The 70,268-nt window shown below is 48.5% G+C and overlaps 1 protein-coding gene across 1 annotated transcript; it reads right to left on the reverse strand.

Moving 5' to 3' along the window:
- Positions 1 to 31,436: 31,436 nt before the first annotated feature.
- On the reverse strand, positions 31,437 to 60,711 carry LOC142476111 (uncharacterized). The gene is made up of 3 exons (XM_075581644.1): positions 60,463 to 60,711; positions 52,346 to 52,423; positions 31,437 to 33,369 (listed from the first exon to the last, which is right to left on the reverse strand). Exon 3 carries the CDS (start codon positions 32,978 to 32,980, stop codon positions 31,841 to 31,843), a length of 1,140 nt encoding a protein of 379 aa, XP_075437759.1. The 5' UTR covers positions 32,981 to 33,369; positions 52,346 to 52,423; positions 60,463 to 60,711; the 3' UTR covers positions 31,437 to 31,840.
- Between the last annotated feature and the right edge of the window lie 9,557 nt (positions 60,712 to 70,268).

A 70,268-nucleotide genomic window follows, 5' to 3' on the forward strand; every position in this document is an offset into this window, starting at 1 on the left:
GAAAATTGTACCTTCTCTATTATAAAGAGGAAATAGCATACACGTGTACTTTCAAGATTAAATAGGTAACATAAGATTTGTGACTTATTTATACAACTCATGAGTAATTAACCACGTTGGGCACCATAATCTGGGCTCGCTGCCAACCTTCTTCTCCCAAGTAATGCCTCGTGGTAAATTATATCCTGCCCTAAGCAGAGAACACAAACCACGATGTCGTACTTGTAGATTCTCGGCCACACTCTCGGATGAGGGTATTGTGAGATTATTATAAAGAAAGGTCACTCAGAGCTTGTATAAGATAAGGTTTGTTGTTTATTGTATCACAACAAAGAAATAACCAGTAATATCACAACAAGCTAACTTATAAGCTTAACAGTAAGTTAACAATCCATTTCTAACTTATGCAGAGATTATTCAGCTAACATGCTTGTCATACTCACAAAACCCAAAGATATTATGATAGGTCAGCCAGTCTCAGCTAAGTCTCATCTGTGTGGTTTCCCACCTCGGTTCTAATCAATATGGAGTCACGCAAACTTATATATAGCATCTTATTGTTTGCTGCGTACGTGATATGATACCATACTATGGTGGTCACTGACGTATGATGTTTACCAGAATTTACAGTTTAATGATTTGTTTCAGCATTTACCGTTTGACCACGGCCTGTTTACGTGAGTTAGTTCCTCTTTTATGTGTATGTACCTATGTCCCAATATCCTGTTCCTTTCTCAGCAAAACAACCTATTATTTCTAAGACAAAAAAGCTAGGATTTTAACAATATGCTATAAGCTGTACTAGGCCTTATAATGATACTATATATGTACCTGTGACCTGTATTAATTATGCGTTATATGCCATAAGATACCTGTAATCCATAACACTGCCCACCTACCGGGGCTAAGACCTGGGAGCCTCCCCTGGTAACAAAAGAGTTCGGGACCAGGAGAGCTAGGGGAAGGAGGTGCGTGCAGGGTTCAGTGACCCACTGCATTATGCCAGAGAACCCCCTAGGCCCCAGATAGGTCCGGACATCCCCCTGCTTGTGGCGCATATGGACCCGGCCCTAGGTTAGGGACTTGTCACCTTAGCGCCAAGGAAAGCAAGGGTCACAGCGGACGCTGCGTTTCCGAGACAGAGACTACTTTCCGTGTGGGATAGCCTCGGGCAGACCCCAGTGAAGGAACAGTGGATCAGACGGGTACACAGCGACAGACCCTTTTTGAAGTAGCTGGCGGTCCTCGTGAAAGGGGCAGCAGTGTATCAGACGGAATCACCGAGCGACCGATCCTTTGCGAAGCCATTGCTGATCCGAGCGCTGGAGCGCTCGGCAGGTACTTTACATCCACACGTGCACCAACGGGCCCTTAGCTTAATAGTGACTGCGCAGTCACCCATTGCCTCTCTCTGCAAGAGTGCGGGACATTGGGTGGGGATCCTATGGACACGGGGTGGGCTCACCTGGTGTTAGGGAAGCGTCCTGCGTGACGCCGTAGTCATTGTCACCTCTAGAGAGGGACACCCATTATTATTATGTTGACATTGCATGTTTGCTATGTACGTTAGTAAAGGTATTGGTTATTATACATACAGTGTATGTGATTATTGTATTGGTCCTGCGAGGAACCACTCCCCCTCTGGTGGGAGCCATCGCAGGTGGAGGCGCTGCACCGAGTACGTGGTTACTCATAGTATCATATAATTGCCCCAGGTTCCCCGTGGCGGAAGCTCAGTCCTCCTGTGAGCCAAGCAGGTAAAGCACCACACCTGGTAACACTGTATGTTCTCCGCACCCACACTATATCTGCGATTGGGTGGGGTGGAATACGCGTTACATGTATATTGACTAAAACAGCAGGAAACTGACAATACAAAAAGTATCTTAGCATATATCCTGAGCAGGGAGAAAGGAAATGTATTTTGGCAGAAGCTGAATACATTAGAAATTATATCTCAGCAAAAGGCTGACTACAGAATCTTAACTGGTTATGAACAGACAAAATGGATGGCTTAACACAAGTGCAGATTCTGGCCTGACCTACTGGTCCTAACAGGTAATAAAAATAATATTCATATTTTATACTTATCTGCATTCTTTCAATGGTTTAAAAAAAGAAGTGCCCATTTTTAAAGTATAGAGTCAGGCACTTGCTCACAAAATTAAATAGCAATTTGTACATTGAACTGGGAGAATGATGCTAAAATGATGGATAAGTATTAATAAAATATATATAAATTTAAAAAAATATATATATATATATATATATCTTAATATATAAAATCGAAAGGTTGGTGCTTTCTGTGGTGAATCTGATTGGTCCTCAGCCTCTGGCCAATCAGATTGGTGGGTCTGACGTCACCCAACTGCCACTATCTTCCCCCTCGGCCACACACACACACACACACACACACACACACACACACACACACACACACACACACACACACACACACACACACACACACACACACACACACACACACACACACACAAACACACACCTCTCTTTCTCCCTCCCCGGCGCTCATCTCTCTCTCCCTCCCTGTGGTGAATCTGATTGGTCCTCAGCCTCTGGCCAATCAGATTGGTGGGTCTGACGTCACCCAACTGCCACTCTCTTCCCCCTCGGCCACACACACACACACACACACACACACACACACACACACACACACACACACACACACACACACACACACACACACACACACACACACACACACACACACACACACACACACACACACACTCACACAAACACACACCTCTCTCTCTCCCTCCCATGCGCTCATCTCTCTCTCCCTCCCCGGCGCTCTTCTCTCTCCCTCCCTGGCGCTCATCTCTCTCTCCCTCCCCGGCGCTCATCTCTCTCTCCCTCCCCGGCGCTCATCTCTCCCTCCCCGGCGCTCATCTCTCTCTCCCTCCCCGGCGCTCATCTCTCTCCCTCCCCGGCGCTCATCTCTCTCTCCCTCCCCGGCGCTCATCTCTCTCTCCCTCCCCGGTGCTCATCGGTCCCTCCCGGCGCTCATCTCTCTCTCCCTCCCTCCCGGCGCTCATCTCTCCCTCCCGGCGCTCCACTCACCTCCCTCCCGGCGCTCATCTCTCTCTCCCTCCCCGGCGCTCATCTCTCTCTCCCTCCCCGGCGCTCATCTCTCTCTCCCTCCCTCCCGGCGCTCATCTCTCCCTCCCGGCGCTCCACTCACCTCCCTCCCGGCGCTCCACTCACCTCCCTCCCTCCCGGCACTCCACTCACCTCCCTCCCAGCGCTCCACTCACCTCCCTCCCTCCCGGCGCTCCACTTACCTCCCTCCCGGCGCTCCACTCACCTCCCTCCCAGCGCTCCTCTCACTTCCCTCACCGGCGCACCACACACCTCTCTCTCTCCCTCCCATGCGCTCATCTCTCTCTCCCTCCCCGGCGCTCCACTCACCTCCCTCCCTCCCGGCACTCCACTCACCTCCCTCCCGGCGCTCCACTCACCTCCCTCCCTCCCGGCGCTCCACTTACCTCCCTCCCGGCGCTCCACTCACCTCCCTCCCAGCGCTCCTCTCACTTCCCTCACCGGCGCACCACTCACCTCCCTCCCTGGCGGGGGAACAGGCAGTGACCAGACAGACTGCAGCTGCCTCGCGGCGCCTAAGATGGCGGCGCCCGGAAGGACTCCCTTCCTCCCTCGCGGCGCCGAGTGAGAAGATGGCGGCTGCCGGAAGTAGAGGTAGGTGTCGCATGTGTGCCGCTCTCCTACTCTCCCTCACCTCCCAGAGCACGCTCTCTACGGCTCAACATCCCCGAGGAGCAGGAGGAGGGCGGCAGGGAGTTAATACCTCCTTTGTGCCACCGGGAATCGGCGGAGGCCACGAGGGGGCAGACAACCAGTGGCAGCCCGAGGAGCATGCCGTGCTGCCAGGTGAGGAAATGCAGGGGGAGGAATCCATGCCTTTGACGCCCCCCCCTGCCTTTGACGCCCCCCCTGCCTTTGATGCCCCCCCCTGCCTTTGACACCCCCCTGCCTTTGATGCCCCCCCTGCCTTTGACGCCCCCCCCTGCCTTTGACGCCACCCCCCCTGCCTTTGACGCCACCCCCCTGCCTTTGGCACCACCCCCCCTGCCTTTGACACCACCCCCTTTCTTTGACGCCACCCCCCCTGCCTTTCACGCCCCCCCCTCCCTGCCTCCGGGCAACGCCGGGTATATCAGCTAGTATATATATATAAATGATACGCATGTTAATAAAAATACATAGACTAGATAGGCTCCATTCATCAAATTCACAAAACAATATGTCTATGAATGCCAAAAAATGTAATTACATAGATAATGATTAAAAATTGTGGAAATATAAAAATATATAAAATAATATATATATAAAAAATAAACTTTTTTTGGAAGGTGTCCATTGAGAGAATGTAGTCATAATCGTATTAAAAATTTGTGCCGCAAGTGAAAATTATCCTAGTCCACAGGTGGAGACATGTGCCTTTTGTATCTCAAGTCAGAAAAACCCCTAGTTCAATATCAATATTCAGACCTGTAGCATTAATGTTTTTAACTTGTGGATCCAATACGTTTCCTTTTGTGTTAATTGGATGTCTCTGTTGCCTCCTCTCCAATGTTTAGCCACCTGTTCTATGCCTTGATATTTCAGGCCCGTAGGGTTCCCTTGATGATGTGAGTTAAAATGCCTTGGAACGCTGTGCGTAAGGATTTTTCTTGTTATATTATTTACATGTTCTAAAATCCAAACATGCAGGTGTCATGTAGTTTTAGGCACGTAATAGCAGCAGAGCATACGGTTACACAGGTACACGGTACGCCTCCTCCTCCTCTCCCGCCAGATTGCTCTCCGCAGGATGGTCTGAAGGGTATAATTCTCCCTGCCTCCACCCGCAACCAAGGGCGCCACGGGTGGGGCTAGCTCTTCCCTCAACCCCTAAGCAACGGATGTATCTAGGGTGCATGAGGGTCGATTACATGGATGTGAGTGGTGGTGCATACCTGTGAGGAACAGGAGGGCCTGAGCTTCCCGCGACGTTATGGGGGAGACAGGACCCGGATTCTGAGGTATTGGCCTCCATGGTGTCTTAGTGGTGCAGCGCCTCCATCTCCTATAATTCCCAGGGATGTGGGAAGAGACCCTTATAGAAGAACTCCCTTGGTCCCGGGGTGAATACTCCAGAATCACACGGCACAGTAGATGAAAGTAACAGAGTCTTTATTGTACTCTCTTTAGCAGGCACGTAATAGCAGCAGAGCATACGGTTACACAGGTACACGGTACGCCTCCTCCTCCTCTCCCGCCAGATTGCTCTCCGCAGGATGGTCTGAAGGGTATAATTCTCCCTGCCTCCACCCGCAACCAAGGGCGCCATGGGTGGGGCTAGCTCTTCCCTCAACCCTTAAGCAGGGTGAGAGGCATCGGTCCACCTACGGATCACTAGGCCCTACTCCGCAGGAACCTAGCTACACTCTCTCTCTATTTGTCTGACGGTCCCGCCAGACACTCCAACACTCACAGCCTCCAGAGCAAAACTCGCTACTCCTTCCTCTACTCAGGGTTCGCCTGAACTAGACTCTAAACTAGACTGACCTCCTGACAGGCAGGAACAGCCCCTAAGTTTGGTCAGCCCCGCCCCTCATGACATCAATAAGACCTCCCCTCTGCACAGGCCGGCAGCAGAGACAGGCTTGTATTAATCAAGCAGGCAGGGCTTTGCAAGAGGGAAAACCCATGATTACTACTGGGGCCTGTCTTTAACAGGACTTATCACAGTAGTAGGAAGATTTAGTAGCCCAGGCAGTTTACAGGGGGCTACTGTCACGATAGCTTATGACAGGCTGTAATTTACACCAAAACTATATATAAATATATATATATACCTGGGTTTGAACTGGGACGAGACTTAGATATGATAAAATATAATTTATTCCTTGATAAAGGTGAATACAACAGATTATACAATAACAGCAAAATATAGACACTTACTTAAAGATTAGGACAGAAGGCCATCAGGATTACAGACTGGGCCACATCTCCCATATTTCAGTTGACATCACAGCAAAACAGGCAGGTCATACAGCAATACCTGCATCATTCCAAGACCTTGCATAAAAGACACAGGCCTGATGACATGCAGACAATGAATAACAATGAAGAACATTGGTAAAAGGGTGGCTCTGACTTATATATCATTTTAACCCTTGTATCCCCGCTATGGTGCCGTGCCATCTAGTAAAAGTCCCTTTGAAGCTTTTGAAGCTCGGTTTGGACTTCCAGGGTCCAGTGTGAAAAGTTACACTTACTCTGGTTAATTCCTTTTGGTCAGTTGGGCCAAGCATAAGCAATTAGCAACTTAGCCTTTGATGACCAGGCTTGTAAATTCTAGCCTTTCCTGCTCATCACAACAGGGGTTCCTCAGAACTCAACCAAAATTTCATATTTACTGCAAATCATTGCCTAACTTCCGTTCCGTAATACATACAAGCAGATGAGACACATTAATACATTCCGTCACACCTGACGCTCGCAGAGAGACCAAACATTACAGTGTAATATGAAAATTAATAGAGATATTAATATCTGGCATTTAGCAGCAGTTACATATACAGTGTTTAGATTCAAAAAGATATGCTAAATCCCACGAATACAAATATGTAGCTCTTAGCAGGTTCAGCCAAGGACATCTCATAGTATTCTTATATTTAATAAGGTTACTCATTTTGATTTCCTGCTAAGTGTGAATAACAAACACTTCCATTCCTTGTGCCTGCTTCCCGCATAAACAACTAGGTAATTACTCTCTTGATCACTATGTATCACACCTAGCCCAGACCTCCCTTTGATATGCACTTCCAGAGAGGAAGCTGGCATAGGCAAGTGAATAGACTCAGATGAGTCAAACCATTTGGTTCTGGGCATATTAAAAACTGCAATAAGTCACTTTATCAAAAATATATGTCCCTCTTATGACAAAGTTATATTTTTAATATGTGGGTACTTGGGGGGTTCCCCTAAGGCTGCACCCCAAAGCTCAGGGTGCTGGCTTACTCCGTTCCCAAATTACCAGTTTTCAGGTAACTGTTTATTCAGCACTGCATATACGATTAACCCCTTAAGTCCCAGTGGGTGGGTTATGCAGACACTGATCCCGCAACAATACATTTACACAGGGGAATAAGCATTTTCATGTTATAACAAGGGTTAAATCACATTTTTGGGCCTCAGCCCAGTTAACCCCTTGTCTCCCTGGCGAGGTTAGAGGGGGCCAATTGGGGGGGTAACCCCGTTAATCCCGAGCCAAACCCTCACTATCGTCACAGCTACATTCTCCCTATTGTGGAATCCAATGGTTCCCACTTGGACCTAGCTTTGGCAGTACCATCCTGCAGTGAACGACCTGGGGAACAAACACAGGTTATACACATCTTAATCAAAACATTTATGAGGTAGTATTCGTCACACAACTGAATCCAGTTACTCCTAAGATGGAGAACCTAATAATAATGCTTAGGGTCCGGCTTCCTTATCTTTCTGCCATTGTGATCAGTGACTGTTACAGCAAACGACTGAACTGACCCATGTTCTGGTCGATAACTCACACCATGCATGTAGATACATCTCCCTATGCTCCATATGCGCACTAGCTCGCTAATCTTGTCTTCATTGTGATAACCGGCCTTACCGAACTTGGTCCGTAAGTACTCTTGGACTGCTTCCCTATGCCAATTGTCCCAGTTCTCTTCAATCTCTCTCATGATAGGCTCAGGCACATAAGGGTACTCATAACCGTGTGACTGTCTGTATCTAGCCACTATGGCTCTGTCCGCCCTACTCAACTTAGTAAGCTTTCTGTGACTCACCCTGCTAGGCAGCACCCAAAAAACAGGCTCTTCCGGAGCTACTTCATCGTACAAAATACTAGGGCCTCGGGGTACAATAAGCTTCTGCTCTATTTCCCTGTACCTATGGTCTAACTCATCCTCTACCTCTTGTTGGGTGAAAGAACCAGCCGCCCACCAATGATCAACAACATTATTCTTTATGAGCAGGAACCGTGTACGGTCCATCCCCTCGTGGTAACCGGTGAATAGGGGTGCCCACCACTTGTCACGGTGCTCGTACTCTGTGGAAGGACTTGTGTGTTCTACCTCTGACTCTATCTGAGACGTTGCACCAGATGTACCCGCATCAGTAGACCGCGAGCAATCTCTCCTCCCCTTAGCATTTATGTACACCGTCGGATTCATTTTATGCACCACTGGTCTGGAAGGCCCAGCCTCTGCTGGAGTATGTGAGCCGCGGGCTCTCACTCTAGCTGCAGGACAAAATGGCACAGGGTTAGGCACAGGTATTACACTCGAATACGGTATCTCCCCATCAGATCCCTCATCACTTAGTTCCCAATCCCACAAGCTCTTAGAGTATGTGGCGAATTTACACAACTTATCCCTGGTAGGTCCCGGTGGCACCACTCGTGACGGGTCAGGGGCAGTGGCCGGGGCAGTGGAGCTAGGGGCTGGGGTTGGGGCAACGTTCAGATCAGTGTCCAGCAAACGGGCAATCCCGCGACCAAGGGACGCTCTCTTTGATTCGTTTTCCACCATGCTCCTCGCTTCTCGCGATGGACCGCGGCTCCGTAGGTTAGCCAGGTCAATGGCCGCATCGATACTCCGTGATGAAAACAGCATTCTCGGCTTTCTCTTTCCGGTGGAACCGGAAACGACGTCATCAGGTGTGCCCGCAGAGTCGCCATCCGCTCCGTGGTCACGCACCAGAAGTGCGTCGAGGCCCGGCATGGGCGTTGGCGGAGCATCCGGTACACGGTCGAACAAGTAGGCCTCAAGCCTCTCCTTCTCGTCCTCCGTGGTTACGGTCTCTGTCACGGGAGACGCGCTTAATAACACATTTATATTTCGTGGGTCCTGATTGAGCAGAACAGGTTGAGCAAAATAAACTGAGATTTATTCCCTTGATAGGCAAACACACGACAACTGCAGAATAAACTTAATAATTACACTCACGGGTTGAGAAACAGAGGATAATGTCCAGAAAGGTGCCAAAAAAAAACAGAAGATTGTTCTTTAAAATGTAGTCCATTTGCAAATTGCCAAATAAATAGCCCCAGTCCAATCCTTCTGTGAATGGGCAAAGTCTTTTCTGGTTCTCTGGGATTTGCTGGAATCCCCAGGGCTAACGAAATCCTGAAGCAGGGCAAGTTTCCGTGTTGCGATGTTTTTAACCCCTTGCGTTCTGGAATCGTAGCCGCTGTACTTAGGTCTTATCTGCTTGAAGAAATCAGGTAACAGCAACAGCAATAACACAGGAATCACACAGAAATGAGGGGTACAGGCCTTTTTAAGGACAAGGGCCTGTGAAGGGATACATTAGCCTCATCCCATTGGCAAGGAATTATCTTCCTCCTATCAGAACCTGCCAGGTCACATGGGCAAGTCCTACAGCCAGCTCAGGTATCTCTGAGCATGCTCAGTAAGCAGCTTGGTAGCACTGCTAAGTAAAAAGGGGCCACTCATTTCTGGGGACGCAATGTCTGGAGTTTGGGTCCCGAGGTGTGAAATATCCAGGAGGAGTAACAGGATCTGCTACTCAGAAACATCCTGATTAAGTGACACTTTACGAATCTGGGATCTTTCATCCCAACAGGGGGCTCCTGTATGCATAACATTTGGTCCTTACTGCCTTACAGAGGCAGGCAGACAAAAAAATAGCATCCTGCCGGTACATTTTAAAACAGCAACAGAAAGGCACTTCACTGCAGGTAGAGATTAGCCTGCAAAATGGGGACAGCCATGCATATAGAATTAACCCCTTCATGCCCAACACGAAATAGGGGTAACCAGCTGAGCCCACTGCCTTTATTAATGCGCTGATTACCCCCATTTTCGCCACATCTCCCCCACTCAAAGCCCAAGGTTTGCCCTGGCCACCTCCTCTGGTGGTTGGGCTGACCTGAGGGTTTTTGAAGTCATTAGGTCTTGGGGATTGTCCTGCCGGGAGAGGCCATCAGCGTTCCCATGCTCACTGCCTTTCTTGTGCTGAATGGTGGTCACATTCTTGCAAGGCCAGGCTCCAGCGCAAGAGCTTGGCATTCTCTCCCGACACCCTCTGCAACCAACTTAGGGGGTTATGGTCAGTGATAACAGTGAAGTGTCTGCCATACAGAGAGGGCTGTAGCTTCTTTCGCGCCCATACTATGGCCAGACACTCCTTCTCAATAGTGGCATAGGCCACTTCTCTGGGCAGCCGCTTGCGGCCCAGAAACATAATTGGAGGTTCCCTGACCTCCTCCTTCACCTGGCTGAGCACAGCACCAATGCCAACGTCTGAGGCATCAGTCTGCTCCAGCAACTTGTTGGAATAATCTGGAGCGGCAAGGATGGGTGCAGTCTTCAAAGCCTAAAATGCTTTTTCCCAGGCTGGAGACCAGACTACCAGCACAGACAGTCGCTTCTGGGTCAAGTCAGTCAGGGGTGTTACAATGGCACTATACTGGGGAACAAACTTTCTGTAGTAGCCTGCGGTGCCTAGAAACGCCATGACCTGCTTCTTGGTTTTGGGAGTGGGCCACTGCACTACTGCCTCTACCTTAGCTGGTTCTGGCTTGAGGTGCCCTCCACCCACCCTATGCCCTAGGTATAAGACTTCAGCCATCCCTACTAAGCACTTGGTGGGTTTTAAGGTGAGACCTGCCTCCCTAATCCTGGCTAGCACCGCAGCTACATGAAGTACGTGTGATTCCCAGGAGTTACTGAACACAGCAATATCATCCAGATAAGCCCTTGCAAACCCTTGCATGCCCTCTAGCAAACGATTGACCAGGCGTTGGAAGGTAGCCGGTGCATTCTTCATCCCAAATGGCATCACTAAGAACTCATAGAGGCCACTTGGGGTGATGAAAGCCGACTTCTCCCTAGCCTCCTGGGTCAAAAGGATCAGCCAGTACCCTTTACGGAGATCCCTGGTGGTCAGATACCTTGCCCCCGCGAGTTCATCCAGCAACTCATCCATGCGGGACATGGGGTAGGCATCTGAAACCGTCCCTGCATTGAGCTGCCGGTAGTCCACATAGAACCAGGTGGTCCCATCCTTCTTAGGCACTAGGACTACCGGACAAGCCCAAGGGCTCTGGGATGGTACAATTACCCCTAGGGCCAGCATCTCCTCCATCTCCCTCTCTATACTGCCCTTCACCTCTGCTGACACTCTATAAGCGTGCTTATGCAGAGGTCTCAGATCCCCTGTAAGCACTGGGTGCTCAGTGATGTGTGTCCTCCCTGGCTTGTCCGTGAACAGAGCCCTATACTGCTCTAGCATAGCCCTGGCATCTGCCCTCTGCCTGACACTCAGCTGAGACCCTATCTCAACCTGCTCTACGGTACCCTCCTGCCTAGCCTCCCCTAGGAGATCTGGCAGAGCTATGTCCTCCTTGAGCATATGGATGTGATAGACTTTGGTCCTCCCTGTCTCCCTAACCCTGGCTAGCACTGCTGCTACCTGTCCTGGAGACAAACCACAGATCTGCCTGAAGCCAACTATCCTCTCCCTGTATGTCCCCACATACCTCTGCACTCTCTCTGGTGACCTCCTGACCAGGCGGTGGGAGGTAGCCAGAGCATTCCTCATCCTGAATGGCACCCTGAAAAACTCACAGAGGCCATTCTGAAGGCTGAAAACTGACTCCCCCTTTGCCTTCCTCTCTACACTGTCTGCCACCTCTGCTGATACTCCATAGGTATTCTTATGCAGAGGATGCAGATCACCTGGGAGCACAGGCTGATCTGTACTATGTGCCCTGCCCAGCTTGTCTGAGAACAGGACCCTAGGCTGCTCTACCCTAGCCCCGGCTTCTGCCCCTGCCTGCCTACCTCCCAGGGCCCCTAGCTCAACTAGGACCCCCCTAGGAAACCCTATCCTACCTAAGAGGCCTGGCACTGCCTGAGCTACTTCCTGAAACATGTTCCCCATTCCTGGTAACAGGTTCAGGAGCATCTGCACATAATCACCCGCTTTACCCTCTGGCTGGCAGGCGTCCCAGGGGTGGCCAAAGTCTGCCACTGCCCCTGCGGCCTCCGGCCAGAAGTAAGGCTGCAACAGCTGGGTTCTCATGTGAGTGACCCCCTGATGCCCCACTAGTGAACTGGGGAAGGCTACCTGCAACACTTGCTGCCTACCCTCCCTAAGTCCCACTAACCGTCTTCTACCTGTCCAGCCCCTGGCTAACCCGGTAGAACCTGGCTCCCTACCCGAGAGCCCGCGGTGCCACAGCCCGTGGTCTGACCCCCCGCTTTCCCAGGACTCGGACGCCCGCAGTCCCATACCTTCTAAGCTGGGGTCAGCTTTCACCGCATCCCTATCTGCTGTCCCTAATTCTAACCACCCACCCTTAGTCTCTAAGTCAGGGGTAACAGGGACAGGTAAAGGGAACAGTAAGTCAGTCACTGGTCGCAACTCAGTAGTCTGGCTTACCTGTCTGGTCTCCGCAGAGGCCACTGGAACCGTTGGTCCCAAATGCAGGGGGACAGAGGTTGATTCTGCTGTGACTCCTGAGGACAGGCTCTTAGGAATCGCCGCAACATCAGGCAATTCCGCAGCAACCACACAGATCACAGGCTCCAGGTTATTGCTAAGGCGCACCTCAGCAGTTTCCCTGGACAAAACCCCCACCTCCCTCATGCCATGATTGGCACCCCCATCCAAAATGATCTGGGCACCCTGTAAGGACCGCAGCCCTCCATCAGGCATGGTTCTTTGCATCCCGGTGCCCGGGAGCAAATCTTCTGGCTGCACCAGAATAACAGCAGCACCCAAATCTGGCAAGCTCCCTGCTTGCCAGTCACCAAAGGTAACCCTCCGTGGGTGCCTGCTCAGGACATCAGCAGGCTGCATCTCGACTGATGCACTTGGACATCCTCTGCTCACTGCTGCTGGCTCCAAGGTGACAAAAGCAGCATCTGCCTGGGACATCCCTCTTGGTTGTGGCTCCATGGCTGTGCTCTGTTCCTCTGTGTGGGCCAGCCCAAGCTGGGTTACTGGCCCTGCAGCTTGTGAACGTTGCCCCTGATGGGGTCCCCCAGACCGCTTACGGTCCGGGCAATGTGGCCTGATGTGGCCCACCTTGTGGCAATGATAGCACCGTCTCTCAAGCTTGGACTCCCCAGTATAGGACGTGTCGCGGCCCACTGTATGTTTGGGAGTCCGCTGAGGTGCAGACTGGTCCCCCCTAGCCGGAATGGCTGCCTCTCTGGGGACTGCTGCGTTGCTCACCAAGGCTCTACTGGTTACATCTTCATTTGCTGGCTCTGCTGCTTCCACAGCAGTTACTCTGGGTACGTCCTGTTCCCCGCTGACAAGGTGGGAGTGAGGGGGCCTTCCAAGCGCTGTCGACAGGAGCTCGAGTCGCTGTTCATAGCTAAGCCCTTCTCCCCAGGCAGAGAGGAGTGCAATGAGTCTAGAGGTAGCAAGTCCGGCCGCCGCAGCGACTGATCCATCTGCACCCCCTGGCACCACGCCACTCTCTTCCAAGCGGTCACTGACATCCTGCACTCCGGGCTGAGTACTGTCTGCTGGCGGGGCCATCCTGTCCTCATATTCTTCTAAATCCTCCTCCAGCTGACTCTTGGAACGACCGTCTGTCGTGAACCCGTACCCCACACATCTCTCCACTATCTGCGCCCGGTTCCAGGTACAAAACCTTCCTGAGCGTGGACTCATGGTGCCACTGGGGTATAGGTCCAGAGACCAGTGAATTATCTCGTGCTTCTTTGGAAGTGTGTGTAAGTTGCCACTTGTCTGAGGAGCTTGCAATCTACAAGGTCCTCACTATATTACAGAACACTGCAATATAGGCTCAATCAGTATCTCACCAGCTGCCACCAGTTTTAAACGCTTGTCACGGGAGACGCGCTTAATAACACATTTATATTTCGTGGGTCCTGATTGAGCAGAACAGGTTGAGCAAAATAAACTGAGATTTATTCCCTTGATAGGCAAACACACGACAACTGCAGAATAAACTTAATAATTACACTCACGGGTAGAGAAACAGAGGATAATGTCCAGAAAGGTGCCAAAAAAAACCAGAAGATTGTTCTTTAAAATGTAGTCCATTTGCAAATTGCCAAATAAATAGCCCCAGTCCAATCCTTCTGTGAATGGGCAAAGTCTTTTCTGGTTCTCTGGGATTTGCTGGAATCCCCAGGGCTAACGAAATCCTGAAGCAGGGCAAGTTTCCGTGTTGCGATGTTTTTAACCCCTTGCGTTCTGGAATCGTAGCCGCTGTACTTAGGTCTTATCCGCTTGAAGAAATCAGGTAACAGCAACAGCAATAACACAGGAATCACACAGGAATGAGGGGTACAGGCCTTTTTAAGGACAAGGGCCTGTGAAGGGATACATTAGCCTCATCCCATTGGCAAGGAATTATCTTCCTCCTATCAGAACCTGCCTGGTCACATGGGCAAGTCCTACAGCCAGCTCAGGTATCTCTGAGCATGCTCAGTAAGCAGCTTGGTAGCACTGCTAAGTAAAAAGGGGCCACTCATTTCTGGGGACGCAATGTCTGGAGTTTGGGTCCCGAGGTGTGAAATATCCAGGAGGAGTAACAGGATCTGCTACTCAGAAACATCCTGATTAAGTGACACTTTACGAATCTGGGATCTTTCATCCCAACAGGGGACTCCTGTATGCATAACATTTGATCCTTACTGCCTTACAAAGGCAGGCAGACAAAAAAATAGCATCCTGCCGGTACATTTTAAAACAGCAACAGAAAGGCACTTCACTGCAGGTAGAGATTAGCCTGCAAAATGGGGACAGCCATGCATATAGAATTAACCCCTTCATCCCCAACGCGAAATAGGGGTAACCAGCTGAGCCCACTGCCTTTATTAATGCGCTGATTACCCCCATTTTCGCCACAGTCTCCTCCTGGCAGGAATAAGGGAGTGGTGGAGTCTCCTTACCGCTCCGCTGGCTTTTGATGAGATCGGGCTCCTCGAGGGTCTTATCGATCGCCTTCTCCTCTGCACTGGGAGTCACCACGGTCGTGGGACTACTCCGAGCCTTTGGCCGCACCAGCGCTCGCTATCGGACGGGGTCCGCGCTCGGCTGATCCTCTTTGATGCCGCTTGGGTGGTTCGCCGGTAGGCGCATCGCCACCGATGGTACACCAACATCCTCTTCTGACGAAATTATGATTGGCTCTTCCGCTCGGGAGTCACCGGAATCTTCTGCGATACAACCAGTGGGTACAGGCACAAAGCTGGCGTTCTCCGGTACCTCCACTGCGGTCTCGCTCTTCTCCTTGGCCGGTTCTTTCGGCTCGACAGCCGGTTGGGCCTGGGTTCTTCCCGCCCGCTTGTAACGGGAACCAGAGCCATTCTCTCGCTGCCCCCCGCCACCTCCGTTATCGTTCCCGGAGAGACACCCCGAGCGATCTCGGTCATCGACTCCGGCTCCGTAGGCCAGAAGTAGTACGTACCACACAAGGAGCATCGTGCCTTGATGCTGGGTACCTCGCCGGGTACACCGCAGTTGGCGCACAGGCACCGCAGGTACTCTTGACCCTCGATCTGGATCACCAGCAGGCCACCTGGTACTTGGACTACATTAGTGTTCATTTCTGACATGGTACTTGCCGGATTGGAACAGTTCAATTGCTCAGCTCCGCTCTCTTTGACTGTCAGCAAGAAATGAAGCTCCTCGCTCTCACTTCCGGTCCCTCCCTTAGCTGGGGCGGACTCTCCTGATTGGCTCCCCTTGGGCCTCCTCCCTCTGGTGGAATCCAGAGGCGGGGCTTTCCCTCCTCCAAAGTGACGTGGCCTGGCTTGCTGACCAGTCACAGCACAGGTGGGTGGACTCTCGGCTTTCGCGCCGCTCCTCTCCTTCTACAAGGAATCTGGGTTTGGCGCCAGTTCCTTGCACATTTCCTGCCACAACCTCCTCACAGTCTTTTTGCAATTCTCACGTGCTTGCTCCAGACTTGGCGGGAACCGCCATTTTAGCTCGCCTCTCCTGCTCCGCGGAGCACATGTAGGGATGGCCGCCATCTCCTTCCAAATGTGCCTGTCCCCTACTCTCCATGTCTAACGGGTATCTCGTACCTAGACCATGCCTTCCTCCCAACTGGGAAATCTGCATTTTCTGTTGCCCACTAAAATGAGGTGGCTTCTACCCCAGGCTTAGCGGAACTCCTCTCCTCCCATGCACTGTACTCTCGATGTCTACGTGCAAGTGCTCTGTGGTGCGTCTGGGTGTGGGTGGTAGCTAGGTACCGGCAACTCCATCGGTACGGGCGTCTCCTGCTGTTGGCCACTCATAACGCGGGCCCTGGGCCATGGTACCCGGATTGATTACTGCTATGACCCCCCCAGTTGCCTCACGCTATCTGCCTCAAGGGACATGGGCTGCAATAGCTACCCACCCCTAACGACACCTCCTAAGGGCGCCCAGGGCGTATTGTGCGGGAGTCTCCGCTCCCCTGACTACCCCCGGTTTGCGCAATTGCGCCCTTCCATCTCCAGCACTCGCACGGCATGTGCATCTTACTCTGCCCGTTTCGCTTTGCTATAAGCCGGTCCTGTCCTGACACATATCTCAGCAGCGCCTCCAAATGTAACCCCTTCCCCCCCCCCCTAGACTCAACGGATGTATCTAGGGTGCGTGAGGGTCGATTACATGGATGTGAGTGGTGGTGCATACCTGTGAGGAACAGGAGGGCCTGACCTTCCCGCGATGTTATGGGGGAGACAGGACCCGGGGTGAATACTCCAGAATCACACGGCACAGTAGATGAAAGTAACAGAGTCTTTATTGTACTCTCTTTAGCAGGCACGTAATAGCAGCAAAACAAGGGGATGTGAAGGAAAGGTGAAGGGGTGAGGTGGGGAAGTGGATTGGGCGCTCCCTGGTGAACCAATATTGTTGTTGGGAATACAACTAATAACACACAATATAACACCAATAGTGAAATAGTGAAAAAATAAATGTGTGTAAAAGCAGCTCAACTTCCTCTGATGGGACAGTTCCAGGTCCCAGAAGGGTAGATTGTTTCTTGGAGATGAGGAGGAGCGCAGGTAGGTGTAGCAAAATATGCAAAAAAGAATAACAAATATATAGTGCAGATGGTAAACACTGTTTAAGTAGATGTAATCTATAGAATAGAACTCACATAGATCGCAGAAAATATCACGTGTCAGAGATCCTTCTCTCTCTGACTGGAGCCCTTTAAATGGTAGCAGGGAAATCCCTCAAGGCACGGATATGTATGGATAAGAAGAAAAGCCACAATAGTGCATACTATTCCAATAATGTATTAAGCATACAAATAACACGAGTATATCACACTCACATTCGCCATGTATAAATCGGGTGGGGGAGAGAACCGCAGCTCGTTGTATAATGGTGTAGGTGTAGGCAGCTTCACAGCATTCAGGATTCTCTTCCGTGTGTGTCACGGCCGTCGCGTCACTTCCGCTATCGCGTCACGGCTGAGGGCGGAAGTTCCCAATGGAAGAGATCTAAGACCGAGTTCTGCCAGTCCTTCAGAGCTTGTTCTCTCTCTTCAAACTCTACGCGTTTCGCCAGATGCTTCGTCAGGAGTTTTAATGAGATAGGGGATGTCTCTAGGGTATTTATAGGGCCATCAATTACAAAAATCACATTTTTAACCCCCTCAGCGCTCACACATAGCGCGAGGTGCAAAAACCCAGTGCTATATACAGACAGACATATACAAAACATTCAACTTTATTACACATAATTGTTTAGTTAAAATTGGTACATATCTATAATATAATGTAATACAATATTGCCTCAGCATATAAATAAATAATTAATTAGAAGGAGAGGAAGTTGTGGGCTGGAGGAAGAGAGGAGATAAAAGATGTTAATTGCTAGTAAAATACAGGATCATGGTTAGCTAAAAAATTAGAATAGATAACGATATTATAATTTGATGGTATAAGAACCAACATAAGAAATTACAGTACAATAAAAAGCAGATGTATAATATAAAATTAAAAAGCAAAAAAAGTATACAATATTAAGATAAAAAAGCACCAATATCAATATCTATATTAAGTCCTAGGGGGGCGAGTGTTTGCATTTTGTGAATCCAATAGGTCTCTCTTTTGGCTAAACTATTTATTCTATTGCCCCCCCTCCAATGTCTGGCTACCTGTTCTATAGCCATATACCTTAATGATTTAGGATCTGAATTATGAAAATGTAAAAAATGCTTCGATAAATTGTGTGTTAAAAGCCCCTTTTTTATATTTCGGATATGTTCTAAAATTCTAATGTTCAATGGTCTAGAGGTGCGTCCTATGTACTGCAATCCACACGAGCATTGTAATAGATAAATAATAAAATCTGATTTGCAATTAATAAAATGTTCTATCTTAAAAGTCTCGCCTGTTGTTTTGCTTTTAAAATTCAGTTTTTCAGTCATTTTATATTTACAAGCAGTACATGAGTAGCACCCATAGAACCCTACAGGTTTTTCCAGCCATGTAGTGGGTTTATCTTTGGGACTAACCTTAAATGTCGTTGGTGCCAGTTTACTTTTAAGATTAGGTGCTTTTTTAAATAAAACATTAGGGGTGTCAGGGATGTGATCTTTTAAAATGGGGTCGTTCTTTAGGATATGCCAATGTTTACATATAACATTTCTAATTTCATTGGCATCTTTATTATACGGAGTAAGAAACGACATATTGAATTTAGTATTATTATTTGAATTTTTATTTTTATTTTTATTTACCAATAGATCTTTTCTCGGAACAGAATGTGTTTTTTCAATGGCTCTTTGAAGTGTGTTTTCATTATAGTTTCTATCTTTAAATCTATTAATTAAAATTTCAGACTGTTCTTGGAACATTGTGTCGTCGCTACAATTACGTTTTATCCTTCTTAGTTGTCCATAGGGGATATTTTTTATCCACTGAGGATGGTGGCAGCTCTCTTGTAGTATAAAATTATTGCTGTCCACTTTTTTAAAAAAGGTTTTTGTTTTTAAAACCATATCCTCAATAAAAATAACTAAATCTAAAAATTCAATTTCATGCCTACTCCATTTATGAGTAAATTTTATGTTACGATTATTATCCTCCAAGGCATTTAAAAATTGTGTTAGTTGTTCTTCATTCCCCTTCCAAATAAACAGCACATCATCGATGAATCTATGCCATGAGACAAGATTTGCACCCAGTCCATGGGGGGGTTCTATGAACTCCTCCTCCCAAATCCCCATGAAGATGTTTGCATAACTGGGTGCAAATCTCGTCCCCATGGCAGTACCACACTTCTGTAGATAAAATTTGTCATTGAACCAAAAATAATTTTTCTCTAAAATAAATCTTATAGCTTCTAATATAAAATCTGTCTGTTCTTTCTCTATATCTGTATCCCTGTCCAGGACTTTTCGTACCGATTCTATACCATCCTGATGATTTATCGAAGTATATAATGCAGAGACATCAGCTGTGACCAGAATATAATGTCATCTAAAATGGAACATATAAGTTCAAATGTCTTCACTAGAAGACAACAAAGAAACCATGATTTGAATTTCTCTACACACAGAATGGAATCTGCTCCGCTGAGTGAGAGAGAAATTCTAAACAGAGAATTCACTAAATTACAAGCCCTTTTGTTCAAAGATACTAGAAAATGGTTCGATATGTTATATTTAAATAAATATTTAAGCAATAAGATTATCCCTAGAGGTTTAAGGATTAAGAAGCTTCCTTCATTTGATTTGGATGATGCAGTGTTCATGAACGCCTGGGAGGGCGTTGTGGACCATGCATCATCTGAACTAATGAAACTCATTATTCTACAACACAGGAAAAGAATGGCCATTATGGACAAAGAAATAAATACCATTAAGGAAACTATAGAACCATTAATGGGCCACCCTGTGTTCAAAGAAAATGACAAAACGCTCCAAAAAAGATTAGAAAACCTGGAATCCACACTTAAAGAAAATAAGGATAGGAAATACGATCGAGATTTAGAAGACTATGCTACAGGGAATAGAAAGAATTGGGAAAAACCTAGAGGTAACATGAAGCGACATGATTCAAGTAATTTTCATAAAGAAATTCAGAAAAAGGATAATACTCATTTCTCCAAAAATGGAGCTATTCCAAAAACAACAGCACAGCCACAACATACAAATAGATATCAAACAGTTACACAAAAAACGGATATGCAATCCGTCCACATTCCCCATAGGGAAAATGTCTTTAAAAAGACCAAAGAGAGTACAAAAGAAATAACCAAACCATCGACCCAGACGAATTTTTTAGAATCAGGCCAGTTCCTAGATCTCTGGGAGATCTCAAACCGATTAGAGGAATCAAAAGTGAACATGAGCCAGAAAAAAAAAAGAAGGATAGAGGAAAAAGAGGAGGAAGAAGAGGAAGACGAAACATATTAAAGAAAACTAGTAATATGTCTGATTATAATAACATTTTTAATCTAAGTTCGTTGGAACTGGGAGAAATACAAAAGAAAGTGATCTCAAAGGGTTTAACATTTGCCCCCACTACTAAATCAAGTAATTTTCAATTATTCATAGATGCAAATTTGTTTCTACGGAAACTAACTATTCAAAGGCATTTTTTACATCAGTCAAACAATATTAATAAAAATAGTGACGAACTTTTACCTTTGAACAGAAAGAGTGATAATTGTAAACATACTGATTTAAAAAATAGATCAACCTTCTATCCCAGCCATAATAAAGGACATTTTTTAGAAGTTTTTTATCAGATGATTTTAGGAGATTTTAACAAACTTACTAAAAACTGCACTACATTTAAACATAATTTAACTAGAAATGAAAGGGAAGCTCTTGATAGTTTAATAAAGAATGAAGAAATCATTATAAAACAAGCTGATAAGGGAGGTGGGGTGGTGGTCATGGACCGTTCCTGGTATCTGGCAGAAGCCAATAGAATATTAAATGATGATAAGACATATCAGATCCTTGACCACAACCCCACTAATCCCTTCTTTAAACAGCTACAAGAACTTCTTTTAAAAGGGAAAATTTTAGGTATTTTAAATGATAATGAATTCAAATTTTTATGTAAAGAAAATTCTAAATTACCATTGTTTTATTTTTTACCAAAGATCCATAAGGACATTTTAAACCCCCCAGGCAGACCCATCATATCGGGCATAGACTCGCTGACCAATAATCTTTCCCAATATATAGACTGTTTTTTATCTAAATATGTGCCATCTTTTAAGAGCTATATTAAAGATACAACTGATATTTTAAAAATTTTAAATGATATTATATGGGAAGAACATTATATTCTGGTCACAGCTGATGTCTCTGCATTATATACTTCGATAAATCATCAGGATGGTATAGAATCGGTACGAAAAGTCCTGGACAGGGATACAGATATAGAGAAAGAACAGACAGATTTTATATTAGAAGCTATAAGATTTATTTTAGAGAAAAATTATTTTTGGTTCAATGACAAATTTTATCTACAGAAGTGTGGTACTGCCATGGGGACGAGATTTGCACCCAGTTATGCAAACATCTTCATGGGGATTTGGGAGGAGGAGTTCATAGAACCCCCCCATGGACTGGGTGCAAATCTTGTCTCATGGCATAGATTCATCGATGATGTGCTGTTTATTTGGAAGGGGAATGAAGAACAACTAACACAATTTTTAAATGCCTTGGAGGATAATAATCGTAACATAAAATTTACTCATAAATGGAGTAGGCATGAAATTGAATTTTTAGATTTAGTTATTTTTATTGAGGATATGGTTTTAAAAACAAAAACCTTTTTTAAAAAAGTGGACAGCAATAATTTTATACTACAAGAGAGCTGCCACCATCCTCAGTGGATAAAAAATATCCCCTATGGACAACTAAGAAGGATAAAACGTAATTGTAGCGACGACACAATGTTCCAAGAACAGTCTGAAATTTTAATTAATAGATTTAAAGATAGAAACTATAATGAAAACACACTTCAAAGAGCCATTGAAAAAACACATTCTGTTCCGAGAAAAGATCTATTGGTAAATAAAAATAAAAATAAAAATTCAAATAATAATACTAAATTCAATATGTCGTTTCTTACTCCGTATAATAAAGATGCCAATGAAATTAGAAATGTTATATGTAAACATTGGCATATCCTAAAGAACGACCCCATTTTAAAAGATCACATCCCTGACACCCCTAATGTTTTATTTAAAAAAGCACCTAATCTTAAAAGTAAACTGGCACCAACGACATTTAAGGTTAGTCCCAAAGATAAACCCACTACATGGCTGGAAAAACCTGTAGGGTTCTATGGGTGCTACTCATGTACTGCTTGTAAATATAAAATGACTGAAAAACTGAATTTTAAAAGCAAAACAACAGGCGAGACTTTTAAGATAGAACATTTTATTAATTGCAAATCAGATTTTATTATTTATCTATTACAATGCTCGTGTGGATTGCAGTACATAGGACGCACCTCTAGACCATTGAACATTAGAATTTTAGAACATATCCGAAATATAAAAAAGGGGCTTTTAACACACAATTTATCGAAGCATTTTTTACATTTTCATAATTCAGATCCTAAATCATTAAGGTATATGGCTATAGAACAGGTAGCCAGACATTGGAGGGGGGGCAATAGAATAAATAGTTTAGCCAAAAGAGAGACCTATTGGATTCACAAAATGCAAACACTCGCCCCCCTAGGACTTAATATAGATATTGATATTGGTGCTTTTTTATCTTAATATTGTATACTTTTTTTGCTTTTTAATTTTATATTATACATCTGCTTTTTATTGTACTGTAATTTCTTATGATGGTTCTTATACCATCAAATTATAATATCGTTATCTATTCTAATTTTTTAGCTAACCATGATCCTGTATTTTACTAGCAATTAACATCTTTTATCTCCTCTCTTCCTCCAGCCCACAACTTCCTCTCCTTCTAATTAATTATTTATTTATATGCTGAGGCAATATTGTATTACATTATATTATAGATATGTACCAATTTTAACTAAACAATTATGTGTAATAAAGTTGAATGTTTTGTATATGTCTGTCTGTATATAGCACTGGGTTTTTGCACCTCGCGCTATGTGTGAGCGCTGAGGGGGTTAAAAATGTGATTTTTGTAATTGATGGCCCTATAAATACCCTAGAGACATCCCCTATCTCATTAAAACTCCTGACGAAGCATCTGGCGAAACGCGTAGAGTTTGAAGAGAGAGAACAAGCTCTGAAGGACTGGCAGAACTCGGTCTTAGATCTCTTCCATTGGGAACTTCCGCCCTCAGCCGTGACGCGATAGCGGAAGTGACGCGACGGCCGTGACACACACGGAAGAGAATCCTGAATGCTGTGAAGCTGCCTACACCTACACCACTATACAACGAGCTGCGGTTCTCTCCCCCACCCGATTTATACATGGCGAATGTGAGTGTGATATACTCGTGTTATTTGTATGCATAATACATTATTGGAATAGTATGCACTATTGTGGCTTTTCTTCTTATCCATACATATCCGTGCCTTGAGGGATTTCCCTGCTACCATTTAAAGGGCTCCAGTCAGAGAGAGAAGGATCTCTGACACGTGATATTTTCTGCGATCTATGTGAGTTCTATTCTATAGATTACATCTACTTAAACAGTGTTTACCATCTGCACTATATATTTGTTATTCTTTTTTGCATATTTTGCTACACCTACCTGCGCTCCTCCTCATCTCCAAGAAACGTAATAGCAGCACAGCATATGGTTACACAGGTACACGGTACGCCTCCTCTTCCTCTCCCGCCAGATCGCTCTCCGCAGGATGGTCTGAAGGGTATAATTCTCCCTGCCTCCACCCGCAACCAAGGGCGCCACGGGTGGGGCTAGCTCTTCCCTCACCCCCTAAGCAGGGTGAGAGGCATTGGTCCACCTACGGATCACTAGGCCCTAATCCGCAGGAACCTAGCTACACTCTCTCTCTGTTTGTCTGACGGTCCCGCCAGACACTCCAACACTCGCAGCCTCCAGAGCATAACTCGCTACTCCTTCCTCTACTCAGGGTTCGGCAGAACTCCCTCCTCCGACTGGACTAGCCTCACACTAGCCTGAACTAGACTCTAGACTAGACTGACCTCCTGACAGGCAGGAACAGCCACTAAGTTTGGTCAGCCCCACCCCTCATGACATCAACAAGACACTCCCTCTCTGCACAGGCCGGCAGCAGAGACAGACTTGTATTAATCAAGCAGGCAGGGCTTTGCAAGGGGGAATACCCATGATTACTACTGGGGCCTGTATTGAACAGGACTTATCACAGTAGTAGGAAGATTTAGTAGCTCAGGCTGTTTACAGGGGGCTACACCTATTTGGAAGATTTCTCCCTTAAAATTAGACTTGAAATTCAAATTTTCTGTGGATTTAAATTGACACGCTTTGCAGCATTAGCAACCACAGAACCCCTTGATTTTATTGAGCCATTTACCTTTCAATTTTTCGTGGGGCAAAGCACTTGGGGCTAGTTTGTTCTTTAAGCTTTCTGATTTTTAAAAATCATGCCAGGATGGTCTGGAACTGAACCTCTTGGAACCGGATCACTTTGTATTAGTGCTTGTTCAGGATCTGTTTTATTTTTTTGGCATCCTTATTATACAGTTAGGTCCGGAAATAATTGGACACTGATACACGTTTTGTTATTTCGGCTGTGTACCAAAATAAATTCAAGTTACAGTTAAATAATGAATATGGGCTAAAAGTGCAGTCTATCAGCTTTAATTTGAGGGTATTCACATCCAAATTGGAGAAAGGGTTTAGGAATTTCATCTCTTTAATATGTAGCCCCCTCTTTTTCAAGGGCCCAAAAGTAATTGGACAATTGACGCAAAAGCTGTTTCATGGACAGGTATGGGCTATTCCTTCGTTATTTTATCATCAATTAAGCAGGTAAAAGGTCTGGAGTTGATTCCAGGTGTGGCATTCGCATTTGGAAGCTGTTGCTGTGAACCCACAACATGTGGTCAAAGGAGCTCCCAATGCAAGGGAAACAGGGCATCCTTAGGCTGCAAAAAAAAAAGAAAATCCATCAGAGAGATAGCAGGAACATTAGGAGTGGCCAAATCACCAGTTTGGTACATTCTGAGAAAAAAAGAACGCACTGGTGAGGTCTGCAACACAATAAGGCCTGGACGCCCACGGAAGACAACAGTGGTGGATGATCGTAGGATCCTTTCCATGGTAAAGAAAAACCCCTTCACAACATCCAGCCAAGTGAAGAACACTCTCCAGAAGGTGGGAATAGAATTATCCAAGTCTACCATAAAGAGAAGACTTCACAAGAGCAAATACAGAGGTTTCACCACATGGTGCAAACCATTCATAAGCCTCAAGAATAGAAAGGCCAGATTAGACTTTGCCAAACAATATCTAAAAAAGCCAGGCAGTGTGATGTGCACCGCCATGGGCACGAAATTTGCACCCAGCTATGCAAATCTTCTTATGGGAGCATGGGAAGAAGACCATATTTGGTCTATTGCAGAGCTGGGTGCGAATTTGTGCCTATGGCGTAGATATATAGATGATATTATGTTTATCTGGAAAGGTAATGAAGAAAGCCTTAAACAGTTTATTATCTATATTAATGACAACTTGCTCAATTTAAAATTTAATTGTGAATATAGTCAGGAAAAAGTTAATTTCTTGGACCTGACTATTTTCATTGAGGAAGGGACAATAAAAACAGAGACCTTCTTCAAAGGTGTAGATATAAACAATTACATATCCACCACAAGTTGTCATCATCCGAAATGGCTGCAAAATGTCCCATATGGACAGATAAGACGCATTAAAAGGAATTGTAGTAACTTAAGTACCTTTCAAAAACAATCTGTCTTTCTTCAAGAAAGGTTTTTAGAAAAAGATTACAATGATGTGATCATACAGGATGCCATTAAAAAAGTCAATGATTTGGATAGAAATGATTTATTGAGTAAGAACAAGAAGGTTAAATCAAATAAAACTTTTGAGTACTCATTTATGACAGATTACAATAGACAATCAGATAAGATTACCAAAATAATTAAAAAGCACTGGCACATTGTAAAAAATGACCCTGTGCTTGGAGAGATTGTCCCTGAAAACCCAAATGTGATCTTCAGAAAAGCCAAATCATTGAAAGATAAATTAGCCCCCAGTGCCCTACCTAAAATAACCAGTGAGGGGAACAGATGGCTAACAAAATCCAAAGGTTTTTATGGTTGTACCACATGCACTGCATGTAAATATAGACCAGAGGATAAATTTAGTTTTGTGTCAAATATCACAGGGCAAAGATACAACATAAAACAACTTTTATCATGCAAATCTAATTATGTGGTATATCTTATCACCTGTCCATGCGGATTACAATATGTGGGCCAAACAACAAGAACTATAAATATACGTATACTTGAGCATATCGGTAATGTGAGGAGAGGTGTTACTACACATCACCTGTCCAACCATTTTTTACAAAAACATAATGGGGACACATCTGGGCTCACTTTTACAGTTATAGAACAAGTGTTGACACATTGGAGAGGTGGAGACAGACAAGCTGCTCTTAAAAAAAGAGAAAGCTTCTGGATCTTCACTTTGCAAACACTTGTACCACTAGGTCTTAATGTGGATTTTGAGCTAAGTGCTTTCCTATAAAAAACTGTAATAATAAATCGTTTTAGACAATAAATTGCTTTAGACTGCAAAATGAGGTTGAAAATGCACTTATTGTGAACTAATTGTTTTTTTCCCTATTTTATTTTGAGATACAACAATCGCCGTTTCAACATATATTAGAAGTTAGATTTTGAGCGATTTTATTAGATTTTATGTCTTTTATATATTTTATATACAATTCCAAAAATAGCACAGTTGTATATTAGGCCACTTCGTGAATTTTTAGAATGGGTTTTTTATTAATAAAGATGTATTTTACTTTGAAGTGTATAAACATTGTTGTGTATTTTAAAGGTTAATTGTATAACAGTGTTGTGAAGATTGGGAGGACATATGTAGTCAATCACCAATTTACTTGCTGTCCAATAGGAGGAAAGGTCAGCATTAAGTAGAGGGTACAAATAGCATCTCTTTATGGGGTAACATCACTCCTGACGAAGCCGTCACTACGTACGGCGAAACTAGTAGAGCGTAACCCCTCGTGTGAGATCCAGAGGGAGAGAGCCTGCTGTGGAGTTCCGGTGGCGTCCGCAATACGAGTTGAAGAACCCGGAAGTGACGTATCGGCCCCCTGAAGCAGCGCAGGTCGGAGACCGGATGAGGAAGCAGCATCGTGCAGAGATCCCGAGAACGCGACTCGAGTGAACCTTCATGTGTACAAACTTGCTGTTACCTTTCCGGAATCCTGTAAGCCTCCAATTTTTATCAATGCTGGATAAATATCTACATTTTTTAAGTATTGGATTGGTGTCTCTCTTTTGGATTCCTACCTCCTATTTATGTTCCTGTGTGTATGGGTCATTAGAGATGCCCATACACAGCTAATATTTCTGATACTTAGTGATCATTAATATCTAGCCTCACTGTGCTCTTATGAGAGCTCTGCCTGTGTATGTGTATTGTTAACATATTGCACTATGCGAGTATCACTTTTTTTCCTTAGGCACTGACGCTCCCCTGATTCCTTTTCCTGTTACTTTGCGGACCGTGAAACAGTCCTTAAGGGTTTGAGTGTCTATTTATCACTTCATGCACTTTATTTTTGATTTATTTTTGATATCACTAGTCACTATATATCACTGCATGGTTTAAGTTGTGTGTTTTTTAGAGTGTATGAGCGCCATCTAGTGTTTTTTTGTATAGTGTGATGGCATGGGCATGCATGGCTTCCAATGGCACTGGGTCACTAGTGTTTATTGATGATGTGACAGAAGACAGAAGCAGCCGGATGAATTCTGAAGTGTATAGGGATATATTGTCTGCTCAGATTCAGCAAAATTCAGCGAAGTTGATTGGACGGTGCTTCACTTTACAGATGGACAATGACCCAAACATACTGGGAAAGCAACCCAGGAGTTTTTTAAGGCAAAGAAGTGGAAAATTCTGCAATGGCCGAGTCAAACCCCTGATCTCAACCCGATCAAGCATGCATTTCACTTGCTGAAGACAAAACTTAAGGCAGAAAGACCCACGAACAAACTGAAGACAGCTGTAGTAAAGGCCTGGCAAAGCATCACAAAGGAGGAAACCCAGCGTTTGGTGACGTCCATGCGTTCCAGACTTCAAGCAGTCATTGCCTGCAAAGGATTCTCGACAAAGTATTAAAAATGAACATTTTATTTATGATTGGACAAATTAACACAATTACATTTGAGCCACTGAAATAAGGGGACTGTGTAGGAAAATGGTTGCAATTCCTAAACGTTTCATACAATACTTTTGTTCAACCCCTTGAATTAAAGCTGAAAGTCTGCACTTCTATTGCATCTCGGTTGTTTCATTTCATATCCATTGTGGTGGCATACAGAGCCAAAATTATAAAAATTGTGTCAGTGTCCAATTATTTCCGGACCTAACTGTATACACTGTGTGGTATAGGTTGCCGATATATGTGTTCAGTAAAACCGGTTATTACATACTTGTGGTGTGATTACTGTTAGTATTGGGCCCTGTGCGTTGATCATCTCACTGCGCTGTCATCCCTCACAGGTGGAGGCTCTGCACCAAGGTGGACATGTGACACCCCAGGCTCGCAGTGGCGGAGGCTCAGACCTTCTGGTAGCCAGACAGGTAACGGCAGCACAGGTGGTTCCTTTATTACAGGGTAAAGGGGCTATAATTATAACACATAGGGAGGGGAGTGGGGCAGCCAACATCCCCTTACCTCGGGTTTATTTCCCTATCTGCTTCTGCTCTGTCTATATATACTGGACCTTTCTTTTTCCCGCCCAAACGCCCTAGCCACGCCCTCCCTCTGGCCTGCCCTATCACAGCACTCTGCCCACCTGCCCAACACCTGCTTCACAGCTAACTCAGTGGACACGTGTCCCACATCTGCCTGGTAACCCAAAGCTCACTTACCCGCCAAAACAGAACTAGCTCCAGAGCTGAGGGGCTTCCAGTCCAATGCCCCCCACAGTCCCGTGCCACCCCCATGCCCGTGCACCCTCAGCTAAATGCTTTTCATTCTGGGTTAGAGAGTTACAAATACAAGATAAAGTTGGGTGTGTGTCTCCTGGACTCTGACCATACATTTTGGCCTCAGATTCCGATATGAACACCTCCCTCAGCCTGGCAATGTGCTTGTGGGGAGTTAACACCAGCGCATGTGTAACAGGGATCTCTGCTATAGCGGTGTGCAAGTGTAACCAACAGGGGGAAAGGTCCTTGTGTGAGGGACCTTATATCCTAAGCCCCCTAACCTAAAAACCCTACTTTAAACCCTTACATTAACCCACTGCCATAGCCAGGGGTGAGCAAACTTTTTATGCCGAGCCCCCTTTTCATCCATGAAATTTCTCGGGCCCCTGCCTGATGTAATCAAAATCACATGAAAAATAAACCTTTATTAAACGTTATGCAATGTAAATACTAATATGTCTAAATACTTACATATTTCAACAGCTCGCACTTCAAAATTAGGCTGCGTCCACGCTGCCGCTGCGAGCGGTGACATCATTTTGCAAGCACGGGCGTGGGGTGATTGGATTGGGAGGGGGTGTGTGTGCGCATTGACTGCTGAGCGCGCTTCAAAGTACATTTTGTTTGTCTCCCCAAGTGCCAAGCTTGGGAGAGCGGATATGTGCACAAACGCAATCCATTTTTTTGGGGGGGGGGTCATTCATCCACCTCTTTGCTACCTCCCTTCCCCCCTTCATTTTCCCTTCCCTTTTTCCTTCTCCCATTCGCCTTTTCCTTCTCCCTGCTCTTGGCTTGCTGTCCCCAGTGTCACACACTCCTACCTACAGTATTATGTATTATTTATTTTTTTCCGTTTTCAATGTTGTGTTTTCACTTTTCCCCCCATTATTTCTGTACATTCATAGTGTGAGTGATACAGTGGCAGCCTACCCTTTCACTCGCAGAGGATCGCAGTGAAGCAGGTTGCCAGCGGAGAGAAGGACCACAGCGCTATTGTAGGGCAGACACCGTAAGGAGGGGCGTTTGACATCACAGCGCTGGTGCGTGCTCCTCCCCCGTACCTCCGAAGCCCCCGTGCATGCACACACACCATCACGTGGCCGCCACCTGCACTATCCTGTTCGGCCGCCCGCCCGCGCACAGCTTCTTCGGCTGCCCGTCCACGTACAGCTTTTTGCCCTCCCGCGCACACCAGGTTTCGCCGCCTGCGCCCCCCCCCCCGGGGCGCGCACACCAGTTTGCGCAACGCTGTATTGAATCACAACACCCACACATACTAAATCACAACTCACACACTCACACTCATCACACACTGCACGCACACACTCTCTCACCCTGCACACACACTCACACTTTTACCTGGGGGGGTAGTACTCCGCATGCTCCGGTCCCCCTTGTGGGGAAAACAGACAGGAGGAGGAGGGGCTGTCTGTGTGCAGAGAAGGCCCCGCAGAGAGCAGAGAAGCAGCAAGGCCCCGCAGAGAGCAGAGAAGCAGCAAGGCCCCGCCCCCACAGCAGAGAGCAGAGAAGCAGCAAGGCCCCGTCCCCACAGCAGAGAGCAGAGAAGCAGCAAGGCCCCGCCCCCAAAGCAGAGAGCAGAGAAGCAGCAAGGCCCCGCCCCCAAAGCAGAGAAGCAGCAAGGCCCCGCCCCCACAGCAGAGACGCAGCAAGTTCCCGCCCCCACAGCAGAGAGCAGAGAAGCAGCAAGGCCCCGCCCCCACAGCAGAGAGCAGAGAAGCAGCAAGGCCCCGCCGCCACAGCAGAGAGCAGAGAAGCAGCAAGGCCCCGCCCCCACAGCAGAGAGCAGAGAAGCAGCAAGGCCCCGCCCCCAGAGCAGAGAAGCAGCAAGGCCCCGCAACAAACAGAGAGCAGAAAAGCAGCAAGGCCCCGCCCCCACAGCAGAGAAGCAGCAAGGTCCAACCCCCACATCAGAGCAGCAGCAAGGTCCCGCCCCCACAGCAGACAGCAGAGAAGCAGCAAGGTTCCGCCCCCACAGCACAGAAGCATAAGGCCCTGCCCCCACAGCAGAGAAGCAGCAAGGCCATGCCCCCACAGCAGAGAAGCAGCAAGGCTCCGCTCCCGCAGCAGAGAGCAGAGAAGCAGCAAGGCCCCGCCCGCACAGCAGAGAAGCAGCAAGGCCCCACCCCCAAAGCAGAGCAGAGAAGTAACAAGGCCCCGCCCCCACAGCAGAGAGCAGAGAAGCAGCACAGAGCTTGTTCAACCACCCGTGCACAGCGTCTGCCGGCACGCCGCCTGAGCCCCCCCTAAATAATCCTGCGCCCCCCAGTTTACGCACCGCTGCCATAGACAGTAATAAACCTCACATTAGAAGTGGCCGGTGGCGGAGGGTCCGTCTGCGACCGAACACTGGTGGCCAATAGGTAGCGGCGAAACGATTCCGATTCATAGCCAAGTGAGGCTACAGACCGCTTCAGCATAATCCCACATTTTATTAGAACCAACAGCATGGAAATATAAAACAAGATAATTTTCCTTTAAATATAAGAATGATACAAATAACCTGTTATAACTTAAAAGTTATAACTTTATCCTTTTAAAATGCTCGTTTTATGCACCATAAAGTCACTTTGCATTGTGATTCAGAGTAACACAGATACTGTACACGTGTGCACTTATGTGAGCGTCTTATTCGCTGGTTATCCCTAAACATGCATGGCTTTAGAGATAGGTCTCTCCCCTGTGTGTGTCCTCTTGTGTGTGTTCAGGCTGTATAACCGACTAAATCCCTTCCCACATTCCCCACATACATGCGGTCTCTCCCCTGTGTGTGTCTTCTTGTGTGTGTTCAGGCTGGATAACACATTAAATCTCTTCCCACATTCCCCACATTCATATGGTCTCTCCCCTGTGTGTGTCCTCTTGTGCATGTTCAGGCTGGATAACTGGGTGTATCTCTTCCCACATTCTCCACATTCATGCGGTCTCTCCCCTGTGTGTGTCCTCCTGTGTGTGTAAAGGCTGAATAACCGACTAAATCCCTTCCCACATTCCCCACATACATGCGGTCTCTCCCCTGTGTGTGTCCTCTTGTGTAAGATCAGGCTGGATAAGGTACTAAATCCCTTCTCACATTCCCCACATACATGCGGTCTCTCCCCTGTGTGTGTCATCTTGTGTGTGTTCAGGCTGGATAAGGCACTAAATCCCTTCTCACATTCCCCACATACATGCGGTCTCTCCCCTGTGTGTGTCATCTTGTGTATGTCCAGGCTGGGTAAGTGACTAAATCCCTTCCCACATTCCCCACATATATACGGTCTCTCCCCTGTGTGCGTCCTCTTGTGTATGTTCAGGTGGGATACGGCACTAAATCCCTTCCCACATTCCCCACATACATGCGGTCTCTCCCCTGTGTGTGTCCTCTTGTGTGTGTTCAGGTGGGATAACACACTAAATCCCTTCCCACATTCCCCACATACATGTGGTCTCTCCCCTGTGTGTGTCATCATGTGTATTTTAAGGCTGGATAAGGTACTAAATCCCTTCCCACATTCCCCACATACATGCGGTCTCTCCCCTGTGTGTGTCCTCTTGTGTCTGTTCATGTTGGATAACACACTAAATCCCTTCCCACATTCCCCACATACATGCGGTCTCTCCCCTGTGTGTGTCATCTTGTGTGTGTCCAGGCAGGATAAGTGACTAAATCCCTTCCCACATTCCCCACATACATGCGGTCTCTCCCCTGTGTGTGTCCTCTTGTGTCTGTTCAGGCTGGATAACACACTAAATCTCTTCCCACATTCCCCACATGCATGCAGTCTCTCCCCTGCGTGTGTCATCTTGTGTGTGTCCAGGCTGGATAAGTCACTAAATCCCTTCCCACATTCCCCACATACATGCGGTCTCTCCCTTGTTTGGGTCCTCTTGTCTAGGTTCTGGTCTGATAACCAAGTCAGATTCTTCCCACTTGAGCCAAGATCTTTTCCTGTGGCACCTTCTTATTCAAAACAATATATATTAGAAGCAGTTACATTGTTTAATAATTGCCTTGACTTGTTGAAAGTTGCATTTTCTGTCATATTCATTGGAATGTTGCAAGATTGTTCTGTCCTCGTCTTTTCCATATACTCATTTGGGTGTTTGGACTTCAGATGTGTGAGGAGGTAATCCTGACTGCTAAAAGCAACCTTGCAGTCTTGGCATGGGTGGAATATCGGTGCTATCGGAACTAGACAAGAGACAAAAAAGTCACAGTTACACAAACTGTCTTACAGAAGGCCATGCAGGAGAGGTAAGTTGGAATATCACAAACAGTTCAGGATGAAAGTAAACTGTAGATGTACATTGTACAAAGGAAGGGTTTAGCACAACATGTGCAGCATTAGGGCCGGGAGAGCAGATGCAGTGGATCCTACATTTAAGGTAAATCTAAAGATTTAAAGATTTTTTTTAAAAAGCTCACTTGCTGGAAAACACCAATTAAAATGGCAGAAATCTTGTCAAATCCATTGATACATAAAAGGGATTCTTCCCCCCCCCCTTTTTTTTAATGTTATACGCTTATTATCCCTATTGCACCTCAGTTTATATCTATACTTACTAGGCTGATGCGGGAGTACCTACACCCCCACCTCCCCCCCTACATCTTTTACACCCGCACCTCTCCCCCTCTATTACCATTGCAACAAGACGCCATGTGACATCGGTTGTGCTTGAAGCAGGGCGGCAGAACGTAGGTGGCCGTTCTGCGCCCCTAGGACACCACCTAGGTTCGCCTAATGGACAGGCCGGCCCTGGGGGCGATGCAAACAAAAACGATGCCCAATTGTGGAATTTGATTAAAAAAAGGAATGCGATTCCCTCCCTTTAAGGTGACGCCCCAGCACCCAAGAAATGGCATTCAGCACATGGTACATCCACCAACTCCCTTCATTACCTTAGCGGTTAGCCACTGAGGTAATGAAGGGGGGTTATTAATGTATTTTAATATTGGTAATGTGTTTATTTATTACTGGTGTAGCCCTGGTTTTGGGCTATTATTCTGTCCTCTTCCTGCGCAGTAATCCCTGGTAAGGGCAGGTTTGCCAGGAGTAATCATGAGTTTTCCCCACACCCATGCTGTGCAGTGAGGCAGTGAAGATAGTGTCATCAGGCTCTGTGTCCAATCACAGTGACACAGGGGTGGTGCCTATAACTACTTATTGCATAGAATTTCCTGAATTTAGTAGTTCCTCTCCCCCTTGAGAGAAGGATAGTCTACCCCAGTGAGCTGCCAGGGCTCTGGCAGGCTTTGCGGCCCTCCCTCTGGGAGAGGTGGGAGGCTATTCCTTTTACTCCACCAGGGAGTAAGAGAACAGCTAGGACAGCTTCTAGGGCCCTGACTAGGAATGATTGTCCAGGGACTTCCTTCGGGTGACAACCCACTGATGTGCGGCTGAGTGACCTGGCTGCAAGATGGGCAGTCTAGAAATGTGTGGGAGGATGGTGCTCAAATATAAGTGTAGATCATGCAGTATATAAAAGTTTATATGAAGTGGTTAACTGGAACCAATCATGGTATATAACAGTCCATAAGAATATACATTCCATCCAAAGTGATAATCAGTGGGTTTATGTCTAAAATGTATGTTAAATTGTATTATTTTGTTTTAAACGTGTATATATTTTGTTAATGTTTAAAACCACATTTGTCTAATAGGGATATTGGGCATTCGCCTAGAAGGGGGGGGGGGGAGGTAGGGGACATGGGTGATGGCAGTAGTTGCCCCGGGGAGGGTGGTTAGGCTTTCCATGGGAGGTTTGGTGTGGTGGTCAGAGGGGTAATTACCTTAGCGGCTAGCATGGCAATTTCTTTACTGGCCACTTCAATAAAATTACTGCCATCTCGAACGGTTTGGCAAGACCCCATGGAATGGTTTGTCATTTGTGTTATCACGTTTTTTTTAAAGGATGTGACAGCATAAAGGGAGGGAAGCACGCCAATCAGGAAGGCTTTGCTTCTCTCCCTTTAAAATGACGTCACCAGAAAAAAAATGGCTGGCAGATATATACCACTTTTTTTTCTAAATCCTACTGCAAATCCCATCTTGCCACCCAGAGCCGCCAACAGAAATCTGGGTGCCCAGGACAAATGCAAGGAGCAACCCCCGCCCCCCCTCCACCCCCCGTTCGACAAATCCGGTTCCCCGCACGCCCCGGGCGACTGGATTTGACATTGTGGCGACCTCCTATTGGCCCAAGCAGCGCACGTGGTTTGTTTTTTAAATAATCCCTGCTCGCGCTGGAAAATAATAATAATAAATAAATCCTATTTGATTGGTGTGCACACTGACAAATTGTTTTTTTTGTCACGCATCCAGGCGCTATATGAGCTCGCATGGAAGTGGCCTTCCTTTTCAAGCTTCATCCTTCGTGAGCACGTAAGTACTCTCCCATACCCCCGCGCGGCTCTCCCTTGTCTCTCCCCCCCCCCCCGCGGCGGCTCTCCGTTGTCCCCTCCCCCCGCGGCGGCTCTCCGTTGTCGTCTCCCCCCCCCCCCCCCTGCGGCAGACACAGTCAGTCAGACACAGCCAGTCAGTCAGTCAGACACAGCCAGTCAGTCAGACACAGCCAGTCAGTCAGTCAGACACAGCCAGTCAGTCAGACACAGTCAGTCAGACACAGCTAGTCAGTCAGTCAGACACAGCCAGTCAGTCAGACACAGCAAGTCAGTCAGTCAGACACAGCCAGTCAGTCAGTCAGACACAGCAAGTCAGTCAGACACAGTCAGTCAGACACAGCTAGTCAGTCAGTCAGACACAGCCAGTCAGTCAGACACAGCAAGTCAGTCAGTCAGACACAGCCAGTCAGTCAGTCAGACACAGCAAGTCAGTCAGTCAGACACAGCCAGTCAGTCAGACACAGCCAGTCAGTCAGTCAGACACAGCCAGTCAGTCAGACACAGTCAGTCAGACACAGCTAGTCAGTCAGTCAGACACAGCCAGTCAGTCAGACACAGCAAGTCAGTCAGTCAGACACAGCCAGTCAGTCAGTCAGTCAGACACAGCAAGTCAGTCAGTCAGACACAGCCAGTCAGTCAGTCAGTCAGTCAGACACAGCAAGTCAGTCAGTCAGACACAGCCAGTCAGACACAGTCAGTCAGTCAGTAAGACACAGCCAGTCAGTCAGTCAGTCAGACACAGCAAGTCAGTCAGTCAGACACAGCCAGTCAGACACAGCCAGTCAGTCAGTAAGACACAGCCAGTCAGTCAGTAAGACACAGCCAGTCAGTCAGTCAGACACAGCCAGTCAGTCAGACACAGCCAGTCAGTCAGACACAGCCAGTCAGCCAGCCACAGCCAGTCAGCCACAGCCAGTCAGCCAGTCAGACACAGCCAGTCAGTCAGACACAGCCAGTCAGTCAGTCAGACACAGCCAGTCAGACACAGCCAGTCAGCCACAGCCAGTCAGACACAGCCAGTCAGTCAGACACAGCCAGTCAGTCAGACACAGCCAGTCAGACACAGGTCAGTCAGACATAGGTCAGTCAGTGACACACACACCGTCAGTCAGTGACACACACACCGTCAGTCAGTGACACACACACTAATTGTAAAATAAGGTAATACAATAAATACATTTATGTCAAAAACTAATGTTCTTACTAGGAATTTATTTTATTTATTTATTAGGGCTAGGCCCGGGGCGAGCAGATTTTTTGGTTCGGCGAGTAGATTTTGGGGTGATTTGTCGACCACTGTATACACACACACGTTATGGTGAGTAAAAAAAAAGTGACAAAAACCCGCCACAGCAAAGCATATAGCAAATGGAAATATAACTGTATGCTCATTTGCATGCCATAGGCAGGTCTGAAACCCCCCCTTACACCATTATCACCCAGCACACAGCACTTCCACTGCAGCAAGGGATTATGGGAAATGACATGCAAATGAGCACACAGTGCCACTTTTTGCTTCAAAACCATTTTATACATGGTTCCCTATAGGCAGTGTTCGACAATTATATACATTTACACGCCCGGGGCGTGTGGATTTAACCCCCGGGCGAGTAAATATTGGCACAAGCAGCACACGTGTATTTTTAAAATTTCCCGCGCTCGCGCTGCTGTTTTTCCCGCGCTCGCGCTGGAGAAAAAAAAAAAAAAGCCGGCTCTCTGAGCAGTGCCTTCGCTCCTCCCCCGCCTCTCAGCAACTTTCCCTCCTCAGCTCTTCCACTCCTCCCCCTTCCGCCAGCCACCCCTTCCATGCCTGTCTGCCTCAGGCCCCTGCAGGGCCATCTGTCCCCCCTCCCCTCACCGGAGCCTCTCCCTGCTCTAAGCAGGGGAAATCCCCTCACCGGAGCCTCTCCCTGCTCTAAGCAGGGGAAATCCCCTAACCGCTGCAGGGGAAATCCCCTCACCGGAGCCTCTCCCTGCTCTAAGCAGGGGAAATCCCCTCACCGGAGCCTCTCCCTGCTCTAAGCAGGGGAAATCCCCTCACTGGAGCCTCTCCCTGCTCTAAGCAGGGGAAATCCCTACCGGCCCTTCTCCATTCTCAGGGAATACTGCGGCGTCCGCCTCTGGAGGGGGCGCGGCCCCTTGCAGAGGCCCTTCTGCCGTGCGGAGGCCCCCTCTGCCATGTGCGACCCCCCTGCCTTCCAGAGGCCCTCCTGCCGTGCGGAGGCCCCCGCTGCAATGTGCGACCCCCTGCCTTGCGGGTGAGTGTTTGTGTGTGTGAGTGACAGACTGTGTGTGTGTGAGTGACAGACTGTGTGTGTGTGTGTGTGTGTGAGTTTGTCTGAGTGAGAGTGGGTGTCTGTGTGTCTGTGAGTGTGTCACCCTCTCTGTGTTACCCTCTCCCTGTGTCACCCTCTCCCTCTCCCTGTGTCACCGTCTCCCTGTGTCACCCTCTCCCTGTGTCACCCTCTCCGTGTCACCCTCTCTCTCTCCCTGTGTCACCCTCTCCCTCTCCGTGTCACCCTCTCCCTCTCTCTCCCTGTGTCACCCTCTCCCTCTCCCTGTGTCACCCTCTCCCTCTCTCCCTGTCACCCTCTCCCTGTGTCACCCTCTCCCTGTGTCACCCTCTCTCTCTCCCTGTGTCACCCTCTCCCTGTCACCCTCTCCCTCCCTCTCCCTGTGTCACCCTCCCTCTCCCTGTGTCACCCTCCCTCTCCCTGTGTCTCCCTCTCCCTGTGTCACCCTCTCCCTCTCCCTGTGTCACCCTCTCCCTCTCCCTGTGTCACCCTCCCCCTCTCCCTGTCACCCTCCCTCTCCCTGTCACCCTCCCTCTCCCTGTGTCACCCTCCCACTCCCTGTGTCACCCTCTCCCTGTGTCACCCTCTCCCTCTCTCCCTGTGTCACCCTCTCCGTGTCACCCTCCCTCTCCCTGTGTCACCCTCCCTCTCCCTGTGTCACCCTCTCCCTCTCCCTGTGTCACCCTCTCCCTCTCCCTGTGTTACCCTCTCCCTGTGTCACCCTCTCCCTCTCCCTGTGTCACCCTCCCTCTCCCTGTCACCCTCCCTCTCCGTCACCCTCCCTCTCCCTGTGTCACCCACCCTCTCCGTGTCGCCCTCTCCCTGTGTCGCCCTCTCCCTCTCTCTGTCACCCTCTCTCCGTCACCCTCTCCCTCTCTGTCACCCTCTCCCTCTCTCTGTCACCCTCTCCCTCTCTCTGTCACCCTCTCCCTCTCTCTGTCGCACTCTCTTCTTCGCTCTCTCTGTCGCACTCTCTCTTTGTCTCTCATTCTCTCAGTGTGTGTGTCTCTCATTCTCTCTCTTTCTCTGTGTGTCTCTCTTTCTGTGTGTGTGTGTGTGTGTGTGTGTGTGTGTGTGTGTGTGTGTGTGTGTGCCGCTCTCTGTGTGTGTGTGGGTGTGTGTCTGTCTGTCTGTCTCTCTCTGTGAAGCGCCGACGTCAAGACACTGGTTAAGGGGTTCAGGAAACTAGTCATTCACATCTGGCTTTTATTTCTAGATCCGACACTTACACACACACACACACACACACACACAACTAATTGTAGTATAATGTAATACAATAAATACATTTATGTCAAAAACGAATGTTGTTCTGACTAGGAATTTATTAAATGTATTTTATTTATATATTTTATTTTAAAGCGGGGTTGGGGGCGGGACTAGGGGCGGAGTTGGGGGCGGGACTAGGGGCGGAGTTGGGGGCAGGACTAGGTGGCGAGTAGATTTTTTGGTTGGGCGAGTAGATTTTTGGGTGATTTGTCGAACACTGCCTATAGGCTTAAGCTTGCTGCATGGTCACAGCTTTAAGCACAGCCAGGGTTAAGATGCATAGCCAGTAACCCCACCCACAGACAGCTGTTTCAACCTTAAGGCCTCAGACATAGTGCACGGAGCGTCGCTGAGCAGTGCTCTCGCTTGCTGACGCTCGCGCTACCAGGAGCTTTTTGCTGTCCTGACAGAGGAGACAGCAAGCGCGCTTGGGAGGCGGGTATCACTGTGTGTGTGTGTGTCACTTGGTAGCTGTCAGTGTGTGTGTGTGTGTGTGTCACTTTGAAGTGTTCTGTGTGTAACGGTTTTTCTGGACTGGCCTGACCCACCCAATCTCATATTGGCCCCTGTGGTCTAACCAGTCCCCATTACATGGTAGTGTCTGGTGGTGCACCTGTTGGCAACAGGACTCCTGAGTCTCCTGCATGATGGTGTGTGGGGATTTGCCAACTCAGACAGGCAGCTGAGGTAGTGTGCTGAGTCCTACCTATATCCAGTGCAGCGCCTCCACCTCATCAGGATCCCGGCGTCCGCTGGGGGATGATTCTGATGAGGAACTCCTCTGTGGTGCTCCTCTCTGTGCAATGACTCCACACTTACACACGAGAGGGTCTTTGATCAGATGCATCTTTATTAGTACGGTGGGCCAGCTGCCCTCCGCAGTGGGGTGTATTTAGCCCTCCATTGTTCACCGTACTTCCCTTTGAAAGGTATTGTCCTCCTTAATTAGGGATTCCCTATCCCCGTAGGGATACCTATTCTGTGCCAGGTCGCTGGTCACAGTCTCATTATTCAGCTGCTTATAACATAATCACTCTTCACTCCTTCCAGAACTGAGAAGAACCTATTACCTAATCCTAACTTTTGATCAGTGCTGTGCCTTATGTATCCTCTGGGGGCTGGCACAACTCTGACATCACTAACCATGGAGTCAGAGCCTGTGACCACTCCCATCCATACACAGGGCACCTCACCAGGGTGAGGGCAAACCTCCATGATTACTGCTGGCATGCCCATAACTTACCAGGCCTTACTGTCAGCAGGAGAGATGACTGCAACCATTTTACAGCATGGTTACATTCTCCCCCCGGCTGGGACCTAAATTTGAAGTACTTTTCTCCAGGAAGCACTGTAAAATGGAAACACACATAATCAGTGAACATATAACATCAGTGAAATAAACATTGCGCCAAGCACGCCCCGTCCAGCAGCCGCGAACTCGCACAACAAAATACCCTGTACCACCTAATAATAGTGACTAGGGTCTGGCTTTTTAACTTCCCGACCACCCATGTCCAGGACAGTTATATAGTAGTGGCGTGGCAATCCCCTCTCGGGTCTATATATTACCCTGTGTTTATGAATATTCCTGCCAATACTCCATACCCTCATCAGGTGCTCTATCCTATCCTCGGCCTTACGACCCGTTATCGCGCCCCCCTTATTCACCATGTACATCTCAATGGTTTCCCTATTCTCCTCAATCTCCTCCATAAGGGGTTCAGGGACATACAGGTACTCCAACCCGTGGGACGCCTTGTACTTGGCAATAATGGCCCTCTCGGCCCGGCTGCTCCTGGTTAGCTCAGCATTCCCTGCCCGTCCGGTCAGCACCCATGATAGGGGTTCATCAGGGTCTACTGGGTCTGATAGGATGTCAGGACCCATAGGCTCTATTTCCTTGCGCTCAATTTTGAACCACCTCTCTTGTAGCTCCCTATCCCTCTGCGCGGGTGTGAACTCTCCTACTGGCCACCAGTAATCTACTATATCCTCCCTTCGGATAAGGAATCGCGTACGATCCATCCAGGCCACATAGCCCTCAAATAAGGGGGCCCCCCACCGGGTCTCCTTATATTTATCGGAGTCCATGGAATCACCTTCCTCCGTATCCCCCCATGAAAATATCCCCTTCTTTCGGAGCGCGATTTAGACCATTGATATGATCCCGGTGCCTTTCCCTCTGACGGCTCGGGTACATTAGGCACCCACCGGTCCACCGCTGCCTTACCCAGTTGCCATCCACCCCTGGAAACACCCTCCGAAACATAACTGCTCAGTCTCTCCCCAGTCCGTTCCTCATCCACCCCCAAGGACACCTCCAACACCTCCAAACTAGGCGGGGATCCCCGGGGACAAGTGGCTGGGGCAAGGGCCTTATCAAGGGCGTGGGGTTGGGCATAGGGGCAAGCGATCGGCCGCCACGGGGTTACGACCCGTTCCCGGCTGTCAGACGACTGTTCGGTAGACGGGGCCTCACCCTTCTCAGTCCGCCGCTCGGCCTGCCAGCTCCGTGTCTTTCGTGGTGATCGGGAACATCCACCCGATCGCCGAAGCATAGACTCTCCTCTACCGGACGCTCCGCTGCCTCTGCCGGAAGTAACGTCCTCACTGGACCCGGATGTGCCGCCATCTTGGGTGGGACCCCCACGCGGGATCTCTTCCTCCACGATAACATCCGGAAGCTCTCTCGTCGTCCCTTCACGTACCGCCTGGGCCTGGCACGGCCCTTCCTCTGCAACACCGGCGATCGGAGCTAGGTAAGTACAAGGGCTGCTCTTACCACTCCGCAGGGGGGTAGGCGTATCGCGCCCGCTGCCACTGGATCCGCCGGTCCCCGGAACGGAAGGACTCCGCCTCTCGACTCGCCGATCCACGGGTGACACCCGATTCTCCTTACCGCTACTCACTGCAAGGGGTGTCTCCCTCCCTTTCTCCGTACTGGAGGCCGCCTTGATCCCAGACTGGGACCCAGATAGTTCTCGGAGATCCTCATCGGAGGAGTCCCCTTTCACCGGCTTAGGGGTCACCAATCATGGCGACCGCCTTCTGCTCTCTCGGTCGGTGTACTGCCCGACCGCTTCTTTTTTTCCTGACCCAACCGATGGAATCGGCTCCGATCCCCATTCTCCGGGATCAGCACTGTTAAGCCACAGTGCACCAGGGGACTCGGCGGACAGCCTAGCCGTATCCCCCGGGGGGTCACTGACTTGAATTGGCACGAAGGTAGGCATCGGCCACAGATATTGAGTCCCACATTGTGGACAGCGCGACGCCGTGCCCACAGTGCCTCCGGGCAGTCTGCATTGCAAGCAGAGCCCCACCACCGTCTCAGTGTTTGCCACCCTGATCACCAGTACCCCGCCAGGCACTGCATAGGGCTGCGTGGACACCATCGTGGTCACAGTAGAGGAGCAGGCCATGGTTCTAGTGGGAGCCACTTTTAGCACTGGTCTGTCCTTGGAGCTGGTTCCTCGCGAGTGACCAACAGAAGTTGAGGCGCCAGCCACTCCCTGGTTTAGCTCCTCCTTGCTCTGACAACTGGAACCCGCCCCCGGTGGTAGCAATTATGGGCGGGTCCCACAAGGGAATAGGATATCCTTTAATTAAAGCCGTACCCCTTTCAGTCCTAGTGGGCGCGGTCACAGCTTTCGCGCCCTTATCCCCAACAGGGTGGGGTTCTTCTTTTGCCGCCAATTCCAGCCGTTTCCTTTCAGCTGCTTTGCGTGCAAAGTATCCCTCCTTTTTGCCCACCACTCCAGCGGCCGGAACTGCTTCAGGTAGTTGCGCCGTCAGTGCACCAATTCCTTGGCTCACCGGATTCATGCCCACGGGGCATAGTTGGAAGCCACTCCCCCTGGTTGAGATCAGGGGAGGGTCCCACAGACTAATCGGTTGGCTCAACACTGGGGCTGAGCTGGTCACTGTCCATGAGGGCGCGGCTGCAGCTTTCGCGCCATATACCCCATCAGGGCGGGGTTTTCCTGTTGGCGCCACTCCTGGCCAACTCTCTGCAAGTCCCGCATTTGCAGAATTCTCTGCAACTGGCACACGCGGTCTCCCAGGAAGGCTGGAGCCGCCATTTTGAAAGTCCTGTTCTCCAGATACAATTGCAATGTCCTCGCTACTATCATTCAGGGTAGCACCCCGCGGTCCTAGGCAGGACCAAAACGGTGCGGCCACAGCTTTCGTTCCACTCCATAGCAGGCTTGTGAAAGACATGTCAGCAACAGCTTGCTCTTCAGTGGGGCGCACGCCACGTGTGCTCTCCCCATCAGCCTCCAGTCGCCATTTTGGACTATCCGCACCGCGCGGATCCTCCATTCTTGCGGTCGACATTCTCTCGTAGCAGTTATCGTACATGGGGCTCCTCTCTGCGGGGCAGCCACCACACCGGTACAATAAAGATTGCCCTGATGCACCACCTTGTGTACCTAATGTAGGCTGGACTCGTGTTGCACTACCTCAGGCTAGGCTCACTCTCTCAGTGTCTGCTGTATCTCCTTCCTCCCAGTCTGTGCTCCCTTCGGTAAGTGGTCTGGAATGGGCTAGAGTACTCTGGCTCTCCCATGCAGTACTTGGGCGTCTACCTCTCTTGGTCAGCCTAGCGCAGACCCTCTCCAGGATTCCTGACCACGTTAACAGGCTATCCCTTTAGGCATCCTACCAACTAGCACTGCCTCAAGGCTACTAGGACAGCTATAGCCCGGCTCCAAACCCACTAACTCCTTTCAGGCCCCTAGGTCGTCCCTGCGAACTGACAACTCCATCAGCCCCCTGACTACCCCTAGGTCCATCCCAATGCAGCACAAAGTGGCAGCAGACACTTCTCCCTGTTTCCCAGTGCGCCTAGCAAAAGCCTGTCCTGTTGACAGGTCTACTTCTCTCAGCAGCGCCTCCAAATGTAACAGTTTTTCTGGACAGGCCTGACCCACCCAATCTCATATTGGCCCCTGTGGTCTAACCAATCCCCATTACATGGTAGTGTCTGGTGGTGCACCTGTTGGCAACAGGACTCCTGAGTCTCCCGCATGATGGTGTGTGGGGATTTGCCAACTCAGACAGGCAGCTGAGGTAGGGTGCTGAGTCCTACCTATATCCAGTGCAGCGCCTCCACCTCATCAGGATCCCGGCGTCCGCTGGGGGATGATTCTGATGAGGAACTCCTCTGTGGTGCTTCTCTCTGTGCAATGACTCCACACTTACACACGAGAGGGTCTTTGATCAGATGCATCTTTATTAGTACGGTGGGCCAGCTGCCCTCCGCAATGGGGTGTATTTAGCCCTCCATTGTTCACCGTACTTCCCTTTGAAAGGTATTGTCCTCCTTAATTAGGGATTCCCTATCCCCGTAGGGATACCTATTCTGTGCCAGGTCCCTGGTCACAGTCTCATTATTCAGCTGCTTATAACATAATCACTCTTCACTCCTTCCAGAACTGAGAAGAACCTATTACCTAATCCTAACTTTTGATCAGTGCTGTGCCTTATGTATCCTCTGGGGGCTGGCACAACTCTGACATCACTAACCATGGAGTCAGAGCCTGTGACCACTCCCATCCATACACAGGGCACCTCACCAGGGTGTGAGGGCAAACCTCCATGATTACTGCTGGCATGCCCATAACTTACCAGGCCTTACTGTCAGCAGGAGAGATGACTGCAACCATTTTACAGCATGGTTACATGTGTGTTTGTGTGTCACTGGGGAACGTGTGTGTGTGTGTGTGTGTATATTATATAATATTTTAAAAATTAAAAAAAAAAAAGACATGTGGTGAGAATAAATTATTTATTAACATTGTGCAACTTTGATAAATATATTCACGCACGCACACACACACACACACACACACACACACATTATATATATATATATATATATATATATATATATACACACACACAATGCACACACACACACACACATATATATATATATATACGTACACACACACACATTTTATATACACACTCACACATATATATATATATTGTGGCAGGATGGCCGTGGTAAGTGAGGAGACAACACGTCTTTTCCGGTGAAATAATGCTGTTGGGTTTATTTGTCCAAAAACGGTAACTAAACAATGGGTACACTGTCCCTTTAAAATTGAAATGAAACCAAAACCTAACCCCGGTCGGGGTACTAGCTAAACAAAAGTGCAGGCTAACTATCTGGCTGGCTAGCTAACCTATTCCAGCCCATAAAGTACAGTAAACGCAGTTGGCTCCTTACCTGGGAGCTTTATTCTTCCCTCTTGGGACAGGATCGCTTTGGGCAGCTTGTGGCTGTCTTAACACTTCTCTGTCTTCTCTCTATGCCTCAGAGAGAGAGACTGCCGCCCCAGAGGCATTTCCTCTTCCTGTTTTTAAAGCAGGTAAAGGAGCTTTATTCAAATCACCTGTGGTCTGCTTGACAAGCTGAGTTAACCCCTCGTTTACTGGATAGCATGCATACTGCCATCTCCTATTCACATATACGGAGTCAATGACCCTGTCACATATCCCCCTTCCCAGCGTAACGTTACCGAGTGGAGCGGCCCGTGCACCGAGACTGTGCACCCTAGAGAGTGCATCAGCATTACCGTGCAGTATGCCTGGCCGATGTTGGATCGTAAAGTTAAAAGGTTGCAACGACAGGAACCAACGGGTAACTCTCGAGTTCTTTTCTTTATTTCTGTGCATCCACTGTAGTGGTGCGTGATCTGTTACGAGTGTAAATGACCTGCTTAAAAGGTAATATTTCAATGTGTCTGTTGCCCACTTTACGGCCAAACACTCTTTTTCTACTGTGGCATATCTTTGTTCGCGGGGACACAATTTGTGACTTAAATAGAGGACCGGGTGTTCCTCTTCTCCTACAAACTGGGACAGTACTGCTCCGAGACCTACTTCGGAGGCGTCCGTTTGTAAAAAAAACTCCTTTTTAAAGTCCGGGGCTACCAAGACTGGGTGACTACAGAGCGTTGTGCGTAGGTCTACAAATGCGGTCTCCGCATTACTGTTCCATTTTACAACATCAGGTGCCTTTGCCTTTACTAGATCTGAAAGTTGTGCAGCCCGGGTTGCAAAATGGGGTATAAATCGCCTGTAGTAACCTACAATGCCCAGAAACGTCCTAACCTGTTTCTTTTTAAGGGGACGGGGCCAACTCTCAATGGCTTCAACTTTATTGAGCTGGGGTTTTACTGTCCCCCTTCCCACAACATAGCCAAGATATTTTGCCTTTGCTAGGCCGACTGAACATTTAGCTGGATTGGCTGTAAGACCCGCCTCCCGAAAGGTTCTTAACACTGCTTCAACCTTTCCTAGATGTGAGTCCCAAACTGGACTATGAATTACCACATCGTCTAAGTACGCTGAGGCGTAGTTCGAGTGTGGGTGTAGCAATTTATTCATCAACCTTTGGAAGGTTGCAGGCGCCCCATGAAGACCAAAGGGTAAAACAGTGTACTGAAATAGACCATCAGGTGTGGAGAAGGCCGTTTTCTCTTTTGCTGACCTTGTTAAGGGGATCTGCCAATAACCCTTTGTAAGATCTAAAGTGGTTAGAAAATGAGCCCTCGCCAACTTCTCAATTAACTCGTTTACCCGTGGCATAGGATAGGCATCAAACTTCGAGACTTCATTTACCTTTCTAAAGTCGTTACAGAACCATATTGTCCCATCTGGCTTAGGTACCAAGACAATAGGGCTGGACCATTGACTATGGGACTCCTCAATTATGCCTAGATCTAGCATTTTCTTTACCTCCGACTGAATAGCCCCTCTTCTAGCTTCTGGGATTCTATAAGGTCTTATCTTAATGACTACCCCTGGCTTGGTGATGATATCATGAGAAATCATCCTAGTTTTCCCTGGTACGCTGGAAAAGACATCTCTGTTCCTTTTCACCAAATCTACAGCTTCTCTGTGTTGTTCAGGCGTAAGTTCTGCCGATATTTGAACAAGTGGTTCCTCCCCTTTCCTGGATTCGTTAGCTACTACCGACAGGCATACCTCTCTATCCTTCCAGGATTTTAATAGATTTATGTGATAGATTTGCTCTACCTTCCTCCGGTCTGGCTGTCGAATTTTATAATTCACCGGGCCGACCTGTTCTAGAACCTCATATGGCCCCTGCCAATGTGATAACAGCTTGCTTTCGGCCGTGGGAACAAGGACCATTACTCGGTCCCCTGGTCGGAAGTTGCGAACCGTAGCCTGTCTGTTGTAAAGGTTCCGTTGGGCCCTCTGTGCCTCTTCTAGATGCTGTCTGACTATGGGGGTATTATGCGCAATACGGTCTTTCAAATCTTCCACAAATTGGACGACATTTTTCCCTGGCACAGCTTGTTGCTCCCACTCTTCTTTGAGGCTATCCAGAATCCCTCTTGGGCGTCTCCCATACAGGAGTTCAAATGGGGAAAACCCCGTAGAGGCCTGTGGTACCTCTCGGATAGCAAACAAGAGATAAGGCAACAAGGTGTCCCAGTTCTTCCCATCACTAGCGACTACCTTTCTCAACATCATCTTCAACGTCTTATTGAATCGTTCTACCAGTCCGTCCGTTTGTGGATGGTACACAGAGGTTCTTAGGAACTGTATTTTTAGCTCTACACATAAGTCTCGCATAAGTTTAGATGTAAACGGGGTACCCTGATCTGTCAGAATTTCTTTCGGTATCCCGAGTCGGGAAAACACCTGTAACTATTCCTTAGCTATAGCTTTGGAGGAAGTGTTACGTAAAGGTAGTGCCTCTGGATATCGAGTGGCATAGTCTAGGATCACCAGAATGTACTGATGACCCTTGGCAGATTTCTCCAAGGGACCCACTATATCCATGGCAATCCTCTCAAATGGGACCTCAATAATAGGCATAGGGATCAATGGGGCCCTCAAACGTGGTCGGGGGGCTGTCAACTGACACTCGGGACAAGAGGCACAGAATCTCTTTACTGCATTATATATCCCTGACCAGTAAAACCTTTTTTTTTTTTTTTTTTAAACTTTCTTTTATTGGGTTTTTCAATGATAGTACATGCCAGTATCACAGTAATGTCAATTGTTTTTCATTGTAACGTACAACATCAAAACAAACATGGGGGGGGGAGACTTGAGAGGGGGTGGTAAGGGGGGGTTAGGGGGGAGGGCATAGGGTGACTGGATGGAGTATAGACTCTTCCGCGTATTCCCTTAGGCCTGGCTCTTTTCTGTGTGTTCTTTACTATCTCGTCTAACGTCCCACCTAGTTTAATAATCAGGGAAAGGGATATTTCTCCTTAATTGATCCTGTCCGTCAGGTTCTCTATTGTTCTGTCTCCGGTGTGTCTGTTCCGCCGTCGAAGGAGAACCCACCTGCCACTATCAAAGCCAGATGGCGGCATTGCTCATCCCTGGGATATCGGTCTGTGCCAGCCATAATGACCAGACTTTTTGGAAATTTGGGCCAGTGTCGTTGACTAGACTTGTCAACTTTTCCATCTGGCAAGCGAACCAGATTCTATTCCGAATTTTATCTATTGATGGAATTGCATCCTGATTCCACAATGCTGCGGTCTCGCACCTCATCGCCGTAGCAAAATGTGCTATAAGTTTGTTTCCCGATCTAGACACCTCTTCTGTGGGCTTACCTAGTAGGAAAACCCAAGGATCTAGTTGAATTTTGAGGCCCAAGAAGACCTTTTGTAGCCAATCTCTAATTTGAGTCCAAACGGGAATGATTCGCGGACAAGACCACAGCATGTGTACCAGATCTCCCCGTTCCCCGCACTTCCTAGGACAGAGCGGGGAAGCGCCCGCCACAAATTTTGCCAGTCTAACTGGGGTGAGGTACCACCGTAATAATACTTTATATGCGTTCTCCTTCAGCGTCGTACAGATCGAACTGCTAGCCGCAGCTTTAAAAATTGCTTCCCAGTCTTTGTCTTCTAGCGGTCCATTCAGATCAGTCTCCCATTGTGTCATGAAGCTTGGTCTGTGTGTGTCACCGGAGTCTGTGTTGGCCACCACTTTGTACAGAGCAGAGATGAGTCCCCGTGTATCGGTTCCCCGATCACAGAGCTTTTCAAAATTGGTTAGGGGTGGTCTATTTGGGTGTTTGGTATAGAATGCCCGAACCTGGAGGTATCTAAGAAATTCTGTATTAGGTAAGTCCGTTTCTGACTGTAGATTATCGAATGTTTTGATTGTGTCTCTACTCTCCAGGTCCTTTAGTCTGCTTATTCCCCCTTTTTTGCCAGAGTGTGAAATTTCTGTCGGTTAACCCCGGAGCAAAATCCGGGTTTCCATAAAGGGGAGTCATTAGAGTGTGTTTTGAGGTTAGTGAGTGGCTATGTTTAACCGTCTCCCAGACCGAGAGAGAGCTCAGCACCGAGGGAAGCGGGTTCCTGAGATCTTTTAGCCTAGATTTAGGGTACCATATAAGGTCTTTCAGCTCCAGCGGGGCGCAAGCCTCTCTCTCCAGTGCCACCCATTGCCTTTGCCCCGGAACCCCGTGCCACTGTGTGATTTGGCATAGTTGGGCCGCTTTGTAGTAAGCCATCAAGCACGGCACTGCCAGCCCCCCAGTTTCCTTAGGCCTTTGCATGATTGACCTTTTTACCCGTGGTTTTTTGTTTTTCCAAATGAAGTTTGTGACTGCTTTCTGCAGTCCTATAATATCTGATCTTACTACGGGTATCGGAAGAGTTTGGAACAGGTATAGCATCCTGGGGAGGAGGTTCATTTTTACGCAAAAGATTTTACCAATCCAGGATATCCCATATGCAGACCAGTCTTTGAGTTCCTTTATGAGGGTTTTTATAAGTCTCGGGTAATTCTCCTGGTATAGATTATGGTTATGTTTGGTTAGAAAAATTCCCAAGTATTTTATAGCTCTGGTCTGCCATTTAAACTGAAAATTTATCTCGATTAGTTTCTCTGTCGCCTTTGGGATATTTAGACTCAGCGCCTCCGATTTTGATTGATTGATCTTAAATCCGGAGATTCTGCCAAATTTATCCAGTAGAGCGAACAGATTGGGTAATGCGGTGAGTGGTTTTGTCAAAGATAATATAATATCATCTGCGTATAGCGCGATTTTATGCTCTTGGGAACCTATTTGCACTCCCGTAATATCTGGATTGCGCCGCATGTGTGCTGCCAGCGGTTCCATGCATAGGGCGAACAACAGGGGCGAAAGTGGGCAGCCCTGTCTGGTACCGCTTTTAATTTTAAACATATCTGATGGGAAGCCTTGGTGTAACACCCTGGCGGTCGGGGTAGTGTATAATGCTTTTATTGCCCTTATAATTTTGTTCTCAAACCCGAATGCCTCAAGCGTGGACTCCATATATGGCCAGTCGATCCTGTCAAAGGCCTTTTCTGCGTCTAAGCTTAAAATTACTCCATGGATCCCGTTGGCGTTAATGTAGTTAATAATATCAATTATCTTTCTTGTGTTATCGGCCGCTTGTCTGTCTCTAATGAAGCCAACTTGGTCTGGGTGTATAAGCCGTGGCAGGATCGTACTCAATCTATTGGCCAATAATTTGGAGTAAATTTTTACGTCCGAATTGATTAAGGATATTGGCCTGTAGCTTTGGCAGTTTGTAGGATCTTTGTCCTTTTTATAAATTATGGATATCGACGCCTGAAGCATCTGGTCCGAGAAGGGTTCTCCCGCTAGAACTCCATTGAATAATTTGAGCATGTGAGGCGCTAGCACCCCTATAAATTTCTTGTAATATAGGTTTAAAAACCCGTCTGGGCCTGGGGCCTTAGAGGGTTTGAGATGTTTGATTACCGCTGTCAGTTCTTCTAACGTGAAGTCAGATTGAACTGCCTCATTCTCCAGCCTGCTCACCTCTGGCAAGGCTGCTTCGTCTAGGAAGGACTGTAAAAGTTTTTTTGTTTTTGGGTTTTGTGATACTTTCTCCCCATTATATAGCTGTTCATAATAAAGCCTAAACTCTTCCACTATGCGTTTGGGGTTGGAGGTCAACTCTCCTGTTTTTGTTTTTATGGTTTGTATGTTATAACTCGGCTGCCTATTACGGATCCTGTTTGCTAACATAGTGTCCGGCTTATTGGCTTTCTCAAAGAATTTCCGCTTAGTCCAACTGATATCTCTCTCGGCCCGGGATGTGAGGAGGAGATTAAGCTCAATTCTTACATCTTTCAGCTCCTTAAGGATGTCCTCTCCGCCTGATCGGCTATGTAGTGCAGAGAGCTCATGTAACCTCTTATATAGTTGTGTCAATTTCGCCTCCCTTTGTCTTTTGCGTCTTGCTGCGAGGCTAATCAAAGTTCCTCTTATTGTGGCCTTGTGAGCCTCCCACAGTGTAGTGTGGGAATCCACAGTGCCTGTGTTTGTAATAAAAAAATTCCTGATCTCGTCTTTGATTGTCTGTGCCAATTCCGGTATTTTAATAAGGGATTCGTTTAGTTTCCAGTTTGCTCCTGGGCTAACCTGCCTAATTTGTGTGCATCGTAGCTCGATCGATGCGTGATCTGACCATGTAATGTCATGAATCAGAGTATTGGAGATTTGTGGGACCATTCTACCCGATACAAAGAAGTGGTCAAGTCTGCTGTAGCTGTCGTGTGGGTGCGAGTAGAATGTATATGTGCGTTCGCCTGGGTGTTGTTCTCGCCAAATGTCCACCAGGCCTCCCCTTCGTAGCCCTTCTAGTAGCTCTTTGGTTCCTGCCTGTCTCCCTTTCTCCTGCCTTGGAGATCTATCAATACGAGGGTCGAGGGCTTTGTTAAAATCCCCTGCTAATATCACACTGCCGCTTGCCCATTTTTGTAGTTTCAGAAAGAATTCTGTAAAGAACTGGGGATTGTTATCGCAGGGGGCGTACACGCACGCTAAGGTAACCCGGGTTTGCTGCAGTATGCCTACTAGAATGATATATCTCCCTTCAGGGTCACGTTTTATTTTTTCTGGCACAAATGGGACTCTATTGTGGATCAAGATGGCTACACCCTTTTTTTTATCCTTGGCTGAGGCTAGGTAGAATTTTCTGAAGTGTTTGTCTATGAATTTTGGGTTGTTTTTAAGACAATAGTGTGTTTCTTGCAGGAAGAGAACATCTGTGTTTTTGCGTTTGAAGTCAGCGAAAGCTATCCTGCGTTTTCGGGGGGAATTAAATCCCTTTACATTTTGGGAGATGAACGTTAAAGCCATCTATGTGTGTGTTGTGAGTTCTCATGGGTGTCAAGTGCTCTCTGCTTACCCGGTTCATGTTGTTGCGTAGGATGTTGGTGATAGAGCTGCAGGCCTTTTGTTGCCCAGTCGTCTCTACTAGGGGTACCTGGATGGGGGGGAGGGAAACACATAGGGGAGTGACAGGGAACATATAACCTTGTTATATTAACAAGGAAAACCACTTTGGTCTTAGAAGACCCATGGTTTGCTGCCCGGGGACACTTTTCCGAATCCAGCGTGTCCCAGTTAACCATATAGGGTAGTGGGAGGACACTGAAGTCGAGGAAGCCCAGGTCTTTGGTTAGGCCGTGGCTTAAGGCCACCGTCCAACCAGAGAGGTACATGCCAATAGGCAACAGGTAGGGCAGATGTCCGCCCCCCCGCCGGCAGCGAACACGTTAATTTTTATTAATCAGCGCGTATGCACTTATAACAGAACTCAACTGCAACTCAACTTGTGTCTCTGAAAGAGAAAACTTTGGTTAGTTTAAACCTTTCAATAGTGAAGTCTTTAGTTGACTACCCTGCGACTGTGTGCTATTCTTAGCTTTTCTCCCCAGTAGGGGAATGCGCGGACCCCTCTGGGGAGCTCTGGTCCTCTTTGTGTATCTTCTGGTGGCTGTTGTCGCCTCTCAGCCTGGCACTGTTCTTGCCCTAGTACTTGGACGCTTTCGCTGACGTCAGAGTCTTGGTGACGAGTGCTCGCGAGAGTTTGTCCCTCGACGGCCTCTGCGTGTCGCACGCAGTTCTTGCTGGTGTTAGCAGAGGAGGCTGGTGTTTCTCGGGGGCGGAGTCCTCCGTCTCAGCTCGTGTGCGCGCCAAATCGTCCTCCGCCATTCTGGATTGGCGCTTCTTTGTCGGATTCTCCCGCCCGTCGTCTTGTGAGGCCATTTTGGTAAGTGGATAGCGAGATAGAAAGAAAAAAGAGAGGGAAGAACTTTTGCCGCGTCTCTTCTTTACTTCAACTCCCCCCCTCCCTTAGGTAGGGTAGAGAATCTCCGAGGGGCGGCGTTGTAATGTCTTTCTTGCAGGGGACCGCAGCTTGTTAGGGTAGACAGTGCAGTTTAAACCGGGAAACAACAATAACTGACTATTCAGGAGTAACTGTGGACCGTCTCGTGGGGCCTTCATCCTGATCCTGAGGGGCCCGCTTTAGCGTGTCTTTGTTTTGGTGGCTGTCTCACTTTCTCCCATTCGGTTCGACGGGGTAGACGACCGTCCATGGCTTCAGGCTGCGGTAAGGTATTGGGGAGGCCCAGTCTTGTGAGGAACTCAGGACCCTCTGCGATGTGTTTGATGACGTGTGACCTGCCATTTTGCAGCACAATCAAGGCGAAGGGAAAAGCCCAGCGATAACGGACATTTTTTTCCCTAAGTAGCCTGGTGATCGGCTGGAGGGCCTGTCGTCTTGCTAGCGTGATCGGTGAGATATCTTGGTAGATGGCCATCTCTATGTCTTCAAATTTTATTAGGGGGGTGGCTCTTGTAATTTTGCATATTTCAGCTTTTGTTGTGAAGTGGTGCAGTCTCATGATTATGTCCCTAGGAGGATTATTGAGAAGTGGTCGTGCCCTCAGTGCTCTATGGCATCTGTCCATTACTAGTTCTGCTTCAGTTTTTCCTGGCATTATAGATGACATCCAGCGGTTTATAAGGAGCTCTGGGTCTAAAATCTCCTCTGGTATCCCCCGGATCCTCAAGTTGTTTCGTCTGTCTCTGTTCTCGCTGTCCTCGTTGCGTTCCTCCAGGTCTGCCACTTTCCTTTCCAGGGCGGTAACTCTGGAGTCCGTCTCTGTTTGACAGCGGGCAGCTTCATCCATTTTCTCCTCCAGGTCATTGGTGCGTGTTCCAATGCTGAGTATGTCTTTACGCAAGGTGTCCACCTCCCCACGAAAGAAGGTTTTTAAATCCGTAAGGAGTTTGGCTATTTCTTTTTTCATGGCTCCCGTCTGGCTTACCGCTGTCAGGTCCGGTTCCTGAGCGGAGTCGGAATCAGATGCCGCCATGCTATCTGTCTCCTGCACTTTCTTTGCTCCCACAAAATATGTGCGCACGTCCACTTTCTGCTTAGATTTTTTCCTCGTGGCCGCCATATGTCCGTATGCCTGATGTGTAGGGCCAACAGCTCCTGTAGTTTTTTTTTTAAATTAGTTGAGTTTTGCGGTGCGCTGTGTGGTTTTAATGCCGGCGGGACTCGGAGCGTTCAGGTTAGGCTGCCATCCCTGCTCCTGCCGCGCATGCGCCTCCCAGTAAAACCTTTTTAGGATTCTTTGCTGTGTCTTCTCTACGCCCAGATGACCCCCCAACAAATGAGAGTGTGCTAGCTCTAGGACCTTCCTCACTAATGAACTGGGTACTAACAATTTTTCTATTTCTTGGCCCTCCTCTTGGCTCACATGATATAACAAATCATTGTTAATGTAGAAATATGGATAGGATTCCTTTGTGGTTCCTTCTACCGGGACCCCATTAACTTCTACCGCCTGGCTAAACCCATTTTTCAACTGGGGATCATTAGCCTGTTCTCTACCAGTTAGTTAGGGACAGTTCTAGACTTCCAAAACCTTCTTCATCTGGAGTTTGGTCGGTTACCTCCACGGGTTACTCAGACACCTGATCACCAACAGGCCCTGTCTCGGACAACTCTTCTCCCTCTGGTCTTCCTCCGTTAGGGTAGTGACCAGTGCTAACTGGGGTGGGGGCGTACCTCTTTTTTTTCCTTCCTACGTTCTCGTTTCGACTTAGGGGTTTTAGACACCTCGGCGACTAATTCGGGGTCTGTAAATGGAAAAAGCTCATCTGGAGTAGGATTGTTCAAGGTGAGCTGTCCTCTGATCAGGGTGTCAAAACCAGGGAAATTACAGCCTAACACTAGGGAATGGGGTAATTTTGGCACAATTGCTGCCATAGTTTCGATGACTTGCCCTTCGACTTTTACTTTTATCAGAGTCGTGGTGTACGGAAGCGTACACCCATGCACACATAATACCCGCAACTTCTCACCCTGGGGTAACCGGAGAGGCTTAACCAACTTCCCGGATACCAAGTTAATATTGCTCCCTGAGTCTACCAGTGCGGAGACTGGTTTTCCATTTAACATCACCGTGGTGAGGAAGTTGTGGGTACGTTTTCCCTCGCGGGTCATACCCACCACTCCACAAAATTCAGACTTCACAGAACCATATGCACACTCCATTGGCTCAGACAACTGTGGGCAGTGAGCCTTAATATTCCCCGTCTCCCCACACTCAAAACAAACAATTGGCCCAGTTCGTTCTTGAAACCCTTTCTGAAATTTAGAGTTTCTGTCCTTATCCTGGTTTTCTTCCACCCGCTCAAATCGTGCGAACGGTCGTGGGTCCTGGCGCCAGCGCTGGCCTCTACTGTTCGTGTTGGGACGTGGGTTGTTGTTTGTGCGAGTGGGGCGTGACAGTTCACGGGTAGCCAGAAACTGTTCCACTGCGCCTACCATGGCATCACAAGAGAGGGGATCTCCCTGCCCCACCCACTGTTGAAGGTCCTGGGGTAACGCTCGAATGAAGCGGTCCAACACCCCCATCTCAAGGATCCGTGCCGGGCTATGTTCCTCTGGTTTTAGCCACTTGGACGCTAGGTGAATCAAATCCCATAACTGGGATCTGGGCGGCTTCTGTTCCTGGTATTTCCACTTATGGAACCTCTGCGCACAAACTGCGGGAGTCACTCCAATCCTTGCAAGGATTTCGCTTTTCAGACAGTCATAATCTGCTGCGGCTTCTTCGTCAAGGTCACAATACGCTTTTTGGGCTTCCCCCAGTAAAAAGGGTGCGATAATCCCAGCCCATTTGGAGTGGGCCCAACCTTCCCGGGAAGCGATTCGCTCAAAGGACCTGAGGTATCCCTCGATGTCATCGTGCGGCGTCATTTTCTGCAGGTTCACATTCGCCGGGACGGGCCGCGCCGGGGCCGTACTGGACGAGTCCATTTTAATCTGGGTCAGCTGCTCAATCAGCTGTTTCTGTGTCTCTGCAATAATGTCAAGCTGGGCTGCAAGTATCCGGTTCGTCTCGCGTTGTGCAGCCGTGCTTTCCTGCTGAACAGCGGTGCTGTGCACTAAGGCCTTTACAACGTCTTCCATACTGATAGTTACCGCGTGGACAGGCCCCACCAGTTCGCAATCGGTAGCTCCGCCCCTTTTACAGGGTGTTCGACATCTCACTTCTGACACCACGTGTGGCAGGATGGCAGTGGTAAGTGAGGAGACAACACGTCTTTTCCGGTGAAATAATGCTGTTGGGTTTATTTGGCTAGCAGCCATGCTTTTAAGCAGATATGCTTTTAAGTATATATGTTTCAAGTATTTATGAAGTTTAAAAAGGAAGTTCAAAAAGAAGTGGAAAAGTGGACATCACCTACTGCTTCTGATACCTGCTTTTGATCTACGTTGGAAAAGAGGATATCATCTATCTAAGACTGCACATCTCAACACTTAACTATTGCTGTGATGCCGCCTTTATTTTTTATATTTGCTGCAACCGCACTTATTTTCAAATTATGCACTTCCTTCCACCAGTCTCCTTATGTCTCTAACTCTATTCATATATCTCCATCTCTCCTTTCTTCCCCACTTCTCAGTTCACATGAACTCCTTTCTTACCTGCGTCCTCTGTCACCACACAGCTATACCTCCTGCACTAAAACACACCCCTACAAATCATCCTCACACATCCTCTTTCTATCCATGCTTCTCCTCCTTGCTTCTGGGGATATCTCTCCCAATCCTGGTCCCTGCCTTATTTCTACTTGCTCTCGTCCTCGCCTCCCACATACAACTTCTACTCCTTCTGGTGTTAACCCCTCCAACCTCATACCCATCCCCTGCCACCCTCCCTCCTCTCTCCCTTTCTCCTGTGCCATTTGGAATGCTCGCTCCCTCTCTAACAAGTTCCTCTCTGTGCATGACTTCTTTCTCTCTCACTCCCTGCTTCTCTTTGCTATAACTGAGACCTGGCTTACTCAGTCTGACTCTGCTCTGGAAGCTGCCCTCTCTTATGGTGGCCTTTCCTTCTCCCACACTCCGCGCCTTGATGGCAGGGGTGGAGGTGTGGGGCTCCTGCTCTCCTCTCTCTGCCGTTACCGAACTATTCCTATTCCCCCCTCTCTTGCCTTTCCCTCCTTTGAGGTTCACACTGTCCAGATCTTCTCTCCTCTCCCTGTTCATGTGGCGGTCATGTATCGCCCACCTACCTCTACTCATCCCCCTTCTGCCTTTCTCTCTCACTTTGAATCCTGGCTCTCTTTCTTCCTCTCCTCAGACTCCCCTGTTCTTCTCCTTGGGGACTTCAATTGCCACATTGATGACCCCTCTCTCCCTTGGGTTTCCCGCTTTCTTTCTCTAACCTCTTCTTTTGGCCTTCAACAGTGGACTGCAGCCAGCACCCACAAGGATGGCCACTACTTAGACCTGGTTTTCACTAAAAATTTCTCTCTCTCTGATTTCTCCATTTCCCCTTTTCCTCTCTCTGACCATCACCTCATCTCATTCTCTCTATCTCGCTTCTCAACTTCTCCACCTCCATCTACACCCCGGTTCTGCAGAAACCTGCGCTCTATTCACTTACCTGACTGAGTCCACGTTACACTCCTCCCTCTCCTCTCTCAGATCTGCTACAGACCCTGACAAACTGGTCAGGAACTACAACTCTGCCTTGTCCTCCTCTCTTGATCTACATGCCCCGCTTTCTCTCTGCCGCACTCGCCCTTTTAACCCTAGACCCTGGTTAAATTCCCACACGCGCATGCTGCGTTCCTCCACTCGTACCTCTGAACGCCTCTGGAGGAAATCTCATACTCTCGCAGACTTCCTTCACTACAAATTTATGCTATCCTGTTTCAACTCTGCCCTCTCGCAAGCTAAACAAGCCTACTTTTCTTCACTAATCAACATGCACAAGTCTAACCCACGCCGACTGTTCTCTGTCTTTGATACTCTACTCAAACCACCCTCCGCTGCCTCTCCTTCCTCCATCTCCGCTCAGGACTTTGCTGACTATTTTAAGGAAAAGGTGGAATCCATACGTCAGAACATCCCCTCTGTTTCTTCCTCCCATCCTACACCTCTTCCTAACTCTCCTCCTGCCTTCCTTGACTCTTTTTCCACTGTCTCAGAGGAGGATGTGTCGCTGTTGATCGCCTCTTCTCCCTCTACCACTTGCCCTCTTGACCCCATTCCCTCCCATCTCCTAAAACCTCTTGCTCCTACTATAATCCCTACGCTCACGCACATTTTTAACTCCTCCCTCTGCTCTGGAACCTTTCCATCCTCCTTCAAACATGCAACAGTCATACCATTACTCAAAAACAGCAAGCTTGACCCTACCTGTCTTTCTAACTATCGGCCTGTCTCCCTCCTGCCTTTTGCCTCTAAACTCCTTGAACGTCTTGTATTCGCTCGCTTGCTCCATTTTCTCAACACCTATTCTCTCCTAGACCCTCTACAATCTGGCTTCCGTACTGCTCACTCCACGGAAACAGCCCTCACTAAAATAACTGACGACCTCCATGCTGCCAAAGACAGAGGTCATTACACTCTGCTCATATTACTCGACCTCTCTGCAGCATTTGACACCGTGGACCACCCTCTTCTCCTTCACATTCTCCATACTCTTGGCATTCGGAACAAAGCTCTATCCTGGATCTCATCTTACCTCTCCCATCGTACTTTCAGTGTCTCTTCTGCTAATACCTCCTCCTCCTCTATTGATCTCTCTGTGGGGGTACCCCAGGGCTCTGTCCTGGGACCTCTTCTCTTTTCTCTGTATACACTCTCTCTAGGTGACCTAATAACATCTTTTGGGTTTAATTATCACCTCTATGCTGACGACACACAAATATATTTCTCAACACCCGACCTTACACCTACTGTACAAACCAAAGTTTCTGAATGTCTCTCTGCTATATCATCCTGGATGGCCCTCCGCCGCCTTAAACTCAACATGGCTAAAACAGAGCTCCTCATACTTCCTCCCAAACCTGGCCCTACTACCTCCTTCCACATTACTGTTGGAACTACGATCATTCACCCAGTAGCCCAAGCACGCTGCCTTGGGGTCACACTCGACTCCTCTCTCACATTTGCCCCTCACATTCAAAACATTTCTAAAACCTGTCGCTTTTTCCTCCGCAATATAACAAAGATACGCCCTTTCCTCTGTTGCTCGACTGCTAAAACTCTGACTCAGGCCCTCATTCTCTCACGTCTTGATTACTGTAACCTCCTGCTGTCCGGCCTTCCTGCCTCTCACCTGTCTCCCCTACAATCTATCCTTAACGCTGCTGCCAGAATCACTCTACTCTTTCCTAGATCTGTCTCAGCATCTCCCCTCATGAAATCCCTCTCCTGGCTTCCGATCAAATCCCGCATCTCACACTCCATCCTTCTCCTCACTTTTAAAGCTTTACACTCTTCTGCCCCTCCTTACATCTCAGCCCTAATTTCTCGTTATGCACCATCCAGACTCTTGCGTTCTTCTCAAGGATGTCTTCTTTCTACCCCCTTTGTATCTAAAGCCCTCTCCCGCCTTAAACCTTTTTCATTGACTGCCCCTCACCTCTGGAATGCCCTTCCCCTCAGTACCCGACTAGCACCCTCTCTATCCACCTTTAAGACCCACCTTAAGACACACTTGCTTAAAGAAGCATATGAATAGGACTGTGGCTATTCTGAACACATGGCACATAAAGCTTGGCCCCCTGCAGATGCACTTACCAGAACTCCCTCCTACTGTCTCTGTACGTTCTCCCTACCTACCAATTAGACTGTAAGCTCCTCGGAGCAGGGACTCCTCTTCCTTAATGTCTAAAGCACTTATTCCCATGATCTGTTATTTATATTATCTGTTATTTATTGGATTACCACATGTATTACTGCTGTGAAGCGCTATGTACATTAATGGCGCTATATAAATAAAGACATACAATACAATACAATTTGTCCAAAAACGGTAACAAACAATGGGTACACTGTCCCTTTAAAATTGAAATGAAACCAAAACCTAACCCCGGTCGGTCGGGGTACTAGCTAAACAAAAGTGCAGGCTAACTATCTGGCTGGCTAGCAAACTATTCCAGCCCAATAAAGTACAGCAAACGCAGTTGGCTCCTTACCCGGGAGCTTTATTCTTCCCTCTTGGGACAGGATCGCTTTGGGCAGCTTGTGGCTGTCTTAACACTTCTCTGTCTTCTCTCTATGCCTCAGAGAGAGAGACTGCCGCCCCAGAGGCATTTCCTCTTCCTGTTTTTAAAGCAGGTAAAGGAGCTTTATTCAAATCACCTGTGGTCTGCTTGACAAGCTGAGTTAACCCCTCGTTTACTGGATAGCATGCATACTGCCATCTCCTATTCACATACACGGAGTCAATGACCCTGCCACAACACACACACACACACACACACACACACACGCACACGCACGCACACGCACACACGCACACACGCACACACATGCATACACATGCATACACATGCATACACATGCATACACATACAATGCACACAATGCAAACACACACACACAGAAGGCACACAATGCACACACACATATGCACACACAGACACACATGCACACATACACACACATACACACACAAGGCACACAATGCACACACAGACACATGCATACACACACACACAATGCACACAATGCAAACATACACACACACACAAGGCACACAATGCACACACACACACACATGCATACATGCATACACACATATGCACACACAGACACACACACATGCATACACATACACACACACAATGCAAACACACACACACACACACAATGCACACACAGACACACACACAACACACACACAGGAGACAGGGACCGGAGCAGAAGGGGGGCAGGGACCGGAGCAGAAGGGGGGCAGGGACCGGAGCAGAAGGGAGACAGCGATCGGGGCAGAAGGGGGGCAGGGACCGGAGCAGAAGGGAGACAGTGATCGGGGCAGGAGGGGGGCAGGGACCGGAGCAGAAGGGAGACAGCGATCGGGGCAGGAGGGGGGCAGGGACCGGAGCAGAAGGGAGACAGCGATCGGGGCAGGAGGGGGGCAGGGACCGGAGCAGAAGGGAGACAGCGATCGGGACAGGAGAGGGGCAGGGACCGGAGCAGAAGGGGGACAGCGATCGGGGCATCACCCTCTCCCCCCCCTCCTACACACACACACACAACACACACAACACACACAACACCTTCTGTCTGGCAATGGCGGCACTGTAGGGAACCGGCTGCTGCCCCAATGGATGGGAGCGGTCACGTGACCGCCCCTCCGCTTCCCCGAGCACCAAATATCAGTTTGGCACTCGGGGAAGAGTTTCTCCTACTCAGCGCGCATCAGCAGGGAGAAACTATAGCCGCGCTGATAACAGATGCAGGGGCGTTCTGCATCTGTTCAGTGCGGCTCAGCACGCCTCAGCACGCCTGAGTGCTCTATGGCCCGGGCCTAATGGGTCTCATCAGTGTGGGGTTAGTTACACTGGCTATGCAATCAGGACGGGTTTTACCATACTTAGTTAAGTTATGGTTCATTCCAGTAACACCATTATACACTTGGAATATATATGTGTCAAGCACCTCATAGCTGTACTTATATACTACATCTACATAAGTTGGTGCTAGGAACACAACACTAGGTGCACTAAGACCTAGATCTGTTCCACCGTATCTATAATGTACTATTAGCTGCAGTACAAAAACAGCATAGTACAGGTCTCATTCACTAGTGCACCTACTAGTATTAAATTACAGGGGCACTACATTTGTGGCTCTAATTGACCGTTACTTCCACAAAAGAACCCTAGTTAACCCACTCTATAGAGGACCACTAGGGCCAGTGAACTTTCCTAACACTGGACATTAATCATCTGGATTTACATATTCATAGAGTAAGAATCACTTGGTATCATTTAATCATTGTTTTAAACCCCAATATTTTAACGATATTGTCATTTAATAAAGTCATTTTAATACTATCACCACTTCATACTGGATCAGAGTGCTACTAATAGGGGTTCTGTCTGTCCACGTGTACTAAGTTATATGCCCCTTACAGCACCACTTCCCATGCTCCATAGTTAAGCTGTAGCGGGGGTAAACCATACGTGTATACTGTTGACATAGGGGTCTAGCTTACCCCATTCGTGCCCCCAGCTCGCCAATCCAACATATTATGTCTGGTTTCCTTTCTACCTTACCAAACTACCAAGAATGGCAAATCGAGTCAGATAGACTGTTTTCCGCAGAAAATGTACCTTTAGAAACCACTTCTACACCCAATATCTCCAACTACTTCAATGAACTAGACAGAACACTTAAACTTCGCCTCAAAACCTGGTGGGAAGATAGCAGCTTTGAAAACTATCTCAAAGCGGAAACCATACCAAGGGGCCTCAGAGCTAATGTAGCACCGGCCCACTACATAACTGACCCAGAATTCCATCGCTCATGGGAACTGATACTCAAACAATGTTCCATCATGCTCATGCAGCTGCTAATAGAACACCAGAAAGAAAGGCTAGAAGCATTTAGCTCAGAGTTGGAGACCAAACTGAAAGAGGCAGATAAGTGGAAAGAAGATCCAAAATTCGATGAACTGGAGAAGAAGCTATAACTTAACATATCAAAATTCACAGCAGAACTGAAAGAGAGAAAGCGTAGGAAATACGAGAGAGATAAGAAGGATTTTAAAGACGGTAAAATATTCAGATACAAATTTGCTAAAAAGAACAAGTATAGAACTAGACCAGCAGATATACAAGAATCCTCTACAGAGTGGGAAACATCTGACACAGAGGAGACAAGATTAAACAGTTGTGAAGGTACTTCAGGCTCACTCCTTACATCCCTGGTTCCACATTTTTTAGACCAACAGAGAGAGGTCTTAACAGGAACAAGAGGCCGAGGAAGACTAGAAGAGGAAAAGGGAAGGGTTTTGCGGAGCAACAACCCACAGACACAGGGCAAGAAGAGAGGGAAACACTACAGGTATTAACTACCCCTACAGAATTGAACAAGTCCATCATAGTGAACCTCTCAAATTTTGAACTCTCTAAGGACCACATAAGTCTACTTAGCAAAGGGTTGTCATTCTCACCTTCATCCAATATAGATACATTCGAATGGGTGAAGGATACAAATCTATTCAGTAGGAAACTTAAATTACATAAATTCCATCGCCTACGAGAACAGAGAATAAGCCAGTCCTAGACATCCCTCCCCCCAACCTCCAAGAGAGCGAAGCAATTAATGACCTTAACTCCCTTCTAGAGGAGTCAAATAGGAACCCAGGAGAGGGGCCGTTCACCCAATTAAGACCCAAGTCCAGGTTCCTACCGTTTGGGGACAGATTTGCCAACATAGACGTATTTTGTGATCTCGTCACCAGAGATCTTGAAAATCTACCCAAGTTCAGGATGACTGACAATCTGAGCAACTCTGAAAAAACAGCTCTAAAAGAACTAACCACTAATACGTCTATAACAATAAAACCAGCAGACAAAGGTGGGAACCTAGTCATATTAAATACTTCAGATTATAAGGCCGAAAATCTGAGACTCTTGTCAGACAGAACCTGTTATGAAGTCCTCAGGAGGGACCCCACCTCAGATTATCTGACAGAACTTCACACCATTCTAGACAAAGGACTCCGAAATAAAGCCATTACGCAAAGAGAGTATGACTTTATAATTAACAGAAACCCAAGAATAGCCACCTTCTACAGTGTACCCAAAATACATAAACGCAAAATACCTCCACCGGGCCGCCCGATAGTATCCGGAATGGGAAATGTCACCGAGAATGCCAGCAGCTACATAGATCAGGTTCTGAGACCCTTTGTGGCATCATTGCCATCTTATTTGAAGGACACAAAGGATGTCCTCCAGAGACTTGAAGGGATAGTAATTACATCTGACACCATTCTAGTCAGCTTAGATGTAGAAGGCCTTTACACCAGCATACTACATCATATAGGCCTAGAAGCCACTAACCACTACTTGCAAACAAGAGGTAGACATTTTTCCACCCATTCTGAATTCATGATAGAACTACTGAGGTTTGTACTTACAAGGAATTATTTCCTGTTTAATACTAAAATCTACCATCAAATACAGGGGACCGCCATGGGCACGAAATGTGCACCATCCTATGCGAATCTCTACTTAGGATGGTGGGAGGCCAAATACGTCTTCACTGAGGAAATGGAACATTACACGTCACACGTCGTACTTTGGACGCGCTTCACAGATGACGTGTTTATGTTATGGCAAGGTACACCTACACTGTTAAAAGAATTCATCAATATCCTTAATCAGAATGAACTCAACCTACGCCTCACTCTAGAGTACGATCATGAATCCATCTGCTTCCTGGATCTACGACTAACAAGAGGGAAAGATAATCTGATAGAAACAACTGTCTATCGCAAACCAACAGCTACAAACAACCTTCTAGAGGCCACGAGCCACCACCCTAATACCCTAATTAGGGGAATACCAGTAGGCCAATTCCTACGACTCAGGAGAAACTGCAGCACGACTGCAGAATTTGAAACACAGGCCAAAACAATGGCACAACGCTTCAAAACAAGAGGATACAGTAATAAGAGCATAAAAACAGCATACAAGAGAGCCAAATACGCTCCACGCTCCAACCTTCTAACTGATAAAATACCAACCAATGAGACAAAAGTGATACGGCACTTACAACAAACAGTGGAATCTAGCCAGGGAAGTTTTTCGTAAACATTGGCATATACTGGAGGCAGACGAGGACATCAAGGAAGTCATTCCTGCCCATCCATCAATGGTGAGCAGGAGAGCTAAAAATCTTAAAGACATCCTAGTCCACAGCCACTACACGGAAACCCCCACAAAATCATGGCTACCACCTAAACTGTTTGGTAGCTATTCATGCCATCACTGTAAAGCATGCCAAAACATCACTACTAGCAAAACATTCCAAAATTGGAATAATTCTCATACATATCAGATCAGGAAATTTATTACCTGCCAAAGTTTTGGCGTTATCTATCAAGGCCTCTGCAAGTGTGGGAAGATCTACATTGGCAAAACTAAACGCCAATTCAAACAGCGAGTTTTGGAACACATTGGCACTATACGTAACAATGTTGACACCCCCCTGGCGAGGCATGTTAACTCTTGTCAAGAAGGAAACATCAAGTCTATCCTTTTTACAGGAATAGACCAATTCTCCTTGGGTCAGAGAAAAGGTGATATAGACATTGTGCTCCTACAGAAGGAAGCGCGATGGATCTATACCCTTAAAGCTCTCACACCAAAAGGCCTCAATGAAGGATTTGTTTACAGTCCCTTTATTTAAGCTCCCCAGAACTTCTGAATGCTAGAGATTGTAATGAATGCAAAAGATAAATTAATTCCATACTGTAATATTGCATTCGTTCCTAACACGCATTTGGATACAGCCTTATATGTCTCATATCTTGCCATTCAATACACACATCTTATACTATATTAGTGAAAGCACTGTATGTTTGCCTGCCTGCCTGGATGTCCGGTGTCCCTAGGGGAAATCTCATTGGTCCCTTGGCCCGCCCGCCCCCGCACACCTCTCATTGGCCTGAGGCGGAGTGACGGGCCAAAGGACACACAGGGACACACACACACACAGGGACACACACACACACACACACACAGGGACACACACACACAGGGGGACACACACACACACACAGACACACACACACACACACACACACAGTGACACACACACACACACACTCACACTCACACACACACACACACACACACAAATGACAGACACACACACAGTGACACACACACACAGTGACACACACACACAGTGACACACACACACAGTGACACACACACACAGTGACACACACACACAGTGACACACACACACACACACACACACACACACACACACTGTTACATACATTAGCGGGGCTCACAGTTAGCAGCACCCGCGCGCATCTCCTCCTCTCCCCGTGTCTCCCGCGCTTTCACCCCGACCCCCCCCTCCCCCCGGCGCAGCTACATTCAGCGGGACACACACACTATTATTACCCCTTCAGCGCCCCCCCCCCCACCCAGTGTCAGCGCCGTGAGAGACCCCCCCCTCTATATCTCCCACCTCTCCCCCCCCCCACACATATACATGCCCCCCCCTCCCCGGCGCTACAACTCACCCCTCCCCGGCGGGGGAAAAGCCAGTGGCCAGGCAGGCTGCCTCGCGGCGCCGAGTGCCCAAGATGCGGCGCCGGGACACAGCGGGGGGGAGCGGCCACAACACGCTGCCTCCCGCCTCAGATCCACGTGGGACCTGCCGGATGGGTGAGTGAGCGGCCTTCACCTCCCCTCCACCCCCCCTTCACCTCCCCTCCACGCCCCCTCCCCTCCAGTGTCAGTGTCTCCCCGATACGCCCCCCCCCCCTCGGCGCCGCTACCAGTCAGCGGGGGAGCGAGCGCCCGGGACACAGCGGGAGAGCGGCCACAACACGCTGCCTCCCGCCTCAGATCCACGTGGGACCTGCCGGACGGGTGAGTGAGCGGCCTTCACCTCCCCTCACCCACCCCTCACCCCCCATCACCTCCCCTCACCCCCTTTCACCTCCCCTCACTCCACTTCTCCCTACCACCCCCCCCTTCACCTCCCCCCATTTACCTCCCCCACCTCCACCCCCCCTTCACCTCCCCTCCAGCCCCCCCATCACCACCTCCCCTCCACCCCCCCCTTCACCTCCCCTCCACCCCCCCCCCCCTTCACCTCCCTTCCACCCCCCCCTTCACCTCCCTTCCACCCCCCCCTTCACCTCCCTTCCACCCCCCCCCTTCACCTCCCTTCCACTCCCCCCCCCCTTCACCTCCCCTCCACCCCCCCCCTCCACCTCCCCACCTTCACCTCCCCTCCACCCCCCCTTCACCTCCCCTCCACCCCCCCTTCCCACCGCCTCCCCCCCCTTCCCACCGCCTCCCCCCCCCCCTTCCCACCGCCTCCCCCCCCTTCCCACCGCCTCCCCCCCCCTTCCCACCGCCCTCCCCTCCCTCCCCTCCACCTTCCACCGCCTCCCCCCCTTCCCACCGCCCCCCCCCTTCCCACCGCCTCCCCCCGCCTCCCCCCTTCCCCCCCTTCCCACCCGCCTCCCAGCCCCCCCTTCCCACCGCCTCCCCCCACCCCTTCCCACCACCTCCCCCACCCGCCTCCCCCCCTTCCCACCGTTTCCCCCCCCTTCCCACCGCCTCCCACCCCCCCTTCCCACCGCCTCCCACCCCCCCCTTCCCACCGCCTCCCCCCCCCCTTCCCACCGCCTCCCTCCCCCCTTCCCACCGCCTCCCCCCCCTTCCCACCCCCTTCCCACCGCTTCCCACCCCCCTTCCCACCGCCTCCCACCCCCCGCCATCCCACCGCCTCCCACCCCCCGCCTTCCCACCTCCTCCCACCCCCCGGCCTTCCCACCTCCTCCCACCCCCCGCCTTCCCACCGCCTCCCACCCCCCGCCTTCCCTCCGCCTCCCCCTTCCCACCTCCTCCCCCTTCCCACCACCTCACCCCTCCCCCCCTTCCCACCACCTCCCCCCCCTTTCCACCACCTCCCCCCCCTTCCACCACCTCCCCCCCCTTCCCACCACCTCCCCCCCTTCCCACCACCTCCACCCTCCCCCCCTTCCCACCACCTCCCCCCCTTCCCACCATCTCCCCCCTCCTCCCCTTCCCACCACATCCCCCCTTCTCTCCCTTCCCACCACCTCCCCCTTCTCCCCCTTCCCACCACCTCCCCCCTTTCCACCACCTCCCCCCTCCTCCCCTTCCCACCACTTCTCCCCTCCCCCCCCCGCTCCCCCTTCCCCCCCCGCTCCCCTTCCCCCCTCCGCTCCCCTTCACCCCCCCTCCGCTCCCCTTTCCACCCCCCCTCCGCTCCCCTTTCCACCCCCCCTCCGCTCCCCTTTCCACCCCCCCCTCCGCTCCTCTTCCCCCCCCTCCACCTCTTTTTCCCCTTTCCCCTCCCACCCCCTCCCACACTTCCACCCCCTCCTCTAACCCTTCCCCCCCCTCCTCTAACCCTTCCCCCCCCTACCTCTAACCCTTCCCCCCCCTCCTCTAACCCTTCCCCCCCCCTCCTCTAACCCTTCCCCCCCCTCCTCTAACCCTTCCCCCCCCTCCTCTAACCCTTCCCCCCCCTCCTCTAACCCTTCCCCCCTCCTCTAACCCTTCCCCCCCCCTCCTCTAACCTTCCCCCTCCTCCACCCCTTGCCCCCCTCCTCCACCCCCTCCTCCCCTTCCCGCCGCTCTTCGCCTTCATTGCCCGCCTCTGCCTTTCACCCGCCCTTACTCCGGCCGAATCTGCCTTTCACCCACCACCTCACAGCCGCTGCACGCACTCAACAGGACACCCGCCACACTCGACACATACCCTGCCGCCCCACACACCTGCTGCCTCCCGCCCCTACGCACCGACATCACTGACCCACTGCTTCACACCCTAGCAGGACCCCCACTCACAGACAGCACTCACAACCCACGCGCCAGCTGCCGCCTCACACCCTTGCAGGACCCCCACTCGCACACAGCACTCACAACCCACGCGCCACCCGCCGCCTCACACCCTAGCAGGACACACAACTCAGATTTTTACATCACTTATGGCACCAAAATATACATTGTACTGTGGTGTGGTTACAATAAACCATTTTTATACAACATCGTATTACATTTTCTTCCATCTTCTTTTCAATATTATTATCCAACCTTTACAACAAACAGTCACCTATTGTTCCACGATTTATAAATAATACTACCTATTACGCATTTACATCCCGGGCAACGCCGGGTCTCTCAGCTAGTATAACATACAAGAAACTGTAACAATACAAGGAATTAAACAGTCATAGACAAACATCAGCATATTTAATTAATTATTTATTTATTTACACAACACTGGTGTCACAACAGTGATAGTCAATAGTAGTTAACTCTAGATGACATAAGTTAACAAATGCTTAAGCAAACTGCCATATATATAATCACAGCAGCATGTCACAGCTCCACATAGTCTTTCACATCCAAGGATATCGATCGCTGGTTTAAATCCCAGTCAATTACCAGCCACACAGTGCGCATGCGCTAATATCCAATGGGGTCACTACAGGTTAATCCAAGCGCTATAAATACCCTTCTAAGACATAGGAAACCTTCTGATTACCTTAGCCTTGAAAAAGCACTCGCGAAACGCGCGCGTCGGTGGCAAACACGTGACCACATGCACGCGCGGAGCCGGAGTTCATGTACACTGACTCAGCCAGATTCAAGAGTCAGCGTGTCTCAGCCCGTGCACAGTAATGGACTATTGTAAGATCCAATGATCTTACAAGTCACCAAATAGTAACGGCACACAGTAATTCTGGCAGCATAATATTACTCCAATTTAGGAAGCCTGAATGCTAATCCCCCACTACAGTATTTAACTCACAGGGGGTTACACACTGAGCAAACGGCAACCAATCCAGCAATTAACCCCTGGATTGCCAGATCATCACCACTAATGAGGAGCACTGATCTAACTAGGGGAAGGTCTTTCAGTTGACCGGTATATGAACCCTATAAGGAGCAGTACTCAGCTGCTAACTCGGTATAAGCCTATACAGTAGTTACAGCAGTGCCACCACATTCACCTGCAATACAATCAGTAATACTAGTGTTCATTCCAGTAACACCATTATACACTTGGAATATATATGTGTCAAGCACCTCATAGCTGTACTTATATACTACATCTACATAAGTTGGTGCTAGGAACACAACACTAGGTGCACTAAGACCTAGATCTGTTCCACCGTATCTATAATGTACTATTAGCTGCAGTACAAAAACAGCATAGTACAGGTCTCATTCACTAGTGCACCTACTAGTATTAA

Source organism: Ascaphus truei, unplaced genomic scaffold (genome assembly GCF_040206685.1).
Source record: "Ascaphus truei isolate aAscTru1 unplaced genomic scaffold, aAscTru1.hap1 HAP1_SCAFFOLD_1463, whole genome shotgun sequence".
In the NCBI taxonomy this organism is placed as follows: Eukaryota; Metazoa; Chordata; class Amphibia; order Anura; family Ascaphidae; genus Ascaphus; species Ascaphus truei.

Coding starts and splice junctions, on each gene's coding strand:
- LOC142476111 (XM_075581644.1), bottom strand. CDS start 32,980: ATGACACACGCAGGGGAGAGACTGCATGCATGTGGGGAATGTGGGAAG.